Source organism: Hyperolius riggenbachi, chromosome 3 (genome assembly GCF_040937935.1).
Source record: "Hyperolius riggenbachi isolate aHypRig1 chromosome 3, aHypRig1.pri, whole genome shotgun sequence".
NCBI classification, from domain to species: Eukaryota; Metazoa; Chordata; class Amphibia; order Anura; family Hyperoliidae; genus Hyperolius; species Hyperolius riggenbachi.
This window is the reverse complement of record NC_090648.1, coordinates 154,651,537-154,723,625: the sequence shown is the minus strand read 5'-3', so window position 1 is coordinate 154,723,625 and position 72,089 is coordinate 154,651,537.

Sequence of the window (72,089 nt, the reverse complement as noted above, 5' to 3'; positions counted from 1 at the left end):
CCGCAGCCGATCGCGCGCGTGCACGCACACTCCCGGCCCGCGGTTCGCTAGCCAGGCAATCAGTGTATTGGGCTATGGTGCTCGATCACTGATTGCTCTCTCCCCGAGAAAAACCGTCAGCTTCGCACGAAAGCTGAGGTTTTTCTGTTCCTATTTCCACCGACGTCACTCTAAGGGTGGCCACTAATGATCCAATCTTTTTCATCCAATCTTACCATTTCTATGTAATATAAGGTAACTGCCTGAAGTATCCATTCAGTATATTCACTCAATTTACCCTTATACTACATAGATTTGGTAAGATTGGATGAAAAAGATTGGATCATTAGTGGCTACCATAAGCGTCCGTGTTATGCTTAGAGTGACGTCATTGTAAACAAACTCATGGCTGCCATCTTGTGGCCAAAAAGCTAACTGCATGAAAATACAAAAAAAAAATAAAAAATAGACCTATATGTACAAAAAAAAATTGATTTGCATCCCACCCTCCCAAAATACCCACATAAAATGTTTAATAATAATTAAAAAAAACATTACAGTTAAAAAAAAAATAAATAAAAAATATTTACCTAAGGGTCTAAACTTTTTAAATATCTATGTAAACATGAAATATTTCTATTTTTTTTTTAATTATAAGCTTGTAAATAGTAAAGGATGCAAAACGGAAAAAATGCACTTTTATTTCCAAGTAAAATATTGTCGCCATACATTGTGATAGGGACATAATTTAAACGGTGCAATAACCGGGAGAAATGGGCACATACAATACGTGAGTTTTAATTGTGGAGGCATGTATTATTTTAAAACTATAATGGCCGAAAACTGAGAAATAATGAATTGTTTCCGTTTTTCCTTATTCTTCCTGTTAAAATGCATATACAGTAAAGTGGCTCTTAGCAAAATGTACCCCCCAAAGAAAGCCTAATTGGTGGCAGAAAAAACGAGACATAGATCAGTTCATTGTGATAACTGATAAGTAGTGATAAAGTTATAGGCTAATGAATAGGAGGTGAACATAGCTCGGATGCATAAAGTGAAAATGACTGAAGGCTGAAGTGGTTAAGGGCCCATTTACACTTAATCCGTTGGTACGCGTTAGTGTGCATTAGTAGTACGCGTTTTTCCATAGCAGTGCATTGTGAAAAAGATTTTAGCTAAACATGTTAAGTGTGAACTGTTACATAGGAAAACATGGGCATTACTTTGAAAATCAGTGACAGAGCATTCAGGATTCCTAATGTGCAGTGGCATAACAATAGGGTAGGACCTGTGGGCTATAGGGGTCTCCACCTTTTCCTGGCATCCGTTCACTGCATGCTGATATCCTGAGGCTCCTGATGCATGTCATGTCATCAGGAGCCTCAGGGTGGCAGCGTAGATGGAGGAAGAGAGGACTAGTTGCAGCTAGTTGCAGTGTGGACTAGGTAAATATAAATATATAATAGCACTCCCTGCATATGGGAAAGGTGGGGGTGGTGGGGGGTGGGAGGCAAGGCAACAATATTTTTCCTGGGAGGCCCAGACCACTGATGTCACACCCCTATGTGTATATTCACTCTGCAGCTTCTGGGTGATTAGGGATGTAAACACAACAATAGGGATGATGATGATACTTTATAAAGCAAAGTCCCTAGTATCCGGCACTGGCAGGAATCGCCTGATGCCGGATACACGTGCTTTATTTTTGCTTGAGCATCGGAAGTCTCAACTAACCAGCATGCCTAAGAGGATAACACATGTGTTTCAGTGTTGGGCTTTACAGAGCTAGTTCAGTTTTGAGGAGGGAGCCAGATAACCTACAAGAATGATTTTATGCCTCGCTTTCATGTGACCACAACTAATATAACCATGTATGGCAGTAATAACGTGTACCTGGAGGTACAGACTAACCAGCAAGCTCATGGTGAACCAGAACTCATTGGAGTGTGTGAGGGGCTTCAAAGGTCCTAAAAGCCCTCTAACTAAAATACTAAGGATAACAAAAGTTTGCTTTCTTAAAACTCTGGAGGAAGTTCTGGAGGTGTGTTTAGCTTCTAAACAATGGTTAATTTGCATATATTCAGCAGTGATGCACTGGGAGACATCTCAAGCTCACTCCAACCTGAATTATCGCAAATTCTTTCTGTTTTAAGAAAGCAAACTTTTGTTATCCAACGTCTACCTGCATGTGTAGTATCAGTACCTCATTTACATTGCAGCTCTCCTCACTGCTCTGTACTTCGACACTGGAGATAATTATACAGAGCAGTATCACTGACACCAAGCTTTGTCATGTCATTGTAATACAAATCATGACAATCTTGACACTAACAGACTTTAAGGTAATATGTTATTTCTTGTCTAATTAATAAAACGTGACATGTCCAAGTGCTTTTTGGGGGGCCAAATTTCCCTCACACCGTCACAAAATACATCAAGATTGGACATGGATATAATAGATGTTCCTAACAGTATGGGATAGATGATAAATGAGGCATCACAGGAAGAGATCTACAATAATGTTGAAGGACACACTTAAGTCCGAAAGTCAAAGTCCATTAAAATAACTTAATTCCATTAGCAATTTTCTTTTCTTTTCGGAGAAGGCGAGTGTATAATGGGGTATCCTTCAATGCCACTCCAGGAGATCAGAAATTCCCTTCCAGCAGATTCTCTGGAGTCTCTATTAACGGTCTGGACAGTTACTAGATAAAGTTAAAGACTCTGCGGTGATCTCCACACTAATTGGACTGTAATGTATAGCCTCGGTCAAGCAAATCTCTCCCAGCACTCCTCTCCATTGAATGCAATCAAGCCTTTTATTGAAGATACATAGGCTGCTCAGACCCAGGAGTAACCTTAAAACGCCTTGGCCTTTTGGAAGAAAACATAATTAATTTTGATACTGAAGGGCAATTAGGAACAGTGTTAAAATAAAAGCCTTTGTAAGAGAGAATGTCAAAGATGTAAGGGGACCTTCTAACTCGGGCTCTGTACTCAGTGTAATGACAGCAGCCAGACAGAGGTAAACACGCACTCTGAGCCCTACATCACACATCTGATCAGACAGCATTGAACTGATAGGTTTTTATTATTATTTTAAGAGTGAAAAAAATATTGAAGCCTAAGGGTTGCAGATTTATAAAAATAATAAAATAAAATGTAGAATATCAAATCCTGATTGTAACGTCCAGCTCCAGGAAGACAGATAATGTACTCCTATTACCCCCACCAACAGGGCAGGGTTAATCTAGGGAAAAAAAGGTTGCCTAGGAAGCTGTGTGGGAGGCTTGTACAGTGGCTTGTATAGTGGCTGATGTACTGGTTATGATTATGGGCTCTGCCTCTGATACAGCAGACAAGGGTTAACATTTCAGCTCTTCCTCTTCAGTAAGCTATCACCTATTCAGTAAGGAGACCTTGGGCAAGACTGTACTGAACAGCAAGTAGAAAATGTAATGTAAAAAAAAATAGATGTAAGCTTTAAAGAGAACCCGAGGTGTGTTTAAAGAATGTTATCTGCATACAGAGGCTGGATCTGCCTATACAGCCCAGCCTCTGTTGCTATCCCAAACCCCACTAAGGTCCCCCTGCACTCTGCAATCCCTCATAAATCACAGCCATGCTGTGAGGCTCTGTTTACATCTGTAGTGTCAGTCTCAGCTGCTCCCCCGCCTCCTGCATAGCTCCGGTCCCTGCCCCCGTCCCTTCCCTCCAATCAGCAGGGAGGGAAGGGATGCAGGCGGGGACTGGAGTTCTGCAGGAGGCGGGGAGAGCAGCAGACTGACACTTTAGAGATAAACACAGCTAGCTCTGACAAGCTGTTTGTCAGCAGCGTGGCTGTGATTTATGAGGGATTGCAGAGTGCAGGGGGACCTTAGGGGGGTTTGGGATAGCAACAGAGGCTGGGCTGTATAGGCAGATCCAGCCTCTGTATGCAGATAATATTCTTCAAACCCACCTCGGGTTCTCTTTAACAATGGTAGAGAAAGAACCATCGAAAGTTGATAAGGCAGACAGACATTACCTAACCAGACATCACTGAGTGAGGAAGAGCAATCTCGCCATGGTGCGCACTGCGCAGTAGTCCACCACGGCCGCCACAACACAGACAGTTGTTTGCGGTGCATTACACAGGGAGTTTGGTGTGTTAGTGTGAAGTAGTACACTAATTACACTCCCTGATTGATGTATACACATGCAAGATGTTTGAAAGCACTTTAGGCCTGCAATTTAGCATTCAATGTGATTTCTGCCCTTAAAACGCTGCTTTGCGTCAAAACCAGATTTTTCCCCGGGACTTTTGGCATGTATCCCACTCCGCCACCTGGGGGTCCAGGTGTTAGACCCCTTGAAACATGTTTTCCATCACTTTTCTGGCCAGCATAAGTGTTTCTAGTTTTCTAAGTTCGCCTCCCCATTGAAGTCTTTTGTGGTTCGCGAACTTTTCCGTGAACCGAACCTTCCGCGGAAGTTCGCGAACGGGGTTCGCGAACCGAAAATCGGAGGTTTGGCCCATCTCTATTCACTAATCCCTAATCTAACCTATACTGTAGCTAGCTAAGGCTAATAGCTGGCCAGCAGGCAGCAGCTGGCCTGGTCTGTGCACAGTGCACACACAGACACATAGCAGCTGCAGAAGCCCTGCAGCACACACTCTGACTGTCACACAATGAAATCAAGCTAATTAACAATACAAAAATAGTGTAGTGATAGTGAAGGGGTTAATCACTGAACAGCTTTAGTTTTATCACTGTGTACAGCACTTGCTAGGCCAGCAGCACTAGAGCATGTCTCTCAGTGAGCATTCACAAGCAAGGACGAGATTTCTCATCATGGCAGCCCTCCTTATTATAAAGGGGGGGCTGGCCAGGGTTCCTTTCTGTGATTGGGTGCCAGGGCTTAGACTGGGAGCCCTCTGATTGGCACAATGAGGTCAGGTGGGGCTGGCCAGGGTTCCCCTCTGTGATTGGTTGCTAGGGCTTTTGGTGGGAGCCCTCTGATTGGCTCAATGGCGTCCTGGACATCATCTACTTAGTTACAGTATCTCAATAGTCGGATTTCTGCGGATATCCGCCACCAGCACCAGTGTCCAGCACCTCTTCACAGGTGCACCAGTGTCCAGCACCTCTTCACAGGTGCACCAGTCCCTCTCTTCCATGCCCAGTACCTCTTCACATGTGCACCAGTGTCCAGCACCTCTTCACATGTGCACCAGTGTCCAGCACCTCTTCACAGATTCACCAGTCCCTTTATTCCATGCCCAGAACCTCTTCACATGTGCCCCAGTGTCCAGCACCTCTTCACAGGTGCACCAGTCCCTCTCTTCCATGCCCAGCACCTCTTCACATGTGCACCAGTGTCCAGCACCTCTTCACATGTGCACCAGTTTCCAGCACCTCTTCATAGATTCACCAGTCCCTTTATTCCATGCCCAGAAGCTCTTCACATGTGCCCCAGTGTCCAGCACCTCTTCACAGGTGCACCAGTGTCCAGCGCCTCTTCACATGTGCACCAGTGTCCAGCACCTCTACCAGTGTCCAGCATCTCTTCACAGGTGCACCAGTCCCTCTCTTCCATGTCCAGCACCTCTCCACATGTGCACCAGTTTTCAGCGCCTCATCACATGTTCACCAGTGTCCCAAGCATCTCTTCACCGGTACACCAGTCACTCTCTTCCATGCCTAGCACCTCTCCAAATGTGCACCAGTGTCCAGCACTTCTCCACATGTGCACCAGTATCTGGCACTTCTTCACAGGTGCACCAGTCCCTCTCTTTCATGTTCAGCACCTCTCCACATGTGAACTAGTCCCTCTCTGCCATGCTCAGAACCTCTCCACGTGTACAACATTCACTCTCATCTGTGTCCAGCACCACTCCACATGTGCAACAGTGTCCAGCACCTCTCCACACATGCACCAGCTCCCCCCTCTTCCATGCCAAGAACCCCTTCACATGTGCACCGGTCCATCTTATCTATATCCAGCACCTCTACACATGTCCACCAGTGTCCAGCATCTCTCCATATGTGAACCAGTGTCCAGCACCTCTTCACAGGTACACAAGTACCTCTCTTCGGTGTCCAGCATCCAGCAGTTCACCTCTCGACATGTGCACCAGTCTCTCTCATCTATGTTCAGCACCTCTACACATGTCCACCAGAGTCCATCACCTCTCAACATGTGCATCAGCCCCCTTCTTCAATGTCCAGCACCTCTCCACATGTGAACTAGTGTCCACCATCTCTTCACATGTGCACCAGTCCCTCGCTCCCATGTCTAGCACCTCTTCACATATGCACCAGTCCCTCGCTCCCATGTCTAGCACCTCTTCACATGTGCACCAGTCCCTTGCTCCTATGTCTAGCACCTCTTCACATGTGCACCAGTCCCTCGCTCCCATGTCTAGTACCTCTTCACATATGCACCAGTCCCTCGCTCCCATGTCTAGCACCTCTTCACATGTGCACCAGTCCCTCGCTCCCATGTCTAGCACCTCTTCACATTTGCACCAGTCTCTCGCTCCCATGTATCAGCCCCCCTCTTCTATTTCCAGCACCTCTCCACATGTGCATCAGTTGCTCTCTTCCATGTCCATCACTTCTCAACTTCTGCACCAGTCACCCTTTTCTACATCCACCACCACTCCTGGGGCCTGATTCACAAAGCGGTGCAAAGTGTTTGCACACCTGTGAAAAGCCCTTTATCACGCCTAAACTTAGTTTAGGCGTGATCTGAAGGTATTCACGCGAACTCCCGTGCACAAAGTTTTGCGCGCGCAGCACACCGCGCTACGCGTGCAGCGCACCGTGCTTTGCGTGATGCGCCCATTAAACCCTATGGGACTTTGCACGCGCGCGTGCACGTTTGCGCGCGCAAAACTTTGCGTGCGGGAGCTTCACGCGAATTATAGCACAAAGCGGTGATAACTTCGCTAGTGCAAAGGTTATCACGCCTAAAGTCTTTTAGGTGTGATAACTGAGTTATCACCGCTTTGTGAATCAGGCCCCAGATGTGCACCAGCCCTCTCTTTTACTCTTTTATGTCCAGCAGCACTACACATATGCACCAGTCCGTTTCTTCAATGTCTAGGACCTCTCCACATGTGCACCATTCCCCCTCTTCTATGTCCAGACCTGCTCTCCACATGTACACCCGTCACCCTCTTTCATGTCCAGCACCTCTCCACACGTGCACCAGTGTCCTGCACCTCTCCACATAGTCAACAGTCCTTTTTCCATGTCCAGCACCTCTCTACATGTGCACCAGTGCCCAGCACCTCTCCAAATGTGCACCAGCCCCTCTCTCTTAAATGTATACTACTTTGCCACATGTGAACCAGTCCCTCTCTTCAATGTATAGTACTTTGCCACATGTGAACCAGTCCCTCTCTTTCATGTATAGCACCTCTCTCCACATGTGCACCAGTCCCTCTCTTCCATGTATAGCTCCTCTCCACATGTGCACCAGTCCTTCTCTTCCCTATATAGAACCTCTGCACATGTGCACCAGTCCTTCTCTTCCATATATAGAACCTCTCTCCACATGTGCACCAGTCCCTCTCTTCCATGTATAGCTCCTCTCCACATGTGCACCAGTCCTTCTCTTCCATATATAGAACCTCTGCACATGCACACAAGTCCCTCTCCTCCATGCCCCACTACCTTTTTTCACATGTGCACCATTGTCAAGAACCACTCCACGTGTGTATCATCCTTCACTGTACTAAAAGCAAGACAGTTGCCCTCATTTATCAGTTTGGTGGACGTCTCCTTGAAAATTCCTAATAATTTTCACTGAACTCAGCTATCATCATTTTACTTTGGGGTCATATCCTTAATACACAATATGTTGCAGCAGAACAGGAGTAGCTGGATAGGTAAAGTATACTAAATGGGTGCTTATTGGGGATCATTTTAATAGTGATACTTCCACTCGGAGCGCTCACCCCACAGAGGAACAATAAGTGGGGAGAGTGTGTTCAATGTGCAAAGTACTTTAAAAATAAATCTAGTAGCACTAAATAAAAAAGTTAAAATGTATTGTAAAAACAAACAAAAGCAAAACAGACCTGGTGGCTGATAAACAGTAAAAAAGCAGATATATGAATTTTACCTGAATTAGAGCTTTAAAAATAATTCTGTCATCATCCACTCTAACCTGAAAGTCGTCAAGTAATTCTCTGAACATTGTAATACACTTTTGTGGTGGACTTTGTACTTCAAGTAAACCACAAGTTAGATGAGACCAGTTGCCTGGCTCTCCTGCTCATCTTTCTGGCATCAGTAGTGTCTGCATCATACACCTAAACAAACGTGGCTAATCTACCCAGACTTCAGTCAGAAACACCTGATCTGCATGCTTGTTCAGGGTCTATGACTAAAAGCATTATAGTCAGAGGATTAGCAGGATAGCCATGCAATCTGCATGGTTTAAAATGAAATAAATATGTCAGGCTCCACATTCCTCTCACTTCAAGAGGGCTTTCTGTATTTTGTTTTTACATAGAGCATTTACACAGTAACAGAGCAGACCAGGCAATACATTATGCATAAGCTATGCCAGATCCCATTCACCTATATTCATTCCTGTTCCAAGCAAAAAAAAAGTTGTCCGGTTTATACAGGGTTAAGCGTTGCACTTCATAACACTTTCCCGATTTAGCTGTCATTATTCACAACTTCTCTCATCATGTATAAAGCCCATATTTCCCTTTAAACTGTTACCGCTGGCAATAAAAGGAGAGATATTTTAATAAAAACATAATGTGCCAATCACAGCAGCACATTTTATAAGTGTCTGGGGAATGCAGAAATGATTGTTATCTCTATAATAGGCCAAGACGAGGAACACAGAGCTCTGGGACGCTGAAATTTCCCACCCACCCCGGTGGAATCCTCCCTCGCTACTCTTCCAACATGCATTATTTCAACATAATTTATACACTTAACCTTTTGATTTAGAGACTGTGCTTGGGAGCCACAGGGCCATAGCTGCACATTAATGCATTCAACCTCTGGACAGAATGATTTAACTTCCATGGCATTGTGAGTGGCCTTTCATCAGCTAAGGTGTGTCCAGTTACTGCCCCTGATAGCTTCACATTGTTTCCGCTGATAATACATAAAATAAACATCGCTGTCTGCCCATTGTTATGCAGGCTACTTTGTCAGCTGTTATGAAAAGTGATTTCCGACACAGCAAGAAAAATGGTGCTGCTTTTCCTTGTGTTGTGAATGGTGCGCTGCGAGCTCTTGACAATTCTCTAGACTCCCTCCTGGCATCGGTGACCTTTGAAATGCAATCACTACTTGTGTGCATGTGCAGTTCCTCTTCCTGTGTCCACAGTGACAGGAAGTAGGTTGTGACCTTTAGCAGATAATCTGACACACGCGCGCTCAAGCGGAAGGCACGGCATTATATGAAACACAAAACTTGGAACTTTCGAGTTTAAGGTAAATCCAGGAAATAGAGAGGCTTCCTTGCAGGAAGGGGCCCATTTACAAATAATCTCAGAGGATGCTTCGTGGCATCAGGCCAAACACTAACCCCAGGGTTATCTTCCATGGAAGTCTGGCTCAGAGACCTTCAACTTGTGCTGAAGGATTGTGTGATCTGGAGACACTTATTGAAGCCAGAGGCTCTGTGATCAAGTGATGCTTTTTGTGATAATTTGTGCAGCGGGCCAAAAAATCTCTCTCTGTCCTCACAGATAAAATTTAAGAGACAAGGTTAACGCTCTAAATATCTTCCTTGTAATGTATGGCACTTATTGTAATATTAATAAAAGCAATGTCACAGCCTCAGTATTCAAAATGAAAAAAATAAAAAATAAATCCAATATCAAAAGTTTATAGAAAAAGGGGAAATGTCCTTACCCAGGCACCCCCCTTCCCTCCACACACACAGAATTGGGGGATTAATAAAGAGTATATAGAATTGAACCGCTCACATCTAGGATATAATGTATGGATGTTATAAATGTGCAGAGTCAAAAATATAAATGTGATTTTTGAGCTGAGCAGTGCAGTGACTACACTACTGTGGTTCTGTTAACTGAGGTAGATTTGCAGTGATGATGAGCAGCCTCAAGAGGCTTTCAGATCTGTTTAAGAGTAAAAATACAGCAATACACAGTATAATAATTGTAGTATTGATTGGAGGCTTTTTGCAATTTAGCATATTTAGAAATACATGTACTGCTGTTTTACTTTTTTTCTAACCTTCTGCCGCCCGCGTCACGCCAATGGGAGTGGCGGCAGCCCCAGGACCACCTAACACTGATTGGCGTAAAGTCCTGGGGCTGTAATTTGCATGAGATCGCGCGCACGCTGCGCGCGCATCTCATGCTCGGAAAGTGGAGCTCCGCCCCGCCTTCAGTCTCCGAGCGGCTATTGCCGCTCGGGAGACTGTTAGACAGCGTGATTGCCGTCTATTTACTAGGTGCAGCGCTGCGATGACATGGGGGACAAGAGATCGATCGGCTCTCATAGGCAGAAGCCTATGACAGCCGATCGCCATAAATGGCTGGCTGTGGGGAGGGAGGGAGGGAGGGAAGAAATTTAAAGTAACAGGGTTTTTTTCAAAAAACAAACAAACAATATTATTTATTTAAAAAAAAATAAACATGGGGGGAGCGATCAGACCCCACCAACAGAGAGCTCTGTTGGTGGGGAGAAAAGGGGGGGGGGGGGAATCACTTGTGTGCTAAGTTGTGCGGCCCTGCAGCTTGGCCTTAAAGCTGCAGTGGCCAATTTTGCTAAAAATGGCCTGGTCACTAGGGGGGTTTAGCTCTGCAGTCCTCAAGTGGTTAAATATCCTTCCCATAAGAGAGGTTCATAATGCATAGCTCCCAACTGTCCCTCTTTTGGAGGGACAGTCCCTCTTTGGGAGCCATGTCCCTTTGTCCCTCTTTCCTCCTCATTTTTCCCTCTTTCAGGACTTTGTCCCTCTTTCTGTGTAAATATATATATTTCTCTACAAAAAAATGTGTTTGATTGATTCTACACTTTATTCCCATCCTTTAAATTGATATATTACTAATTTTAAAGTGTTAATATGAAGGAAAATGAACCAGGATAGAAAGGACCAGTGTGGTTTGAATTATAAAACAACAAATATTTTTCTTATGAAATATTTATGGTATGCTCGACTAGGGGGTGTGGCAGGGCGGGATTAGGGATGTGGCAGGGGCATGGCTTAAGTGACCCTCTTTCCCATGTCAAAAAGTTGGGAGGTATGAAATGGTGTGTGCCATTGGGGGTGTGAGGGCTGGGCCAGCACTATTACTTACCCGGGGCGCTATGCTGCTCTTCTGCCCCCGCCTCGTACGACATGTGCTATCTTCTTCCCTACTTACCATGCAAACAGCTAAATAAGAAGTATTATGTATGTAATGTATTCCAAAACAACAGCATTTGAAAATCTTAATTAATAATTAGGCAGCTTGTCTCTAAAGTTACAGTTACACATGCATATTCCCCAAAAAATATAATAAAACAAGCCAGTCCTCCTTAAAAACAAAATAGGACACCATGTCATCGTACTACTTAGATAAAGTGAAACTGAATAAGCTGATGAGACAAACAATTGTACCTATCCTCCTACTCCTAAAAAGTAATGTTAGAATCCTGCTGTTTTATGTTATGTTTACAAACTTCAAAAGTTTGCTCAAAAACCGTAACCCTAGCTAACTTGCAGTCATCCCCTCCCCTCTACTCCCCATTTTGGGTAATCCTTCCTTCTTCCCAGGATTGTCTAAAGCTTTCATGTCCAGATGGTTCAACTATGGATACTTTAACTTAGGTAACTGGATAGACTTTGCCACAAGAAAAATTATCTATAGGTCCGTACTGGAAGAAAAAATTCCTTTCACTTCCCAGATCCTTATGGATTACAATCAAATCACACATTTTCTACACCATTACACGCTCCAAGCTTCAACACTTTCCTCCTCTACCTCCTTTGAGCATCTATCACAAAAGTCATCAGAAGGGCCTTATTTCCCAAATTGATGTCCTCCTCCAAAGTAAATCTGGGGTACTCATACCCTCTCACTCATACATGGAGAAGTGGGAATTGGCTCTTTGTACAGCCATTAACACGGATGATTGGACAGACATTTGGGAAAATGCCAGGCCTACCTCAATGTGTACTCAAATTAAGGAAAATAGTTATAAAATTTTGTTCCGCTGGTCTAACTTCAGAAGTTCTAGCCAAAATTTACCCTGGGGCTTCTGACAATTGCTGGAGGGGTTGCGGTCACAAGGGTACCCTAGAACATATCCTCTGGTACTGCCCTCTGATCTTACCTCTATGGAAGGAAGTCCCGAATCTGATTTTGCAAGTCACAGGTGTCTCAGCTCCTCTGTATCCACTTACTTAAGTATACTATGCGTCTGATCTCTCACATTCTGACTGCCACCAGGCTTTCAATAACATCTGCATGGAAAATGATCACCCCGCCTACTATCCCTGACATTAAAATTAAAATAAGCTGGGCCAAATCTATGGAGCAGTTAACGGCTTCCTTCAGGGATACAGAAGTTAATTTCACAAGATATGGGATCCATGGACACAATTTTTCTCAGATCATATGCCTCCCTGACTCCGATGTCTTACATTTACAACTCTATTTTTCGATTTAGTGTCTAGAGGTGCTTCCAAAGGTGTTTGGACTTCCTAATTCCTTAAAGATATACCCAGCCTTTTATCTCTTAAGAGCTTAGAACCCTTTTCATCCCCATTTCCTACTGACCACTGATAGATTGTGCAAACTATCTGAACACTGTGACTCACCATCCTTCTTCTTCCCCAAGACCCTTGTTCTCTTTCTTCTTATTTCCTTTCTTTGGCTGTACAAGCTTCCCTACCGTGTTTCTATATCACCCCATACAATTTAACCTGATACCTCTTGGCTTAGTTCATACTGACTTCAAAAGACTATTCACCCTAGTTCCACAGAAAGCATGCAGGCCCTCCACAGAGGAACTTTTGCTGTGGCCAGCCTGGTCCACCGGCTGCCGGGCCCTGCTCCAACAACCTAGTGCTGCCACCTTCCATCTGGTCTCCAAGGGGTCTGCCAGGCTTAAATAATCCAGCAATTAGCAGGGGCCCACCGAACTGGCACCTACTGGCACTTTACCACACAGTGCATGAGCAGCAGCTGCAGATCCGTCACAGCCTGCCATGTGAGACATTTAAATGGACTAGGTTGCAAGGCAATCTTAGGGGGTCTTACCTTCCACTGCTTTCTTTCTCACTGTCTCCTATCGCTCCTTCTTTTTTCTTTTCTCCTTCTCTTTTACCACCTGCATTTTCCAAGACGTGCGGTGGGGTGTCTGTTATTGCTGCAGAGCAGTTGAGCGCCCCACAGAGTGTAGCAGGCAGCTCCGCTCGACATAGCACTCAGACGGACCTATCTAGCTTAGGTTTTGTGTAATGTGCAGGGGAGGACTGGCCAGGGGGGAAGGGGGGAGATTTCCCCCCAGGCTGCCTCTCATTTAATGATTTAGGGCTGGTGCATGGCCTGTTGCATTCAGGTTATTGTATAAGGCAATATGAACCACTAGGTTGGCTGAGGGAAGTAAAAGCCCAATTAGCAATTAGAGGGCGGGAAAGTAAATATACACAGCATGATGCAGAGCAGAGGCTTGCCTGGAGGGTCTGTGGGAAAAAACTGTCTGCTCTCTTACCATCATAGCTCCCAACTTTCCCTCTTATGAAGGGACAGTCCCTATTTGTATATACAGTAAGTGTGTGTGGGGGGACCATTTGGGATGAGGCTGCCATGAACATGGGCCTCTAGTTTGTTTTCCCCCCGGGCCAAAAGGTCCCAGTCCTCTCCTGGTAATGTGCAACATATAAATCTTGTAATATGATGACTGCTTGTTTGTATGTCTATGATTATGCTCTTACGGTACCATCACCGGCCCTGTATGTGCCAAAAATAATGGAGCGCTGGACCAAGAGGAGTAGGAGAGAAACAGGAAAGCTCTATAGGACCCAGACCCTTTCATCTTCATAGGTAGGTGTCAGATTTTTTTTTAATCACTTCAGGTTTGCTTTAATGACATAGAGTGTCTGTATCACAGAGAGCCAAAGTGTATGAACCACTAAACCTTTTTATCTATATTCTGCTCTCAGAAGCCATTCTCCGCCAGAAAAGTGTTTATGGCTGTAATTCCTTATAAGTGAAGATCACAGTATAGTGATATAGTCAGATTGGGTCCCGACTGGAGCAAAACTGTTGCTTGCATGTCTGTATGTTAAAGTGAACCTGAGGTGAAAATACACTGATGAGATAAACAATTATATTTATCCTCCTACTTCTAAAAAATACTTTTTTAAGTATCTCAAGGTTTTCTTTTATATTCAAACATTTACAAAGTAGGTTGAATGTTTTACTGTCTCTAATCAGTGGCAGCCTATTAAAGAGACTCTGAAGCAGGACCGGATTTACATCATGGGAGCCTATAGGCACGGATGTCCTGGCACCTTCGACTTTGCCCTCCATAAACCTACAAACACCCGCCGAACTGCCCTGCAAGTGTGCTGGCCGGCCCAGCTGTCACTTCTCCCTTACTTCTCTTGCCTGTCACAGGTAGCTACAGATGTCCCTTCGTATTAGGTAGCCATAAGTACCCTCAATATTAAGTAGTTAGAGGTGCCCCCAAGTATTAGGTAGCTAGAGGTGCACCTGACTGAAGGGAAATCTGGTCAGTGGAATGCAGAGACCCGGGTGAGTAACATCTAATTTACACTTTGCTCGGGACTCTACATAGAGAAGGAGAGAGGCATTGGGGTGGGGAGTGAACCACCTTTTCACCATCAGGCGCCTGTAGGCACGTGTCTACAGTGCCTTATGGTAAATCTGGCCCTGCTCTGAAGCGAGTCTAAATTTACTTTTTTAACAGGCAGTCATGTAAGTCAGTATAATCCCTGCTAAAACGCCACTATCCCGCGGCCGCTATCCCCAACCCCCTCCCCCCCCCCCCCGTCCTGCAAAATCCATGACTTTCTTGGTCGTGGATTTTGCTGCTCATGGAGGCAGAGCTATGAGCTGCAGCTCTGCCTCCACGCACGTCAATCGCCGCACCGATCTCCACCTCTCCCCCGCCCCTCTCTGTGAAGGCAGATTGAGTGGGGTGGGGAGAGGCGGCGTTCAGCGCGGATTGACGCGCTGAGAGGCAGAGCTACAGGGCTTAGGTCTGCCTCTTCAGGAAGTGCTCCCCTGAGCTTACAGAGGGGATATGGGGGTAAAGACCCCTCGTTTTGCCGCGGGATAGCGGCGTTTTAGCAGGGATTATACTGATTTACATGACTGCCTGTTAAAAAAGTAAATTTAGACTCGCTTCAGAGTCTCTTTAAATGTCCCAGAGTTAGAAAAAGATCAATAGTCTATGTATTTAATCTCTCCCTGTCCTCAGAAGTTGCTGCCAGGAAAACGTTTATGGCTGTAATTTGCATATCAGTGATGTTTACTATATTCCCGACAAGGTACCAACAAGACTGAAGCTGTCACTTCCATGAGTAAAAATTAACTCTTTCTGGCAAAATAAAACAAGCTAAACGGCCTGGTTATTAATATGTTTTGTACTGTACATACATGTTTATCTCATCAAGTCTCATATCGCCTCGGGTACACTTTAACTCTTTCAATCAGGAAAATAAGAAAAGGAAAAGCATAGTTAGTATTAAGATGTATGTCCACAAATACCATAAACAGACAGTAATTTCATCCAATCACAAATTAATGATCACCAAAAAATGTAATTAAGCGAGCATATCCTCCCAATAATATAAATAGACAGATATGTCCCCCCAATAACATAAAGAGGCAGGCATATCCCCCAAACAACATAAATAGGCAGACATGTCAGCAAAATAACAAAAGTAAGCAGTCCTATTCCCCCAAATAAAACAATTAGGTTCAGATGTACAGATCGAGACAGAGCTAAGAACTAAAAAAAAGTGACTGTCCTAAAAATGTTTTGCAGCATTTCTGCTGTATATAATGAATGCCGTACATGCATAGCATAGTACAGTTCTCATTTAAACATCATATCTAGTAATAAAGGTAGGAATAAGAAATAAACGAGTGAAAAAGTCAATGCATCCCTCTAAAGGCCAGTATCTTAGCTGTCGTTCGTAGACCTACCTATCCAGTGTCTAAACTGCTAACTAACTACATATATCTAAATACATAGAGGAAGTACAGAAACTGCAAATTGTGCAGAAAAAGTGCTGAATACAAAAAACCCAACAGACTCCACTCTTAAATCAGGGCTTCATCAGAGACACATAGGAATATGTAATACACACATATTGCACACATAAAATATTGCACATTTAAATGGCTGCACATAAAATGATCATTTATGTATTTAGATATATGCAGTCAGCTGCCAGTTTAGACACTAGATAGATAGGTCTATGAACGACAGCTGTGATACTGGCCTTTAGAGGGATGCCTCTTCTTTGTCACTTGTTTATTTCTGTTTCTAACCTTTACTACTAGATGTCAAGTATTATGTTGTGCATCCATTCATTATATACAATAGGAAGTCCACAAAGCACTTCTAACATAGTTTAAGCCCTATACAGTCACTACTACCCAGATCTACACTGCTGTGTGCAAGATTGCTCTTTATCTGTGTGCTCATATGATTAAGGTTGTAGTGCATTTCATTAAATGTTAAAGGACCACTGTCATGAAAATCTTAAAATGTAAAATATATGTAAACATATACAGATAAGAAGTACATTTCTCCCAGAGTAAAATGAGCCATACATTACTTTTCTCCAATGTTGCTGTCACTTACACTTACTTACTGACAGAACTGACATGTTCTGGATTAGCCCATCTCTTCATGGGGGATTCTCAGGGATTTCTTTATTTTTAAAGAGAACCTGTACTGAGTAAAAATACTTAAAATAAACACATGAGGTAACTTCAAATGAACATTACATAGGTACCTTGCCATCAGTTCCTCTCAGAAGCTCACCATTTTTTTCTGACAATAATCCCTTCCAGTTCTGACAATATTTTGTCAGATCTGAAGTATATCAGTTGCTGTTAGTAAAATATCAGTTGCTGTCAGTTATAGCTGAGAGGAAAACGGATGTACCAGGTAATGTCCATGTTTCCCTATGGCTCAAGTGGGCGATGTTACAGTTTAACTGTGTGCTGACCAGAAAGCTGTTATGGGTAATGGCTATTTTCAAAATGGAGGACGGAAAATTCCCTTGATCATAGTAAACAAATAGGACGCGGGACAGGAGAAAGACACCGAGGAGTAGACTACACGGAAGGTAAGTATGACTTGTGGGTGCTTATTTTGACTTTTATTTTCAGTACAGGTTTTCTTTAAGCACTTAGCGAATGGCAGTTGCTCTGTACAACTGCCAAAAAAAGTGTACGGTGAGCAGGCAGCCTGGCCAGCATCTTTGTATTAATCTTTTTCAAGGAGTGTCTTTATAAAGATTAAAGGCCATGCTGAGAATCCCCTATGGAGAGATGGAATCGCCCAAAATCTGTAGGTTACAGCAGATTTCTACTACTTACTGTAAATTACAGTAACATAGGAGAGAAGTAATTTATGGCTTATTTTACTCTGGAAGAAACTTACTTCTTATTTGTATGTGTTTACATATATTTTAAATTTTAAGATTTTTGCAGCAGTGGTCCTTTAAGGTTTTCTTTTATTTTAACTAAGGATTTTGACTATATCAGACTACATGAGTAATCTTGTTTAAATAGTTTATATTTGTGACCAAGTAAACCAAAAATGTTTTACTTTTGGCAAATGTGTGTACTTTTGTTAGTGTTGTGTCCGCAACTGGCTGCCATGCCATCACTTTAGCTGTGAGTGACTGTCAGTCCCCTATTACACTAGCGCATTTTCATTGCGTAGCATTACTCATTTTTAATGCAGGGTAACGCTAATGCAATGAAAGTCTATGGGACCTTTCATACCTGATGTGGTGCGATGCGCCGGAAATATCGCGTCTGATGCAAGGGCATCAGCGCATTATGGATCAACATCTGCAGTGACATTTGTTGACTGGAAGTCTTGAAGGTCAAATGATGCTGCAGATATTTCAAACTGTTTCGTATTCATGTTGTGGCGCGCATGTGCGAAACAAATTTGTTCAATACACTTGCTTGCAATGCGTATTTCCGCCACAGGAAGTAAGCGCTAGAGAGCCTCACTTACGCTTTGACTTGTTGCCAAGGATCACATGAAGGCTTTTACAGCAGGTATCTACAAAACTTGTTTGTTTGTTGTTGCAACCTTTTTATCGTCACTCAACCTTGAGACATACGCTTGTCTTTCCAATATCTAAGAAATCCTGACTTGATCTGTCCCTATGCTCCAGTTTGCCACACATTCTCGTCTTCCATTCCTTCAAATGACCACTTTCTTTTCAAAAATGTGGTTGTGATCTTTTATAATCTGGGATTTTGACCCATACTCACATAGGTAGCCAGTGACCTTTCCAGGGCCAAGTCAAAATGCTGATTTTCTCTTCTCCTTCTGGAATCATTCCCCTGCACTTTATTATTTATTGTATTTATAAAGCGCCAAAATATTACGCAGCGCTGGACATTCATTTAGGTTACAGACAATATTTAGGGGTGACATACAGCAATACGACAATACAGGAATACAAGAAAGACCAGTTAATGCAGCACAGTATGAGTACCAGGTAATGCTTAGTCAGTCACTGGAGGGGAGCATGGAGATTAGGCAAGTTAGGTTCACTCAGATGCATAGCATGGGTGCACAGTAATAGAGGTGCATGATCAGGTAGGACACAAAAGGAGGAGGACCCTGCCCAAAGGCTTACAATCTAGAGGGTGAGGGAGAGTGTCACTGTCAGACTCACCGTCAGGGTCCTTCTCGGAGCTCTCGGGGTCGTCCTCTAGCGCGCACGCGCGGGGGCTCTCTGGTCCTTGTAGTCCCTCTGCCTGCACGGCGTTTGGCGCTGCGCGCAGTGCGCATGCGCACAGGCGCCTGCGCGCGCACCGCCATGTGCACGCGCGCGCGTGCGCAGACAGGGACGCGCGCTCTGCGCATGCGCAGAGCGCTAATTTCGGCGCCAATTCAACAGTATAAAAGCAGCACTGCCCCTGACTGCAGTGCTGCTCGTTCTGATCAGTTGGCTAACCTGTTGGTGAACCGTTGTTCCAGTTTCTGCTGATATCCTGATCTGATCTCCTGTTGTGACCCCGGCTTGTGACCCCGACTACTCCTGATCTCCGCCTGCCCTGATCCTTGGCTTGTCTTCTGGATTACCGTTGTCTGCCGCCTGCCCTGACCCCTGGCTTGTGACCCCGACTACTCTTGATCTCCGCCTGCCCCGACCCCTTGGCTTGTGACCCCGGATTGTGCTGATCTCTGTGTGCCTGGATTTCCGGATCTCATCGGACCACTTCTGCTCCACTATTTGTGTCTCTGTTCTCCCAACCACTTGCTGAGACGATCCCAGTAGTGACCTGGTAGGGCACTAGGCAGCGAAGTTCCACATTCCCCTCCTGGGAGTGTGGTCCTGCATCCCCCTCAAGGGGGTGTGGGTGAAGACCCGTGGTCACCTAGACTCCACTACTGGGTAAAGTCTCTTCCATCGGTGGGAAGGTCAACAGGGACTGAAGAGAACTCTGACCTGTCTTTAACAGTAACGAGCAGCCATAATGGAGTCTAGTGGAGTTCGTACCCCGGTGGAGATCCTGTACGACCTAGTTACCCAGCTTCGAGTTTCCATGGACGAAGTACAGAAGGGATATCAAGAGATCCGCGACCAGCTGCGTGCCCCTGCTCCAGTCTTGGTTGCCCCTGCAGTCCCTGCTCAAGTAGTCGTTCCCCCGGCTCATAACGAACCTGTTCCGGGCCTAGGAGAAGGAGCCGCAGCATTGCTTCCAGAGCCCAAGCTACCCTTACCGGAACGATTTTCAGGAGACCGTTCCAAATTCAGATGGTTCCAGAGTGCTTGCCGGCTTCACTTTTCGCTTCTGCCTCGCACTTTTGCAAACGAGGAGGTCAAGGTGGGAGCAGTCATCTCCCTCCTGCAAGGAGAACCCCAGGCATGGGCCCTTCGCCTGGTGGAACAGCGGCACCCGGCTCTACTGACCCTTGACGCCTTCTTTGAGACCATGTCTGAGGTCTTTGATGACCATGGAAGAGCGGCGTCAGCTGAAAACGCGCTCCAAGCCCTGCGACAAGGAAGGAGACCGGTCGAGGACTACGTCTTGGACTTCCGTCGGTGGGAGGCAGATGTCGACTGGAACGACTCCGCTTTGAGCTTCCAGTTTCGCCAGGGTCTCTCAGAAGCCCTTAAAGATGAACTGGCCAGAGTTGGGGTACCAGACACTTTAAAGGAGCTTATTCGTCTCTCTATCCAGATAGACAGGAGACTGAGGGAGAGACGAGCCGAACGCTCTGGTTCAGTCAGACCGGCCTGGAACATACCTACCCCCAAGGCTTTACCTGCTCCTATTCCCCCCGTTCCCGTGACTTCGGATGAACCGGAACCCATGCAGATCGGCCTTGCCCGACCAGCGATCTCACAAGAGGAGAGGCAACGTCGGAGATCATCCAACTTGTGCATGTATTGTGGGGCTTCCGGACACTTCCGCAGCAACTGCCCAGTCAGACCATCTGGTGAGCCTGAATTTGTGGTATGTGCTAGTGGTTTTCCTGTTCCTCCACTGGCCTCCTCTCATGTCCCGCTTACTCTCTCATTGCAGGGCCCACACGGAGAGATCGCAACTATTGAGGCCATAGTAGATTCCGGAGCCTGCTCTTGTTTCCTGGATGTTCAACTGGCACAGCAACTATTCCTTCCTGTCCGCCGCAAGAGTCAACCTTTATCCATCCAGTTGGCAGATGGATCTGCCATTTGCTCCGGTCCTATTCTCTCCGAGACACTACCACTCCTTGTTTCCATCCAGGGAGAACATCAAGAATACTTGAGTTTCGACCTTCTGCCTTCTCCCCTGTTTCCGGTCATCCTGGGGATGCCCTGGCTAAGGACTCACAACCCTAGTATTAACTGGGTTTCTCGGGAGGTCTCCTTCAGTTCTAACTACTGTCTTCGTTCATGTTTTCCCCGAGCTGGGTCCTTGTTCTGTATGGACTCACCCAAGAAGGACATTATCCCAAAGGTCTATCATGACTTCCTAGATGTCTTCGACAAATCCAAAGCGGATGTTCTTCCACCACACCGCCCATATGACTGCCCAATTGACCTCCAGCCAGGGGCTCCTATCCCTTTCGGCAGAACCTATCCACTCTCAGAACCCGAAACCCAGATCCTCAAGGAGTACATAGAGGAGAATATCAAAAAGGGGTTCATCCGACCTTCTACATCCCCCGCCGGGGCCGGGATTTTCTTTGTGGAAAAGAAGGATGGCTCCCTTCGTCCGTGCATCGATTATCGGGATCTGAATAAGATAACCATTAAGAACCGATACCCTCTACCGTTGATGCCTGACTTGTTTCAACGACTCGGATCAGCTTGCATCTTCTCCAAGCTTGACTTAAGGGGGGCCTACAACTTGATCAGGATCCGCAAGGGAGATGAGTGGAAGACGGCTTTCCGTTCTCGCTTTGGACATTACGAATATCTTGTGATGCCGTTTGGCTTGTGTAATGCTCCAGCCACTTTTCAACATTTCGTCAATGATATCTTCAGAGATTATATTGATAACTTCATGGTGGTCTATCTAGACGACATCCTCATCTTCTCACCTTCTCAGGAGATTCACTACAGCCATGTAAAACGGGTCTTGGCCCGTCTCCGAACCCATGGACTTTACGCTAAGCCCGAGAAATGTGAGTTTCACAAGACTAACATCCAGTTTCTGGGCCTAAAGATTTCTCCGGGAGGAGTGGAGATGGATCCCCAGAAAGTCTCGGCGATCCTGGACTGGCCGGTACCTACTGATAGGAAGGCCATACAGCGTTTTATTGGATTCGCCAACTTCTACAGACGGTTCATCAAGAACTTCTCACGGATTGTCACACCCATTACTCAACTGACCAGTACCCGTCAGTCTTTCCGCTGGACTCCAGAAGCCCAATCAGCTTTTGAAAAACTGAAGTCGTGCTTCACCTCAGCACCCATCCTTAAACACCCTGATCCGGCCAAAGCATTCGTCCTGGAGGTAGACGCCTCCGAAGTCGCTATTGGAGCAATCCTCTCCCAACGCTTTGGTCCTAAGGCGGTCCTCCATCCCGTGGCCTTCTTCTCCCGGAAGTTGAACCCTTCAGAGAGGAATTACGATGTGGCGGATCGGGAACTCTTGGCCATTAAGGCCGCCCTGGAGGAGTGGCGATACCTTCTAGAAGGCGCTGAACATCCCATACTGGTACTTACAGACCATAAGAACCTGGAGTACCTCAGGACGGCGAAGAGGCTCCGACCGCGTCAGGCTAGGTGGTCACTCTTCTTCTCCCGGTTTACTTTCCACGTGACCTATCGTCCAGGATCCAAAAATATTAAGCAAGACGCCTTGTCCCGCATGTACCAGTCCGAATCAGGTTCTGAGTCAGTACCCGAGAACATCTTGTCTCCCCAGCATTTCCTGCTCATGCATTCCAACCTGATGGATTCGATCAGACAAGCATCTGTGGGTCTGAGCACTCCCCCGGATTTACCATTTAAAGAAGGACTCTACCTGTTCCAAGGGAAGATCTTCGTACCCTCCGAGACCCGCTTGCCAGTCCTGCAAGCCTGTCACGATAATCAACTGGCTGGCCACTTTGGGGTTCATAAGACGCAAGACCTTGTACAGAGGAGCTTCTGGTGGCCCGAACTGTTTAAGGACTGCAAGTCATACGTGGCCTCTTGTGAGGTCTGTGCCCATTCTAAGACCACCCGGGGCCGACCATGGGGTCTTCTAAAACCTCTTCCAGTACCAACTCAACCTTGGAAAGCCATTGCAATGGATTTTGTGGTGGATCTGCCACCTTCAGAGGGGTATACCACTATACTGGTCATCATCGACCGTTTCTCCAAAATGGCTCACTTCCTGCCTTTTAAACACGTTCCATCAGCTGCAGAGACAGCCCAAGTTTTCGTGAGAGAGATTGTCAGACTCCACGGGCTACCTGAAGACATCGTATCTGACCGGGGCACCCAGTTTACTTCCAAATTCTGGCAGGAACTCTGCAGGGGTCTGGGAATTAAAGTCTCCCTCTCTTCAGGTTACCATCCACAGTCCAATGGACAAACTGAAAGGACAAATCAAACCTTGGAGCAGTACATAAGGTGTTTCACTTCAGCCTCTCAGGACGACTGGTACCCACTGTTGGCCACGGCAGAATTTGCATACAATAACTCCACTCATACCTCTACTCAGCAGTCACCGTTTTTTATCAATTACGGTTATCATCCTTCATTCCTACCTGATGTAAACTTTACCTCTGTCTGTCCCGGAGCCCAAGAAAGGATTTCTGCCATTCATGACAACATTAACATTGTCCATAGTGCTTTAAAACAGGCCCAGGAGAAGGGAAAAAGATTTGCTGACCGTCGACGGAAGGAGAGTCCAGTCTTTGTCCCTGGAGACCTGGTCTGGCTATCCACCGCAAACCTTAAGTTGCGTTGTGCATCCAAAAAGCTGGCGCCCAGGTACATTGGACCTTTCCCAGTATCCAAACAGATTAATCCAGTAGCATTCAGACTTACCTTGCCTTCTTCACTGCGGGTGCATCCCGTGTTCCATGTCTCCAGTTTGAAGAGGGTAATCCCGAACAGCTTCCCAGGCCGTTCCTCGGATCCACCACAACCAGTTGTTATTGATGGTATGGAAGAGTTTGAGGTGGAGAAGATACTGGACAGCAGGAGGATTAGACAGTCGCTTCAGTACCTCATCAAATGGAAGGGATTCGGCCTGGAGGAGAACTCATGGGAACCTGCTCGGAATGTACACGCTCCTAGCTTGGTCAAACAGTTCCACAAAAGATTCCCGGACAAACCTGGCCCTAGGGGCACCCGGAGGTTGCCCCTGGGAGGGGGGCAATGTCAGACTCACCGTCAGGGTCCTTCTCGGAGCTCTCGGGGTCGTCCTCTAGCGCGCACGCGCGGGGGCTCTCTGGTCCTTGTAGTCCCTCTGCCTGCACGGCGTTTGGCGCTGCGCGCAGTGCGCATGCGCGCGCACCGCCATGTGCACGCGCGCGCGTGCGCAGACAGGGACGCGCGCTCTGCGCATGCGCAGAGCGCTAATTTCGGCGCCAATTCAACAGTATAAAAGCAGCACTGCCCCTGACTGCAGTGCTGCTCGTTCTGATCAGTTGGCTAACCTGTTGGTGAACCGTTGTTCCAGTTTCTGCTGATATCCTGATCTGATCTCCTGTTGTGACCCCGGCTTGTGACCCCGACTACTCCTGATCTCCGCCTGCCCTGATCCTTGGCTTGTCTTCTGGATTACCGTTGTCTGCCGCCTGCCCTGACCCCTGGCTTGTGACCCCGACTACTCTTGATCTCCGCCTGCCCCGACCCCTTGGCTTGTGACCCCGGATTGTGCTGATCTCTGTGTGCCTGGATTTCCGGATCTCATCGGACCACTTCTGCTCCACTATTTGTGTCTCTGTTCTCCCAACCACTTGCTGAGACGATCCCAGTAGTGACCTGGTAGGGCACTAGGCAGCGAAGTTCCACATTCCCCTCCTGGGAGTGTGGTCCTGCATCCCCCTCAAGGGGGTGTGGGTGAAGACCCGTGGTCACCTAGACTCCACTACTGGGTAAAGTCTCTTCCATCGGTGGGAAGGTCAACAGGGACTGAAGAGAACTCTGACCTGTCTTTAACAGTCACTGCACTCCTTCTTTGGTGCTGTCTGTCAGTCTTCCCAGCATGGATGGCTGACAGATACCTGAAATTTTACCTGTCAAAACTACTCATCTTTCATGAGCCACCTTTAGCTTAGCTACAGTACTATGCTGCACAGCATTACTAAATTGGCATGGCTTGCGCTTTGCCTCTATGCCCTGCATTTTAATGTGTTGTATTGTCCAGTACTGTCTTCACATGCGGTAAATCAATGTTGATGTTTGTTTTTTTGCTACATATTAAACTTTAATTGGCTAATATAATTATAAGCTGTGAACCTATTATTTTACTGTTTTTCATATTGAAAGCAGACTTACCTGGAGGCTGACCTATGCCGCCCTCTGAGAACCGTATATGGTCAGGCTCCAGCCTAAATAACTGCTACAGGGCCTTAGATTTTATGTACATGAGTCTCTGATACAATACTGCAGATTGCAGGTCCGCAGCTTCTCATTGCCCACAGCTTGATACCATCTTGTGTAACCCTTTGCCATCTATAGTAACTGATTGGGTACAGTCCACATCATAGAGAAGCAGGTCCGCATACGTATTGGTACGCCACCAGTAAGTTGGGCACAGGGCAAGCCAAATGATGGCTCACCCTGCTGCTGGTCAATTTCCCAGTGGGAATTAATTTGGGGTCCAGTGATTGCTGCAACCCTGAATTCCTCGCTATAGTGTTAGTGCTAAAGAGGTGCCTAGCTTCAGCACTGAGTGCCAAGCACCAAAATCACCTGCTTAAGCGGGTCCTACTACAACCACATCTCCCTAAAACCTAACAGCTTATGGATAGATTGCCAGTCACTAAAGAGGTATAGTTATGTTGAGGAATGGATCACAGTGAGACCCTACACATGTGCCATGGACAATGCGACTGTCGTTCCCATCTAACTTATAGGAGCAGAGTTCTGATTCCCAAGGTGCTGAAGTAAGCAGGCATCAGGTAGCTGGTAGTAATAGGCTTGAGATCCGTGATCTTCTACACAGGGATCTCAAACTCCAGTCCTCAAGGGCCGAGGTCCTCACACATTTTTGGCACAGCTTAAATTAATTGATCGGAATTAGGAATCAATTAGAACACATTTCTGCATTTCTCATCCCATCCCAAACACTAGTATGGCTATAGTCCTTGAGAACCGAAGTTTTCACTAAAGAGATATGGTTATCTTGAGGATCACAGTGAGATCCTCCACATGTGCCATGGACAATATGACTGTAGTTTCTATGGGGGCAGAGTTTTGATGGTGCTGAAGTAAGCAGGCATCAGGTAGCTACTAGTAAGGGGCTTGAGACCCATGATCTTCTATAGCAGGAATATTAATCTCCAGTCCTCAATGGCCGAGGTCCTCACACATCTTTGGCACAGCTTAAATTAATTAGGAATTTAAGCAGAACATATTTTTGCATTTCTCATCCCAAACACTGGCATGGCCATAGTCCTTGAGAACTGAAGTTTGACACCTGTGTTCTACAGAAAGCTCTTGCAGTACCTAAACTTCAAAAAGTGCAGATTTTTGAAACTTCAACTTCGTTTTAAGTACATATTTTAAATGCAACTACTAATTCTGTAAATGCATTATAAAGTAATGAACTAGAGGTTTCATGCAATGCAAAAGTTCCTGGGTTCTTGTAAAGTATGGGAATAATATCAGCTTGGATAGAATCCTTCTTTACCCACAGCCACCGCCGCATAATATGTAAAATATATAAAAATGATCTATGCCCCATATAAAAAGACACTTGTTATTTGTTTTAACCTTTACAAATAGCATCCTGATGTTTATTGACCTGGCACAAGAAAGGGGAGATGAAAGGGAGAGTTTAAAGTGTCTATTCAAGATGATTTCAGAAATACATTTTTAAGGTTAAAAAGTCCAGATGGTAATTCAACTGCATCCTTGCTATAAACACAGGATGATTTATGGGGAACACTAATAGTATCTGAGCATAGATCGAGCCAGCTTTGCTTCCTCTCATCTGTAGCTTTAAATTCATCAGAATTCTCTGCACTCCCACCATCAATCCTTCACTACAAAGAGATGCTTCTGGCTGGAATTTGGGAGTTCTTCTAAAACCATGCAATTGATAAATGCTAACAACTTTAATCCACACAAATGACTGTCCAGCACTTCTTTATTTATAACGCAGAGCCGGATGTGCTTATTTAAAAGATTGTCAAAGATAACCCCCCTGACAAAGTCATGCTTCCAAAGGGAAACCTTTACACTCGTGTTTTTCTTTAATTCCCGGAGTCCTCAGAGAATTAAACTGAATCAGTTTTCACTTTTTCTGACACTGAGATTATGAGCTTCTTGGCTTTGTGAGAAAAATTCATTAGAAATGGATGTCCCGTGGGTAAAATAGAGCTTGAAATAACATATTTATCACTTCAACGCCAGTAGATCCAGACATAAGCAGTGGTCCAGGCACACTGGTGTGGAAAGATTAAGAGTGATTCTAGAGGGTGGAATTTGAAAAGTGATGTAGTTCCATGTAAATGACTGACTAATCCAAAAAAATAGCAGCTACTTTTGATGTTTCTCAATAATGTATTGCAGTCATCTGTTAGTTCACTAACAGGTCACAGAGGTTTATTAGGACTAATTTCCTTTTTGTGGCATTGTTGCATTGCTGTTGAACTAGACCTTAGGTATCAGTGTTAATCCACTGATATCTTCTTCCTTTCCGCCCCACACATGACCTCTACTACCACCAACCTTGTCTTACCCTAACTTAACCCTTGCCTATAACTACTTCTAAGCTGCTCAACCGCTCCAAACCTTCAAACACAATCGAGCTCAACAATCCCGACCTTAACCTCACCCCTTACCTTCACCTCTACGCTGTCAAATGCCTTACCTTAACCTAATCCTTAATGTTTACCTACCATAATTGTTTTTTAACTAATCTTTTATTCAAAGCCCTAAAAGAAAAAAGTTTGTCAGTACAAATATTTCAGTCATATTTTACAAACATTATGGCATTATCCCTTCCAACAGTCCCACAAGTGCAAAAGAAAATGAGGCAGAAAAAACATAACTATAAACTAAGCCAGATAGGAGCAATCTAGATATCTCAAAAAATAAAAGGTTCATTAAAATTACATTCAAACAGTCAAACTCTAGGTTGTTACAAACATATACCAACTTCCCAACCACTACATGACGCTATTGTACTGAAAGTTATATCATTTACCCCGGACACTGATATAGCACTTATCAATAAAAGAGGAAAGAATTCTCAGACACCTCAAATCACATTCTAACACTCCATATAATGGTGATACTTATATTTATCAAGGAAGTCTACCGACAGGGCCCAAGTTAGGGGGTATTTTCCATAGTATTTGCCTTCAAGTGAATAAGCTCCTCCACTTCAGCAATCCCCTAAATTCTCTCAATCCACATTTGAATGGAGGGCAGGTCTTGGGATTTCCATTTTATTGCAATACATGCCTTGGCACTTGGCAGAATTCAGAAGAAAACAAGTGAGGGATGTTTTATACCTCCTTTTGCGGGAGAGTGGATGAAGATGAAGCAAGAAGGCCTCTGGAGTTCATGAGATCTCATATTCTGCAATACGCTTTATAAGGGTCTGCACCGTTTTCCAAATAGGAACTATTCTGGAGCAGTGCCACCAAATGTGGATAGTTTACCTAATTCTTGGATGATAAATAATTTCTTCAGTCATACCTAAACCATTACCATCGACCAACAAATTGACCAACAGGAAAGTCCACCAGGCAGAAAAGGGTAAGGTTAATTTTGAGATAGGGTGTGTAGCAAATTTGTGATAATAGAGATTTGTCTTCTGTCTGTTTTGTTATTTGTAATGCTGGGAATACACCATTACTTTTTTGGGGGGCAGATAGATGGCTCGATAGATCATTTCCAACAAGTCCGATCTGATTTCGATCGTTTTTCTGATACATTTTCTCATAGAAATGAATGGAAATCGATCAGAAAACCGATCGGAAAACCGATCGGAAAGTCAATCTGCCCAAAAAAAAAATAAAAGAAAACTAATGGTGTATTCCCAGAATAACCTGCAGGTTTTGTAAATCTTACTTTAAATCTCTGATTAATGTGCAATTATGTCACAGAAGTCTTTCCCCTGCACTTATTCTCATTGTGTGTGAAGATGGCTGTGTGTGAACTGTGAAGATGGCTGCACCCCTGAAATGTTTGCTCTTCTTCCTACTGTCATTTTTACAGTGATTTTTGCAAAGGAAATAAAAAATGTGACTAGCTGTTATTGGCAAACTGCACTCCCCACACATGAAGCTCTGGGCTGTAGTCTTTATCTGTCTCTCTCAAGAGCTGGACTAGTATATTTAAAGATCAGTGCCCATTAGTTATGACATTAATATCGCAGGATTAATGATGGTGAGAGTTGGCCAAGTGAGCAGCTTTGTGAAAGAGGAATGAGTGGGCACAATTTACATATCAGGCTCAAGTCTCACTCCAATCACATATAAAAAGTCAATTTCATATAGAACCCAGACGTGGAACAATTGCAAGACAGCAACAGGCGGAGGTTTTCATTGTCTTTGTTCACTCCACGTTTGACCACAGGTATACTTACAGGTAAGTGGCTATTTCAGGGTCCTGGATTCAGGATAACCATGTAAACATTCAGATACATCTAGAAATTCCCTTGTCATGTATTTACTTTAAAGGAAACCAGAGCTGTTCTAAACAAAACGTTTTATACATACCTGGGGCTTCCTCCAGCCCCATACCCACGGATCGCTCCCACACCGCCGTCCTCGGCCTTCTCGCATCTCTGATACCGGGTCCCCGCACTTCCGTCAGTCGGGCTAGTCTATGCAGGAAAAGTGCACCGTCTATGTATCTCTCCAACGGCTGCTGGAGAGATACGCAAACAGCGCACTTCTCTTATGTCAGACTGGCTCTGACTGACGGAAGTGCGGGGACCCGGTATCGGAGCTGCGTGAAGGCTAAGGTTGACGGCGTGGGAGCGATCCGTGGGTATGGGGCTGGAGGAAGCCCCAAGCATGTATAAAACATTTTGTTTAGAACAACTCTGGTACACTTCAAGACATTAGATAGTGATCGGAACTGAGGTTATATTAGCAAATAGCGATGTTATCACCACCCTCCGCCCATGCACCTGTGGTCAACTCAAGTTTCATGTACCATGGCTGTATCCTAAGGAACTGATGCACAAGCTATAATGGATTCATCATGAATAAGTCAGTGCACTCACTCTTCCTTGTTTTCACTTGAGGTTATGTCTACAGAGACAAGAAAGTGACATTTTTGCCTACAGTAATCTGTTGGTGGTGCCTAGACAATGGAAAATGCAAAGAGTGTAGAAAGAATATCCAAAAGGGATTGGGTAAAGTCATCTTTTGCTTATGACTCACTTTATTTTTCCTTTTTGGGACAGCGCTAATAAGCTGATTTTCTTGGAGCAAAGATAAGCATATATTTACACAAATGAAAGAGCTAAAAACATTAAAATGTAAAACTAACATAAAAGTGCTTAACCACTTTCCCCACTGCTACAGTATATCTACGTCAGCTGTGGCACCCTCCAAGCCACAGCCACGTAGATATACTGACCTTCTTGCAGCCCTGCTGTGCACGGTCGGGTGCGCTGCAGAGCGCACCCTCCGGCACTGTCAGCTGCATTACTAATTGGTGGAAGGGAACATGTTCCCTTTTGGCCAATTAGTATACCCTCCTCCCATGAATGATCGCTGCAGTAGTGAACTGCAGCGATCCTTCATTTGTCCCTCTCGGCGCAGAAATAGTTAATAAAATGCACAAGCAAGCAGCCACACTCACCTACCTCGGTCCTGCGACGAGCCTGAAGCCTGATCCTCCGATCACCGCTCTGAAGTCAGCCGCATATTGCCGGAAACCCGGGTCCCGGCTTGATGACGTCATCAAGCCGGGACCCGGGTTACCGGCAATATGCGGCTGGCTGCAGAGCGGTGATCGGAGGATCAGGCTTCAGGATCGTCGCAAGACCGAGGTAGGTGAGTGTGGCTGCTTGCTTGTGCATTTTTATTAACTATTTCTGCACGGAGGGGGCTGCCTGGGGGGGGGGGGGAGGGGGGATCTGGCTATGGATTCTTGGGGGGAGGGGGGGAAATGCAATGGGGGGTATAAAAAGTTACTGGGGGACATATTATTAACAAAGGGGAGGGGGGTTACAAATTTTGCACATCTGGGCACCTGGGGGGGCCCATAATGTAATACTGGGGGCACATTTGGCTATAATGGGGGGCAGCACTAATCCTGGGGGTACATCTGGCTATAATGGGGTAATCCTGATCCCGGGGAAACATCTGGCTATAAAGAGGGGCACTATTCCTGGGGGTGCATCTGTCAATCTATTCTAGGGGTGGCAAACACAGGGGACTCATCTGGCTATGCTGGGGGGGGCTGATATTAGGGACACATCTGGCTGTATGGGGGGGGGGGTTGATACTGGGGACACTTCTGGATATCTATACTGGGGCGACTTTAACTGGTGGCACCGTTTTTATGTCAATCGCAATTTTTATTTTTAAACAGAAATTGATCAAAATTGAGAAATAATGAATTTTTTTATTTTTCCCCCCTTTTTCCCATTAAAATGCATAGAGGGGAACATTTTATTTGGGACCAAATACCCCCCAATGAAAGCTTAGTTTGTCTTGAAAAAAACGATATATAGATCATTTAAGTGGCACGAGTACAGGTGAAGTTATTGGTGATTAAACAGGGACACCGCTAAAGCGTAAGAACTGCTCTGGTCAATAAGGGGAAAACAAGGTCTGGATGCGAAGTGGTTAAACTAGGGTATGATTACTTCATGTTGCGTGTAACTGTTTAGGGAATAGTTTTCTTTTTCAGCTTGCCTCGTGTATGTTTTAATTTCAAAATCTTGTTAAAATTGTCTAAAATATGGAACTGTGGACTAAGGTCCATTCCTCTTGTACTAATAATAGACATAATTACAGAGACGTAAAAAGTTTTAGTATGACAATGATATTATAAATGTGAAAATTCATCACTGCACACTGGCGGATATCCAAAACTCAGCAAAAGATTGATGTCTGTGGTTGAACTTTTGGGAAAACTGTCCATAGAGATGTATTTCCAGTGATAAACAAGGGAACAGATGCCAGATTCATTGGATACATTATTATGTTATTTGGATGAAACGGTGGTGTTCTTGATAAAAAAAAAAAAAACATAATTGACTTGGTTTACTAAGGTTATCCAAGGCTGGAAAACAATGAAGAACGCATGGAATGCAGCAGACCTGGCCTGGATTTATTAAAAATGATCTGCTGTTAGTTTTGGAACTTTAAACAGCTTTCATGCCTAGACTGTGTGTGTCTGAAGGCCACAAGGTGGCACTGTGCATTTTGTTGATGAACATATTCAGTGTTATGGTCCGTTGTGTTATTCCACTCTGTGGTGGTTATAGTTTCTTCTTTCACAATGTCATTTGCTTGCTGAGTCTCTTTGTAATCCCAGTGGTTTAAAGAAAAGCCTTTCTTATAAGAATCCTGAGCTACAGGTTATGGACCCAGGCACAATCCACCTCAGCACCTAAGCCGACAAATGGAAATTTTCAAAAGTACTGTGATCTGCAGAATACAAGTAAGAAATGCTGCTTTGTACAGTCAAGGAAGTGGATTATAGATATGGCTAATGGTTCAAATTGAACTAGTCATTTGTGTAGCTTACAGTGAAGCTGCTTTCTTGTTGAAAAATCTGGCATGCTGGGTCTTTATGCGACGGTGGGGGACTACACACACACACACTAGATCAGTCTTTCTTAAACTTTTTACCCTAGAAGAACCCTTCAAATAATTGTTGGACTTCAGGGAACCCCTGTGTTAGTGTATGGGACTGGGAAAATTATTAACTGTAACAGCCTCTTTATTTAGCCCCCATTCCATGTTCCTTCTCCACAGTGCTTCCTATTATAGTAACCTGTAGTTTTTTTTATTAATATTGTTTCCCCAATATTAGCATGCCCTTAGAATATGGCTCTTTATTAAACTGCCTCACTGTCATACTGTCTTTATAACTGCAGTCCTTATTGTACTGATCCCCAATTTAGCCCTTCTTTTTATAGAGGAACTAAGGAGGTACTTTTTTCACCCAAACTTCTGAGGCCAGTCTCACCAGAGAGAGAATATCATGAAACCCCTGCAATGTCCTCAAGGAACCTTGGATATCCAGAGAACCCTAGTTGAGAAACCCTGCATTAAATGAGCAGCATGGTGGCACAGGGGATAGCACGTGGCCTTGAAGCACTTGGTCCGTGGTTTGAATCCCAGCCAGGGCACTATCTGTTTAGAGTTTGTATGTTCTCCCTGTGTCTGCGCGGGTTTTCTCCCACATCCCAAAAACATACAGATAAGTTAATTGTCCCCAATAAATTGGCCCTAGACTTGATAGAAACATAAATATCATAGAGCTTAGATTGTGAGCCCCTACGTGAAAGATGTTGGGGCAATATAAATAATACCGTAGATGCTAGACGAAGACAGTCACTTTGACTAAGCTCCATCTAGCATGTATTCCACAATTACTTTGTTTTTGGACAATACTTATATTTACAGCAGATGAGAGGGAGAATACGATCATGGTTTATGCCACACCACACTATACAAATCTTTTTTTGGCTTCCTTCTGTATAAAAGTTGTGCTTTCAGGGTCAGAGCCAGTAGAGGCTTGAAGAAGATATTATATCATTTCAAAAGTATACTCTTTTGCGAAAGCCAATAAATAGTATCATTCGTATTCTCAACTTTCTGCCAGAACATCTTTATAAAGAAGACGGTTACTATAGCAACTTTTTCAACAGTTACAGTTGTAGAAGTGATTAAAAAGTTAATTTGGAACATGTTAAATGAATGAACTCAGTCTGTGATTTTGATGTACAACGATCAACACAATGAAAGAAAAAAAAAACAGTAATTTTTTAATTAATAAGAAACTCAGGGGAAACATTACACAGACTTGAGGCAGGTGGAAAAAAAGGAATAATGATTGCTATTATATCTATCCGTCAATTATTTTTGTGTTATGAAAGGCATCCTCTCAATATGAATTTATATAGGACATTATTGCACTAATCCCGTCTCCCAACAAGAGATGGTGAGCACTGCGGCAAAACTGCCTCGAGAAATAAAGGCAAGAGATTGACCAGCAGAATTCTTTGTGCGAGAAGAGCATCGAACGTCGGAGATTATGATGTCATCATTGTATAGAGAAGGGAGGAAGATAGTGGCGGCTAGACAGGCTTGATTTGATGAATCTGTTTGGAGAATACAGGATCTAATGCACAGCTTTGTCAGTGGCTAACAAAAGACGTTATTACATCCCTTTCAGTCACTTCATTCATGCTATGCAAATCAAGGGACATTTCTGCAGATCTGCAGTTGTATTTGTCATGTTAACTTAGTTACAGCGCTGAACCGCATTTGACTGTAACTCTTTGACTTGAATTCCTACAGACACATTTAGATATGGAATAAACAGGGAAAATATTATTCTAGTATTAAACCAGAAATGTTTTCATCTTTCTCCATGAAAGTCAGTAAAGAGGAGGATTTAAAAGAGCAGGGGAGAATGAATTAATGTCCCGTGTAAAGATCTGATTTACTGTGAAGGCTTCCACTTATGATTTCATAGCTCCAGAAACATATTTTGTCAAAGTAACAAAAGTTGCTTTACATTGGTGAGATATTTAAAGCACCCTCAAAACAAAGATAAACTAGATAATGAATTGTATGTGAAGCACAGCTAAGAAATAGCACGTTAGTAGCAAAGAAAAGAGTCTCATATTGTTTTTCAGTACAGGAAGAGTTAGGAAACATCAGTTGTTATCTATGCAAAAGAGCTTATCTTAGCTCTTCAACCCAACTTGGGTTAAAGACAGTCCTGTTTTCTAAAGCACTTATCTCAACCTGTTTCTCACTGTTTCTTGTTTGTTTAAGGTTTTACTGCAGGAAAGATCAAAGGGTCATTAGCTCTGCTCTGTTTTATAGTTTAAATACACAGTGTGGTTTTAAAACAACAAATATGACAAAATGATTATTAAAAAAATCTATATAACTGAAAATAAAAATATGAGACTCTTTTCTTTGCTACTAATGCTCTATTAATTACCCGTACTACACATACAATTCATTATATCATAAGTCTTTTTTCGCTTCAGTGTCACTTTAATAAATAACTTCAAGTAGTTGTTGACTAGTCACTAGAACCGCAGATAATTTACACCGATCAGCACAGATCATAAGGTTAATGGTGAACATGAAAGTGAAAATACATTTCTGAGATAATTAATTATATGTGTAGTATAAATGATAAACAGAACATTAGTAACATGGAAACGAGTCTCATGTTTTTATTTTCAGTTTAATGGCTTAATTTTTAAGATTGTATCAGACTGTCACAGTTGCTGTTTAGAATCCACACTCTGCCTTGTTAAGCTGAAATAGAAATAGAAGCAATGACCCTTTGAACCTTCTTGTAGTAAAAACCTCATTAGAAGCCTTCTCACTAGAGTTGGGCCGAACCTCCGATTTTAGGTTCGCGAACCTGGTTCGCGAACTTCCGCGGAAGGTTCGGTTCGCGTTAAAGTTCGCGAACCGCAATAGACTTCAATGGGGATGCGAACTTTGAAAAAAAAAAATAATTATGCTGGCCACAAAAGTGATGGAAAAGATGTTTCAAGGGGTCTAACACCTGGAGGGGGGCATGGCGGAGTGGGATACATGCCAAAAGTCCCCGGGAAAAATCTGGATTTGACGCAAAGCAGCGTTTTAAGGGCAGAAATCACATTGAATGCTAAATGACAGGCCTAAAGTGCTTTCAAACATCTTGCATGTGTATACATCAATCAGGTAGTGTAATTAAGGTACTGCTTCACACTGACACACCAAACTCACCGTGTAACGCAGCGCAAACAGCTGTTTGTGTAGTGACGGCCGTGCTGGACTGGTGCGCACCATGGCGAGAGTGCAGGTTTTGGTGGCTTTACAGCCCATATGGTCGCCTGGCTGATGTAGCTGAATGACAGAACAGTGACTGTCCAGCTGATCAAATTTGGTCTGACCACAATGAGGCAACGACCTTATTATCGTGGGTGTGCCCCCCGAGACACTCATCTAGGCGCCGGTCATTGCTTCATTGTGATACGCAAGCCCCTTCACCACGGCAAGGTAATGATCACGAAGGGGAATGGGCGCATGTACATGCCTTTTCTTTTGTTGTTGCAGCTGCCCGCAGTGCAGCCAGAAAAATTAGGCAGTCATGTACACGCACCAGAAAAATTATTACAGCGGCCGCTGCTAGCAGCGGCCTAAAAAATTCAGCAATCCGCCTGGAGTCCCGGACCCTGTTGGTGGTGGCGGAGAAGGTAGTCAAGCGGCCTGCAGGCAGACATGCTGTGTGGAGGGACTGGGAGCGACTTAGTCTTCTTGGGGCAGGCCAGGCAGCCAGTCACACGGCGTGCAGGCAGAGATGCTGTGTGTGCGGGGACTGACTTAGTCTTGGGGCGGGCAGCAGCCCTCCGGGATCCATGCCTCATTCATTTTGATAAAGGTGAGGTACTTAACACTTTTGTGACTTAGGTGACTTCTCTTCTCTGTGACAATGCCTCCAGCTGCGCTGAAGGTCCTTTCTGACAGGACGCTTGCGGCAGGGCAGGAGAGAAGTTGGATGGCAAATTGGGACAGCTCTGGCCACAGGTCAAGCCTGCGCACCCAGTAGTTCAAGGGTTCCTCATCGCTGTTCACAGCAGTGTCTACATCCACACTTAAGGCCAGGTAGTCGGCTACCTGCCGTTCCAGGCGTTGGTGGAGGGTGGATCCGGAAGGGCTACGGCGAGGCGTTGGACTAAAGAACGTCCGCATGTCCGACATCACCATGAGATCGCTGGAGCGTCCTGTCTTTGACTGCGTGGACACGGGAGGAGGATTAGTGGCAGTGGTACCTTGCTGGCGTTGTGCCGTCACATCACCCTTAAAGGCATTGTAAAGCATAGTTGACAGCTGGTTCTGCATGTGCTGCATCCTTTCCACCTTCCGGTGAGTTGGTAACAGGTCCGCCACTTTGTGCCTGTACCGAGGGTCTAGTAGTGTGGCCACCCAGTACAGCTCATTCCCCTTGAGGTTTTTTATACGGGGGTCCCTCAACAGGCAGGACAGCATAAAAGACGACATCTGCACAAAGTCGGATCCAGTACCCTCCATCTCCTCTTGCTCTTCCTCAGTGACGTCAGGTAAGTCAACCTCCTCCCCCCAACCGCGAACAATACCACGGGAAGGTTGAGCAGCACAAGCCCCTTGCGATGCCTGCTGAGGTTGTTCTCCTGCCGCTGTCTCCTCCTCCTCCTCCTCCTCCCCCAAAGAAACACCTTGCTCATCATCCTCTGAGTCTGACTCGTCTTCTGCACACGACTTCTCTTCTTCCTCCTCCTCCCCCCTCTGTGCTGCCGCAGGTGTTGAGGAAACAGCTGGGTCTGATGAAAATTGGTCCCATGCCTGTTCCTGCCGTAACGGTTCCTGGTCACGCTCATTCACAGCTTCATCCGCCACTCTACGCACAGCACGCTCCAAGAAGTACGCGTAGGGAATTAAGTCGCTGATGGTGCCCTCACTGCGGCTCACCAGGTTGGTCACCTCCTCAAACGGCCGCATGAGCCTGCATGCATTTTCCATCAGTGTCCAGTTGTCGGGCCAGAACATCCCCATCTTCCCAGACTGTTTCATTCTACTGTAGTTGTAGAGGTAGTGGGTCACGGCTTTCTTCTGTTCTAGCAGGCGGGAGAACATGAGCAGGGTCGAGTTCCAGCGAGTCGGGCTATTGCAAATGAGGCGTCTCACCGGCATGTTGTTTTTGCGCTGAATTTCCGCAAAGCGTGCCATGGCTGTGTAAGACCGCCTCAAATGCCCACAGAACTTCCTGGCCTGCTTCAGGACATTCGCTAAGCCAGGGTACTTTGCCACAAATCTTTGAACCACTAGATTCATGACATGTGCCATGCAGGGTATGTGTGTCAGCTTCCCCATATGCAAAGCGGCAAGCAGATTGCTGCCGTTGTCGCACACCACGTTGCCTATCTCCAGGTGGTGCGGGGTCAGCCACTCATCCACCTGTTTCTTAAGAGCAGCCAGGAGAGCTGCTCCAGTGTGACTCTCCGCTTTGAGACAAGACATGTCTAAGATGGCGTGACAGCGTCGTACCTGGCATGCAGCATAGGCCCTGCGGAGCTGGGGCTGTGTAGCTGGAGAGGAGAACTGCCACTCAGCCAAGGAGGAGGAGGACAGCGAAGAGCATGTAGCAGGAGGAGAGGAGGTGGCAGGAGGCCTGCCTGCAAGCCGTGGAGGTGTCACAATTTGGTCCGCTGCGCCCTGCTTGCCATCGTTCACCACCAGGTTCACCCAATGGGCTGTGTAGGTAATGTAGCGGCCCTGCCCGTGCTTGGCAGACCAGGCATCCGTGGTCAGGTGTACCCTTGACCCAACGCTCTTCTCAAGAGATGACACCACTTGCCTCTCAACTTCACGGTGCAGTTGGGGTATGGCCTTTCTCGAAAAATAAGTGCGGCCTGGCATCTTCCACTGCGGTGTTCCGATGGCCACAAATTTACGGAAGGCCTCAGAGTCCACCAGCCGGTATGGTAACAGCTGCCGAGCTAACAGTTCCGCCACGCCAGCTGTCAGACGCCGGGCAAGGGGGTGACTGGCCGAAATTGGCTTCTTCCGCTCAAACATTTCCTTCACGGACACCTGACTGCTGCTGTGGGCAGAGGAGCAGGAACCGCTCAAGGGCAGAGGCGGAGTGGAGGAGGGTGCCTGTGAAGGTGGAAGGGAGAAAGCGGCAGAAGCAGATAATGCACCTGATGGAGGAGGAAGAGGAGAAGGAGGGTGGCTTTGCTTTTGTGTGCTGCTGCTGCTTTTGCTCAGGTGGCCATCCCATTGCTGTTTGTGCCTTTTCTCCAGGTGCCTTCGTAAGGCACTTGTCCCTACGTGAGTGTTGGCCTTTCCACAGCTCAATTTTTGTTGGCAGAGCGAACAGATGGCTTTGGTCCGATCTGAGGCACACACATTAAAAAATTTCCACACCGCTGAGCCACCCTGGGATGTGGGCACTATGGGGACCTCAGCAGCTGATGCTGAAGGGCAAGTTGGCTGGCTGTACATAGGTGGCGATACATGGTGCCGGACTCTGCCACCAGCTGTTTCTGACGAAGAGCTGCCCCAGCTTCTTTCAGCAACTTCTCTCCTCCTACTACTCTCTGACTCCCCCTCTGAACTGTCCCCCTCTTCATCTCCTCTATTGGGAACATACAGAGGATCCCTATTACCGTCATCATCGTAGTCATCCTGCCCAGCTTCGCTTGCCTCAGACAAATCCAAACTTGCACCATCAGTAGGTCCTTCATCCTCCTGACACGTTACATCCATAGTGTTGCCGCGTAACTCAGACATATTAGCTGGTGAAAATTCATCTGGCTGTAACAACAATGGTTGTGCATCAGTGATTTCAACACTAAATAATTCTTGCGAAGTGTCAAATGCAGCGGAAGTGGTGCTAGTAGTAGCGCTGGTGGCTGAGCAAGATGAGGTGTTCTGTGTCGCTAAATACTCAACCACGTCCTGACAATCTTGGGAGGTGATGGGACGTGCCTTCTTCCGAGCACTGTACTGTGGGCCAGGTCCACACGAAATTACATTTACACGACCTCGCGCAGACCTGCCGGGTGGCCTTCCTCTGGCTCTGGCACTACCTCTTCCTCTACCTGTTTTGTCCATATCGGGTATGCACGGAGTGGTATATCACACTGCGTGCACTCACGTAGGTAGGTGGGTTCACTTAACTGCACAGGTATGCGCACTGATGCGGTGGGTTCACTAAACAGAACAGGTATACAGTGGCGGGTTCACAGAACAGGTATGCAGTGGCAGGTTCACTGAACACAACAGGTATGCAGTGGCGGGTTCACTGAACAGGTATACAGTGGCGGGTCCACTGAACAGAACAGGTATGCAGTGGCGGGTTCACTAAACAGAACGGGTATACAGTGGCGGGTTCACTAAACAGAACAGGTATACAGTGGCGGGTTCACAGAACAGGTATGCAGTGGCAGGTTCCCTGAACACAACAGGTATGCAGTGGCGGGTTCACTGAACAGGTATACAGTGGCGGGTCCACTGAACAGAACAGGTATGCAGTGGCGGGTTCACTAAACAGAACAGGTATACAGTGGCGGGTTCACTAAACAGAACAGGTGTACAGTGGCGGGTTCACTAAACAGAACAGGTATACAGTGGCGGGTTCACAGAACAGGTATGCAGTGGCAGGTTCACTGAACACAACAGGTATGCAGTGGCGGGTTCACTGAACAGGTATACAGTGGCGGGTCCACTGAACAGAACAGGTATGCAGTGGCGGGTTCACTAAACAGAACAGGTATACAGTGGCGGGTCCACTGAACAGAACAGGTATGCAGTGGCGGGTTCACTAAACAGAACAGGTATACAGTGGCGGGTCCACTGAACAGAACAGGTATGCAGTGGCGGGTTCACTAAACAGAACAGGTATACAGTGGCGGGTTCACTGAACAGGTATACAGTGGCGGGTCCACTGAACAGAACAGGTATGCAGTGGCGGATTCACTAAACAGAACAGGTATACAGTGGCGGGTTCACTAAACAGAACAGGTATGCAGTGGCGGGTTCACTGAACAGGTATACAGTGGCGGGTCCACTGAACAGAACAGGTATGCAGTGGCGGGTTCACTAAACAGAACAGGTATACAGTGGCGGGTTCACTAAACAGAACAGGTATACAGTGGCGGGTTCACAGAACAGGTATGCAGTGGCAGGTTCACTGAACACAACAGGTATGCAGTGGCGGGTTCACTGAACAGGTATACAGTGGCGGGTCCACTGAACAGAACAGGTATGCAGTGGCGGGTTCACTAAACAGAACAGGTATACAGTGGCGGGTCCACTGAACAGAACAGGTATGCAGTGGCGGGTTCACTAAACAGAACAGGTATACAGTGGCGGGTCCACTGAACAGAACAGGTATGCAGTGGCGGGTTCACTAAACAGAACAGGTATACAGTGGCGGGTTCACTGAACAGGTATACAGTGGCGGGTCCACTGAACAGAACAGGTATGCAGTGGCGGGTTCACTAAACAGAACAGGTATACAGTGGCGGGTTCACTAAACAGAACAGGTATGCAGTGGCGGGTTCACTGAACAGGTATACAGTGGCGGGTCCACTGAACAGAACAGGTATGCAGTGGCGGGTTCACTAAACAGAACAGGTATACAGTGGCGGGTTCACTAAACAGAACAGGTATACAGTGGCGGGTTCACAGAACAGGTATGCAGTGGCAGGTTCACTGAACACAACAGGTATGCAGTGGCGGGTTCACTGAACAGGTATACAGTGGCGGGTCCACTGAACAGAACAGGTATGCAGTGGCGGGTTCACTAAACAGAACAGGTATACAGTGGCGGGTTCACTAAACAGAACAGGTATACAGTGGCGGGTTCACTAAACAGAACAGGTATACAGTGGCGGGTTCACAGAACAGGTATGCAGTGGCAGGTTCACTGAACACAACAGGTATGCAGTGGCGGGTTCACTGAACAGGTATACAGTGGCGAGTCCACTGAACAGAACAGGTATGCAGTGGCGGGTTCACTAAACAGAACAGGTATACAGTGGCGGGTTCACTAAACAGAACAGGTATACAGTGGCGGGTTCACAGAACAGGTATGCAGTGGCAGGTTCACTGAACACAACAGGTATGCAGTGGCGGGTTCACTGAACAGGTATACAGTGGCGGGTCCACTGAACAGAACAAGTATGCAGTGGCGGGTTCACTGAACAGGTATACAGTGGCGGGTCCACTGAACAGAACAGGTATGCAGTGGCAGGTTCACAGAACAGGTATGCAGTGGTGGGTTCACTGAACAGGTATGCAGTGGTGGGTTCACAGCACAGGTATGCAGTGGTGGGTTCACAGCACAGGTATGCAGTGGTGGGTTCACAGCACAGGTATGCAGTGGTGGGTTCACAGCACAGGTATGCAGTGGTGGGTTCACAGAACAGGTATGCAGCCAGACAGGAACAAGTTAAGCCTAACTAATCTTTCCCTGAGAGACAGTCTGCAGCAGCTCGCCCTACTCTCACTAACGCAGGCAGCACACGAGTGACCGTAATGGCCGCCGCTGCCTGCCTTATGTAAGGGGGGGTAGGGCTCCAGGGGCTAGTGTAGCCTAATTGGCTACACTGGGGCTGCTGACTGTGATGTAGAGGGTCAAAGTTGACCCTCCATGTGCATTATGGGGCGAACCGAACTTCCGCAAAGGTTCGCCTGCGGGACGCGAACGCGAACCACTGAAGTTCGCATGGAACCGTTCGCAGGCGAACCGTTCGGCCCAACTCTACTTCTCACTTTTTCTCAGCTGCAGGAGGTTAAAGAGAACCTGAGGTGGGTTCTAAGAATCCTATTAACACACAGAGGTTGGGTCTGCATATAATGCCCAGCCTCTGTTGCTATACTGTCTCCCCCCAGCCCCCCCCCCCCCCCCCCCGCTCTGCTGGCTCCTATAAATCAAACCGGTGTGCTAGCGACACGCAGCGTGTCTATAGCACGCTGTTTACATCCACACTGTCACTCTCCACCGCTCCTCCGCCTTCTCTATATCACCGCTCCCCGCCTGCGACCTTTCCCTCCAATCAGTGGGGAGGGAAGGGACGCAGGCAGGGAGCAGCGATATAGAGGAAGCTAGGGAGCGGTGGAGAGTGACAATGTGGATGTAAACAGCCTGCTATCGACACGCTGCGTTTGATTTATGAGAGCCAGCAGAGCGCAGGGGGGCTGGGGGAGACAGTATAGCAACAGAGGCTGGGCATTATATGCAGACCCAGCCTCTGTGTGCTAATAGGATTCTTAGAACCCACCTCAGGTTCTCTTTAAACATTTCTGTGCTCTCAGCAAACCATGAAGTAACTAGAGATGGGAAGTCCGGATCTTTTCAATGATTCAGATAAGTCGAATCGGATCATTGAAAAGATCCGGATCTTTGATCCGAATCTCAAATCATTTTATTAGGGAAGCATTCGAGGGTGAAATGACTAGCAGGACAGGACTTTCCCTGCAGTGGACAGAGAAGAGGAGGGGGTGGACAGACAGAGAAGGGGAGAAGATAGACAGAGAAGGGCAGGGAGTGGACAGAAAAGAGAGGAGGTGGACGAAGAGGGGTGAGCAGAGAGCAGAAATGTTTTTTTGCACACAATACCCACATGTTGCACTCATATGCTTTACATATATTTTACCTATATGTTCATCTGTATACTTTGAATGCAAACGTCTCACAGTGAAAGAGTGCAGGAGGATCATATTGCACTGCAATCACAGTGCCTGCCCTGTCATTCTAGCCCAGCACGCTGTCTGCAAAGTTACTGAGCCGTGCTTCTGAGCCAAAAGTTTCCCATTTGTTCACTATGCACAACCATGGAACAGCCTAAAATGAGCAGCACATTCCAGCCAGTACGTGTGCTCTACACATATCTGGCAGTGGCACCCATGTCCCCTCTCCCATCTACCTGTCCCTGGCTGCAAGGCTGGCTCCCCTCCAACTGAGCAATCCATCTCTGCTCTGCTTCCAGGACCCCCCTGCCCGCTGAGAGGGGGGGGGGGGGGCGTGCCGCTCCCGGCTCCACCCCCTTTGTGAACCGAATCATTCATTTTGATGTTTCAGATGATTCGACTCACAAAATAGATTCGGATCAAAGATCCGAATCGTTCATGATCCGGACAACACTAGAAATAACTACACTGCAGAATCTCTGTAGGAGCTCTATAAGTTGTAACAAGGAAATGTTTTTTATTTATTATGCTGTTGCTTTTCTTTTAGAGCAGAGAAGTTCTGAGTTCAGGTCTGCTTTAATATCCACTGACATCTGATGTGAATAACATTGATGATGTCATTATGATGGGATGTGAGGGGTGAGATGCATTAGGCAGAAAGTGAATAGTCAGTTCTTAAAGGTGGTGTGTTGGACACCGGCAAAATACTCAAATGATCCAAATTAATCAGAGCACAAAAGGGACCTCTACAGAATTAGGCAGGTGGTTTTAATGTTTTGGCTGAAGTTTTTGTTGATTCACCTAATTCATTATCATTATGTATTTGCATACTGCTAACATCTTTTACAGAGTATACCTGCCGAGAAGCTCAGATTTTAACCCCTACTATAGTCATAGTTTAACTCCCCTACATAGCCGAAGGCTGCATTTCCACCATGGGGGCCGTGTCCATTTCCAAATTTATATCACTAAAACTGTATCATGCTCAGCTATGGGGATTCAAATGCATGTTGTGGAAATCTGCAACATACATAATTATTTTCCCTGCATGTGATTCAGGTGCAGCATATTGATTTCAGTAGGCCACGATTCCACATCCAAAATCGCATGCAAATAACTACCGTGATTTGCACCTAGTGTAAATAGGCCCTTAAAGAGGAACTCCAGCCTAAACAAACGTACTGTCATTAAGTTACATTAGTTATGTTGATTAAATAGATAGGTAATATAATCTCTTACCCACACTGTTTTAAAAGAACAGACAAATGTTTGATTTCATGGGGGCTGCCATCTTTTTGGTTGAAAGGAGGTGACAGGGAGTATGAGACACAGTTCCAACTGTCCTGTGTGCGGATCACCCCTCCCAGTTGCTAGGCAACGTGAATAACAACATAAGAAATCGCATCATGTTTTGCACAGCATCAGGGAAAAAAAGCCCAGGCTTTTTTTCTTTGATGGGTGGAGCTTAGGTAAAAATGCAGCTAAAAATGATGCTTTTGTAAGAAAAACAAAGTTCTGATGCTGTGAAACTGTTAAAGAAACACCAAGCCTTTTCAGTTCTGCTGAGTAGATTTTTAGTCCGGAGGTTCACTTTAAGGTGGAGAACCTGAAGCTGAGGAACACTGGAAATCATAAAGTGCCCAGAAAGCTGGGCCATGTTTATTGATAACTCCTTGCTAATAAGTGGCAAAAGTGTGCCATCTTCTCCTGGAAGCAGGAGATTTGGGCGCCCTGTAGGTGCCCATTTATTAACCACTTCCCGACCGCTGTATAGACAAATGGCGGCCGGGAAGTGCACCCCGCAAGGACCGCCGTATAGACAAATGGCGGCGGTCCTTGTAGGGGCATGGGCGGAGCAATCGCGTCATCCGTGACGCGATCCTCCGCCGGGAGTCAGAAGCCCGGCATTTTGCCTCTGCTCGCCGGCCACTTAGCAGATCTGGCGAGCGGAGGAATCCATATTTCCAGCCAATCAGGATGTATAAGGCACTTTGTTAGGTAAACAAAGTGCCTTATACGTGCTTCCTCCTCGCCTCGTGGTCTCATTGTTGCAGAGACCACCAGCGAGGAGGAACCACATTGTAAGTTTCATTGATCACTGCTTTATTTTGCCCACAGCCTCCCTGATCACCCACCCCAGGCCTCATACCCCCCCCCCTGATCACCCCAGCAGACCCCTGCCTAGCACCCTTGCACCCCTGCAAAACCCCCACCTCCCCCACCTGCCACTAACTAGCGACGCTGCCCCTTAGTTTAGGTCCCTAACTGCCTCCTAGTCACGCCTGATCCCCCCCCACCTACCTTTAGATCACCCCCAGACCCTATCCCAGACTACCCCCCTGTATACTGTATACATCTGTATACAGCTACCTTACCCCCGATCCCCCTCTGATCACCTGTCTATCACCTGTCCATCACCCCTCAGCATCCCCACCCATCAGAGCAGACCCTAACTGCCCCGCGGGGGTAACCGATCACCTGCCCAGGCCCTCGATTGCCCTCATACCCCCCTCCTGATTACATCCCCTGCTCTTTGTTTACATCTGTCCTCCCCAGCGATCACTAACTGATCTGCGATCAGTAACCCCCTGTGTCTGCCTCTCATCAGATCAGGACTCAGTCTGCCCCGTGCGGGCTCCTGATCAACCCCCCATCCCCTCAAATCGCCCTCAGACCCCCCCCCCCCTAATCACCGTCCAAGTGCATTGTACTTGACTGTGCTGTGATTGTATCGATTGTGCTGTGCTTGTATTCGATTGTGCTGCGATTGTATTTGATTGTCCCGTGATCTGATTCGATTGTCCCGTGATTGTTTGATTGCCTCTGAGACCCCACTTCCCACCAACCCCCACCCCACCCCCCATCACCTTCCGAGTGCATCAGATTTGATTGTGCTGCGCTTGTGTTCGATTGTGCTGCAATTGTATTTGATTGTCCCATGATCGGCTTTGATTGTCCCATGATTGTTTGATTGCCTCTGAGACCCCACTTCCCACCAACCCCCACCCCACCCCCCATCACCTTCCGAGTGCATCAGATTTGATTGTGCTGCGCTTGTATTCGATTGTGCTGCGATTGTATTTGATTGACCCGTGATCGGCTTCGATTGTCCCGTGATTGTTTGATTGCCTCTGAGACCCCACTTCCCGCCACACCCAACCCCACCCTCCCCCCCAACCACACCCAATCCTACCCCCCCCCCCACCACCACACCCAACCCTAGACCACCTGTCCTCAACATTTGCAGATGCTTATATCCCTGAACAGAACATCTGCGTAGACGAGTCCCTCTTACGCTTTACCGGGCGCCTTGGCATCAAACAGTACATCCCAAGCAAGCGCGCCCGGTATGGGGTGAAACTGTATAAGCTCTGTGAAAGGGCCACAGGCTATACATGTCGTTTTAGGGTCTATGAGGGAAAAGACTCAAAATTGGAGCCGGTCGGATGCCCTGACTACCTGGGGAGCAGTGGAAAGGTTGTGTGGGACTTGGTGTCACCCTTGTTCCAGAAGGGGTACCATCTTTTTGTGGACAATTATTACACAAGTGTGGCCCTCTTTCAGCACTTAAAGTTAGAAGGGATCCGATGCTGTGGCACTGCGTGGCCTAGTCGCCAGGGCTTCCCCCAACGGCTCGTTACCACCAGACTTGAACGGGGGCAGAGGGCTGCCTTGCGTACTGAAGACCTGCTCGCGGTGAAATGGAGGGACAAGAGGGACGTTTACTTTCTGTCCACCATTCACACAGACACGACAGTCCAAATTCAACGGACAACTAAGGTCATTGAAAAGCCCCTTGTCGTCCACGAATATAATGTCAACATGGGAGGGGTGGACTTCAATGACCAGAGGTTAGCGCCCTATTTAATTACCCGGAAAACAAGACGCTGGTATAAGAAAGTGTCTTTTTATCTGATTCAATTGGCAGTTTACAACAGCTTTGTTCTCTACAGTAAGGCTGGGAGAACTGGATCTTTCCTCCAATTTCAGGAACAGATCATTCTGGACATCCTGTATCCAGGAGGTGCCAGCCCCCCCCCCCCCCCCCCAGATGCAACTAGCCGACTGCATGGTAGGCATTACGCCTATCAGATTCCGTGTGCCCCAGGTCAACGCATCCGAAGAAAACGTTGTCGTGTCTGCAGCAGGACTGGAAGAGGGAATGACACCAGTTTTTATTGTCCCCGCTGTCCTGACCAGCCTGGCCTATGCATAGGGGAGTGCTTTGAGAGGTACCACAAGCAGGTACACTATTAGAACCTAGGGAACTCCAGACATAGGAGTAGGCACACACTCAGTGGTCTTTCGCACATTGTCCCAGGTGGAGGAGAACTGAGCTTAAAAACCAAAAAAAAGGGTAAGCATAAAAGTCGGAAGAAGGATCCAGTTTCCATGCTTGATATTGCTGATCTGTCCTGGGTTGGCGATATAAGACGGCATGTTTGAATTTCCCTTGAGTGTGGACACCCCCGGTTTATATGTGATTTGGGCCTATGATGATGCTTTAATGCCACACAGAGTCATCTCTATTGGCAGGCATATTGCTGTATCCTACAGGCATAATGCTGTATACTAAAGTTCTGAGGCCCAGTCACATAAGTTGGTGGCTCACCCTGAGTGCAGGGTGGCACGGGGTGTCTCTCTCCTGAGGTTATCACTGCCATTGATGTGGAGGAAGATCTGCCATTGATGTGGAGCAAGGTATGTTTGCCGTTCATTTTTCCTTTCAGTCCAGAGTGCATTACTTGTATACCCAATATAAGGAGTATAGCAGAAACACATAATACTGGCCATACATGTAATGATTGCAGAGACCCTAAAATGCCAGGACAGACTCCACAAATGACCCCATTTTGGAAAGAGGACACCCTAAAGTATTATGTGAGGTGCACGGTGAGTTCATAAAAGATTTTAGTTTTTGTCACAAGTTAGCAGATTTTTTTTTTTTTTTTTTTTTTAACAAAGTGTCATTTTCCGTTAACTTGTGACAAAAAATAAAATTTTCAATGACCTCACCATTCCCCTCATGGAATACATTGTTGTGTATTCTTTCCAAAATGAGGTCGTTTGTGGGGTTTGTTAACTGTCCTGGCAAGTGGGCGGGGTGCTAAATTTTGAGCACCCCTGTAAAGCCTAAAGGTACTCATTGGACTCTGGGCCCCTTAGCGCGGTTAGGGTGCAAAAAAGTGCCACACATGTGGTATCTCCGTACTCGGGAGAAGTAGTACAATGTGTTTTGGGGTGTATTTTTACACATACCCATGCTAGGTGGGAGAAATACCTCTGTAAATGACAATCTTTTGATTTTTTTACACACAATTGTCCATTTACAGAGGTATTTCTCCCACCCAGCATGGGTATGTGTAAAAATACACCCCAAAACACATTATACTACTTCTCCTGAGTACGGCGATACCACATGTGTGGCACTTTTTTGCACCCTAACTGCGCAAAAGGGCCCAAAGTCCAATGAGTACCTTTAGGATTTCACAGGTCATTTTGAGAAATTTAGTTTCAGGACTACTCCTCACGGTTTAGGGCCCCTAAAATGCCACCTTTAGGCTTTACAGGGGTGCTTACAATTTAGCACCCCCCAAAATGTCAGGACAGTAAACACACCCCACAAATGACCCCATTTTGGAAAGTAGACCCTTCAAGGTATTCAGAGAGGGGCATGGTGAGTCCGTGGCAGATTTCATTTTTTTTTGTCGCAAGTTAGAAGAAATGGAAACTTTTTTTGTTTTTTTCTCACAAAGTGTCATTCTCCGCTTACTTGTGACAAAAAATAATATCTTCTATGAACTCACTATGCCTCTCAGTGAATACTTTGGGATGTCTTCTTTCCAAAATGGGGTCATTTGGGGGGTATTTATACTATCCTGGAATTCTAGCCCCTCATGAAACATGACAGGGGGTCAGAAAAGTCATAGATGCTTGAAAATGGGAAAATTCACTTTTTGCACCATAGTTTGTAAATGCTATAGCTTTTACCCAAACCAATAAATATACACTGAATGGGGTTTTTTTTATCCAAAACATGTTTGTGCACATTTTTCGCACTGCATGTATACAGAAATTTTACTTTATTTGAAAAATGTCAGCGCAGAAAGTTAAAAAAATATTTTTTTTGCCAAAATTCATGTCTTTTTTGATGAATATAATAAAAAGTAAAAATCGCAGGAGCAATCAAATAGCACCAAAAGAAAGCTTTATTAGTGACAAGAAAAGGAGCCAAAATTCATTTAGGTGGTAGGTTGTATGAGCGAGCAATAAACCGTGAAAGCTGCAGTGGTCTGAATGGAAAAAAAGTGGCCGGTCCTTAAGGGGTAGAAAGCCCAAGGTCCTCAAGTGGTTAAAATGCACCCCATCCGATAGCGATTAGAAATGGATTGAACAGTTCGCTGGCGGAAAGTATTCTGCACACATTGGCCTGTTCGCAGTTCACCTTGAACGCAAATGTTTTTGAAAAAAAATTGAGTTCACATTTTCCCCATAGACTTTACTGGTAGGCGAACGGACGCCAACTGTAACGGTTAATAGCAAAGCCCCCTTATATTATTATTATTATTATTATTGATTTATAAAGCGCCAACATATTCCGTGGCGCTGTACAAAGTAAGAAACAAACATGGGGTACACAATACAGACAATTGTGTACACTAATTTACAAGATACATAATTAGTGTCAAAATACAAAGAATGATACAGCATACAGAATACAAAATACATAATTGGTAATGACAGTGATAAAAGTAACATGATGAATATAATGTATAATGATTTCCAAGACACAAAAGGGGGAGAGAGCCCTGCCCTTGCGAGCTTACAATCTAAAAGGGAATGGGGGGGGGGGGGGGGGAAACAAGAGGAGGGGTAGTATACGACGATAAAATATATAAAGGCAGTGTGTTTTAGGATACCTAGTAGGAGTGCAATTTGGTCTTAGGACAAAGGGAAGTGGCCTAAGGTAGCGCATATGCTTGTCGGAACAAATTCGTTTTTAGAGAGCGTTTAAAGGTAACAAAGGTTGGCGAGTGATGGATGTGTTGTGGGAGGGCATTCCAGAGAAGGGATGAAGCACATGCAAAATCTTGTAAGCGTGAATGTGAGGAGGTGATTCTAGAGGAGGACAACAGAAGATCGTGTGCAGATCTGAGATTGCGATTGGGTTTGTATCTGGAAATTAGTGAGGATATGTACCGGGGAGAGAGATTGTGGAGAGCTTTGTAGGTTAGGGTTAGGAGTTTGAACTGGATCCTCTGGTTAATTGGCAGCCAGTGAAGAGATTGACAGAGAGGGTGAGCAGAGGAAGATCGAGAAGAAAGATGAATGAGACGAGCAGCTGAGTTCAGTACCGACTGGAGCGGGCCAGTCTGTTAGAAGGTAGTCCACAAAGTAGTATGTTGCAGTAGTCCAGACGAGAAATGATAAGAGCATGTATTAACATTTTGGTTGGGTCTTGAGTGAGACACATGCTATAAACACCAAATTTGCAGGGTATGTGGATAGGGACAGTGGTTTCAAAAGGAAAAAAAAAATATAGTTTTTGAGAAAATCAATTTTTTTTTCACAATAAATTTTTTTGAATTTAAAGCAATAACAGTAACAAACATGCAGATATAAATTGCATCATGGTTCAATGTACATGACACGTATAAACAGAATGTAAAGGTATTTGAGAACACATAAATCAAGGATATAGGTCACAAGATCATAATCTACTGTTTTCTACTTCTATGAACCTATGCCATACTCTTATCTTCGTGGGTGTACATATAACAAAGATTCTGATCAATATAGATGTGAGACATCAATCTATCATTTAGAAAAGTGGCATCATCTTGTTACCACCACACGGTATATAATGTATAAGGTAACATATTTAAGAAACCAATAAACCAAAAACCAATATAGGGTCTAACAATGCAGAGGTGTGAAAGTAACAGCAGCTCTTTACCTTACTTGCTATTTTCTTGTGGTAAGGGGAGCTGTTGTGGACAGTTTGTCTCATCAGAGGGATAGGGGAAGGGAAGGAGAGTGTGGGGGAGGAGCACCAGGGGGAAGGTATTATATCCATTAAGTAGAATAGGGAGGTACCACTAACAATCTGTGTTGGTAGGGTATACTTCATATCACATTATACTAAGGAAGAACTAGTATTAGAGGCAGGGACGGGTCTAGACCAAGTTGCGCCTGGGGCAAGGTCAGGTTTTGGCACCTAAAGGTCAGGTTTTGGCACCTAAACTGCCATTCCCCATCCAGTTTTGGCACCTAAAGGTCAGGTTTTGGCGCCTAAAGATCAGGTTTTGGCGCCTAAACTGCCATTCCCCATCCAAATGATGCCGCCTTTTTAAGAAATCAACAAACTGCGCCTTGGGCAAGATACCCGCCTGCCTTCCCCCCCCCCCCCCCCTAGATTCGTCCCTGATTAGAGGTGGAGACTTCAACAAGAGAATTTACTATTTCTTTCCAAATTAGATTGGACAGGAGGATTAAGTAGGGGGTTGGGATTTAATCTGAGACTGTGTTCCATAGTTAGGTTACATTGTGTGGTCTGAATTATGGAAGGCAAGAAAGGGATATGTTCAGATGCCCATTCTCCTAAAATAGCTTGTCTTGTGGAGCATAACAAGTGCGCCACTGGCATTTGGAAATTAATTGGAAATGTTTTAAGGCCTATAAGAAACAGGGCTGGTTCTGGATTTCCTGTTATTGTCGTAATTATTTGGAAAATAGCTTGCCATAAGAGCTTGATCTTTGGGAAGTCCCATAATAGGTGAAAAGCTGTACCTATCATATCACACCCTTTTCAGCAATAGGGGGAATGATCAGTAGAAAAGTTGGCTAACAAGCGTGGAGAGGTATAGAATTTATAGAAGATCTTCCTTGAGGTCTCAGGGTGAGTGGCACATTTAGGTACCTTTCTAAGGTCGTTATGGGCCCTGATAAAAATATTAGTTTTTATAGGGGTCTGCATTTCCGAGGACCAGTAAATAGCATATTTATCCAATAAACCTACTCATTTATGCTTCATAGTTTGGTACCAGGCAGAGATGCCTCCTCTAAGCTGAATTTGGCTGTCCAACATTGCATGTAGTTGTTGAGGTATAAGGATTTCTGTTAGAGGGTACGATTTAAACCAGTGTGCTACTTGTTGTTGGTATTGGAGGAAGGTGGATTCAAACCTGGAAATATCTGGGATAGAGTCAGAAAAGGAAGAAGTTTATTATGTGAAGTAATTTGCGATAGTGTCTGTATACCCAGAGAGTTTCATCCCTGAAATCTAAAGTCTCCAATAACTGCTGAGAGTGCAGAAATCTTGATGGGAACTGATTTATACTCAGTGTTGGGTAATAAGTTAGCGAGCATGTCAGCCCAGGATTGTAAAGTGACTTGCATAATTGGGGAGGTTGAGAAGTGCAGATCTCATTTGCAGCTACTTAATAGAAGCAGATCTCGGAGAGGGATGTTGTGATTTAGTTTGTTTTCCCATAAGGCCCATTTTTCGGAAATATTAGGGTTCCACCAAAATTTTGCCATGTTGAGGACACATGCGTGATGATATATTTGGAGGACTGGGAGACCAAATCCTCCTAGATTTGATGGGACAGTAGGAGTACTATAAGCAATGTGGTGTCTTTTCCTACCCCATAAGACGGAGATCAGGATTTTTTAGGTTCCTTAAAGCTAATGGGAACCGGGTTTTAAAAAAAAGTCAGATACTCACCTAAGGAGAGGGAGGCTCTGGGTCCCATAGAGCACTCCCTCTCCTCTCCCGGTGCCCGCTGCTGTCCTGGCTCCCCCGTAGCGGTATTCAACCGTTTTGGTCAAATACCGCTGTCTCCCGGCCAAAGGGAGGCTTCAGAAATGCTTCGGGAGCCTGAGTGCTCCCGAAGACGGGCCGCCCTACACTGTGCATGCGCAAGCGCTCTCTATGACAAGTTCACATGTGCGCCGCCTGTCTTCGGGAGGACTAGGCTCCCGAAGACTTCCGAAGTCCCCTCGGCATGGGACAAGAATGGAGGAGCAAGCGCAGCGCCGGGGCCACCAGGAGGGGAGAGGGATGGCTCATTAGGACCGAGCCTTCCCTCTCCTTAGGTGAGTATCTGACTTTTTTTTTTAACAAACCCGGTTCCCATTAGCATTAAAAAACCCTAGAGGAAGTGGGATGGGTATTGTGCGAAAAAGGTACAATACTTTAGGTAAAAGTTTGCATTTTGTAGGCCGCATTTTCCCTGAGGGAGAAAGTTCTAGTTTGGAGATTCTGTCCAGCTCTATGCGCAACACGTTCAGTAAAGGTGAAAAATTATATGAATACAGATCTTTAAATCTTCTAGGGATCTTTATGAGAAAATCGGTTTTAAAGTTTAAAAGGAAAAAAAAAGTATACATTTAAATGCGGTAACTGACAGGTAATTTAGCAAACCTAACGTTAATGTAAATTTACATATATCAAAAGAAAGAAACCCCTCCAGAGCCACAACGATTTGGCCAGGTATCGTTACACATCCGTAATATGCCTGTATAAAGATCCCTGGCAACTTTCCCTATATATATATTTTTTTTATGTTCATAGTGTGGGAAATTAAAAAAAAAATGACGTGGGGTCCCCCCACCCAAGCATCTTTAACTCTTTCTCCCCCATGGAGGCTGAGATAGCCAGAATGTGGAGCCCCAGACGAGTGGGGCTTCACACCCTGAGCTATACCAGCCCGCATGGTCCATGGTATGGGGGGGGCTCCGGGCAAAGGGGCGGCCAAGCCTTCCCCTTCCCCCTTAGAGCCCTTGTCCAATCCATGGACAAGGGGCTCTTCTCCACCTGTGGTGCCTCAGGAGGAGATGGGAGGAGCCCCAGATGTCCTCCCCCCTCCAAGGAGAAATGAGTATAGGGGTACGAAGTACCCCTTACCTATCTCCACAAAGGGAATAAAAACACAACAACATAAAAAGTCCTTTATTAATCTTCATTAACCATAAATACTTACCTGTGCCTTTAAAAAATTTTCCCATGCCAATATCCTTGGAAATGTTTCTATGCCAATATACTCTAATCTTGTGATCTTCCGAGCCCCACTCGGCAGGGACTCCGCATTCTGGCTATCCCAGCCTGCATGGGAGACTAGGGGTTAAAGATGCTCGGAAGGGGGACCCCATGTCATTTTTTTCAATATATTTTTCACACTCTGAAAATAAAAAAAAAGTTTAAAAAATAGGAATAGTTTCCAGGGATCTTTATACAGCCATATTGCGGTTGTATAGCGATCCCTGGCCAAAGCGTTGTGGCTCTGGAGGGATTTCCAGGTCCCCCTGGAAACCCCATCAAGAAATTCATTGCTCTTTCATTTGATATTTGTAAATTTACCCTCAGGCCTGGATTTACCTCACAGGAGCCTATAGGCACATACAGTGGCTTGCAAAGTATTGGGCCCCCTTGAAGTTTTCCACATTTTGTCATATTACTGCCACAAACATGAATCAATTTTATTGGAATTCCACATGAAAGACCAACACAAAGCGGTGTACACATGAGAAGTGGAACGAAAATCATACATGATTCCAAACATTTTTTTCCAAATAAATAACTGCAAAGTGGTGTGTGCATAATTATTTGGCCCCCTTTGATATGAGTGCAGTCAGTTGCCTATAGACATTGCCTGATGAGTGCTAATGACTAAATAGAGTGCACCTGTGTGTAATCTAATGTCAGTACAAATACAGCTGCTCTGTGAGGGCCTCAGAGGTTGTCTAAGAGAATATTGGGAGCAACAACACCATGAAGTCCAAAGAACACACAAGACAGGTCAGGGATCAAGTTATTGAGAAATTTAAAGCAGGCTTAGGCTACAAAAAGATTTCCAAAGCCTTGAACATCCCACGGAGCACTGTTCAAGTGATCATTCAGAAATGGAAGGAGTATGGCACAACTGTAAGCCTACCAAGACAAGGCCATTCACCTAAACTCCCAGGCCGAACAAGGAGAGTGCTGATCAGAAATGCAGTCAAGAGGCCCATGGTGACTCTGGACGAGCTCCAGAGATCTACAGCTCAGGTGGGAGCCCTTAAAGTCTATGGAGCCCGCTGCGAACAGCCAGTTAGTGAAATTTTGAAGAAATTTGCATTTTGCCATGTAGCGAATGGAAAATTCTATGTTCCTTAAATCTCTATTAGGGATTTGTGGCGTAATTGCGGCTGGGTGTGTTAGAGGGTGTTAAGCTTAGAGTTGAGTTTTAAGGCTAGGCGTGCGGGGGTCAGTTAAGATTAGGCATCGGGGGGGGGGGGGGGGGAGGGTTAGGGCTAGGCATTGACCGGGGGAGTGGCTAAGGTTAGGCAAAGTAAGGGTTCAGTATGAGATTAGGGTTAGATTAAGCTGTAGTAAACTATCGGCATTATTTGCTGATATTTTACCATCATGATTGCCACTTTAACAATGTTAAATATCGGTAAACGTACTGATATTCTATGTGCTGAAATTGGGTGCCCACATTTCTTGGTGCCTCTTTTCATGCACCCCTTCTCCTGAGATGTTATAATTCCTAGTGAGGTTTGGTAAACGGAGAGTAAAATAACAGTTGTTAATTGAAGTCTTATACATGCACCTGCTATGAGAACTTTTAAAAGAATTTCAGGGCAGATTGGATTTATTCAAGAAATACATCACTATAGGTATTGCATGTGACATTAGATCTTTCAGGTACCTTATCTGCACTTCAAAGGGAGAATAAGCCTTTAAAGCAAAGATTCCTCTGCCATGATGGTGCCTTGAGCACCACAAGATAGAAAGGAATATCTATCTATAGCTAAGAAGTAAAATAATTAACTACTGCAGTCTCTACTATTTTGGCAAAAAGTATATTTCTGCATCCATTCCACAAGTAACACTTGACCACCTCTACTTGCTTTGATGGAGACAACTGATTTGAGCATAGTTGAACATTCTGAGCATACTTTTGAATTGGACTATGCCTATATCTTAAAGAGGAACTCCAGCCTAAACAAACATACTGTCATTAAGTTACATTAGTTATATTAAATAAAATAGATAGGTAATATAATCTCTTACCCACACTGTTTTAAAAGAACAGGCAAATGTTTGATTTCATGATGGCAGCCATATTTTTGTTTGAAAGGAGGTGACAGTGAGCATGAGACACAGTTCCAACTGTCCTGTGTGCTGAGCACCTCTCCCAGTTGCTAGGCAACGTGAATAACAACATAGGAAATCCCATCATGCTCCGCACAGCATCAGGGAAAAAAAAGTCCGGGCTTTTTTTTCTTTGATGGGTGGAGCTTAGCTAAAAATGCAGCTAAAAATGAGGCTTTGGTAAGAAAAACAAAGTTCTGATGCTGTGAAACTGTTGAAGAAACACCAAGCCTTTTCAGTTCTGCTGAGTAGTGTAAGGAAGCGCGGAAGCACAGCCGCTCGCTCTCAGAGCGGGGCGGCTGCTTCCGCATCCAGCATGGCGGTGCCGCATGGAGGAGCCTCCGCACGCCGCGTGAGCAGCGGTGAACGCGGAAAGGCCGCCGCATGCAGTGCGGCGGCTCCCGCGGCGGACGCCAGGGACAGTGCTGGTGTGGCTGGGATGCATAGTCCACCAGCGTTGGTAGTGATGCACGCGCGCGCACTGAGGCAGAAAATATGACGGCCAGAAGTGAGTCAGCTGACCAGGCTGGTCAGCTGACTCTGGCTCCACTCCTCATTGGTCCAGCACTTAGGGAGGTGCTGGAGAGATACCTGTGTATATATACTGCTGGCTGTTCAGTTGCTGGTTGTCTGGCGTTGCGATCACAAACGTGGGAGCACTCAGACCCTTAGTCAGATCCTTAAGTGTGCCGGGACCAGCTGGAGCTGTAATCCTACAGCTAGATTCTGTTGATAGCTTAAAGTACTAGTTTGATTGTGATTATCTGTTATGACCTTTTGCCTGCCTGACTATCCTCCTGAACTCTGATCTTGTGCCTTGCCATTCTGATACTCTGTTGCCGAACACCGGCGCGTCCTTAGACTCTGCTTCTGCCTCCTGATTTTGTACCTCGATATATCTGATACCCTGTTGCCGAACCCTGCCTGTACCTTGACTCCGCCTCCACCTTCTGAATCTGTACTTTATCTGTCCGTGTGTTTACAACCTGGCTTGTCCGACCTCGAGAACCGACCTTACTATTAGAGGCGGTTCCTTGTCTTGTCATTTTAAGTCCGGAGATTCACTTTAAGCCCCCCCCCCTGGTGCCTAACCATTAACTCCCACTCCCGCCTTTGCACCCAAGGCTACAGATTGAGGTGCCTGAGGCTACCTGCTATTTATAGCTACAATGTGCATATTAGATAGATAGATAGCCAAATGTCACTTTATTGTCACTACAGTGCCGCAGACCAAATTTCTTTTGATTGGTGCTATTCACACCGCTAATCGAGGCCTCAAGTGCCAACATTTCCCTGGACAGCCACTAATCATAGTTTTCATCATTATTTCCTATGGCCACATCCTTTTTTCCATTGTGTTGCTCTTGCCCAAATCCTCTGTTTCGGTTTTTGTTACCCTTTCCTGCTTATTAGTACACTACTCTATTTCTAACCAATGGTGGTTTGCTTTGACATAAGCAGTGCAGCTATGCTAATCACAAATCTTGTTTGACAAATCCGTGTTTCATTCATTATGTGATAGAAAGTGAAAGATGTTGTTTAACCTAGAAACTGTTTAGCACATCAATGTGTAAAAGGAAAAAAAGCTATCTGTAAACTGATATTATAAACATTTTTGCACTTTTCACATTAATTTTAAAATAGAAAGAAAGATGCGGATAATTGTATACTCTATACATTTATTTGTATGTCCTAGGTTGTCAACACATGACCCCTGTACTGCAGTGCGTAGAGACTTACTTATGTTATTATGTTAGGCTCAGTGGGTACTTGAACTGTTTGATTGTTAGTTTGCAGATTTTAAAAAAGATAAAATCATATGTAAACAAGCCTGAACAGGTACTTACATTATTTAAAAGCATAAAGAGTGTTTGAAAAGCATTTATACACAACTACAGAGTGTTCCTAAAAGAAATATATATTGATGTCAAGAGGTACTTGAGGGGATGTCATTCACATCAGGGGGGGGGGGGGGGGGCTTTATGAAAGTTGCTTTCAATAGAAGGTACATGATACAATAATACAAAACTATTTTAGTAAAGTTAAAGTAGTAAAGATATATATGTCTAAAATCTTGCTAAATTAGTAACATATAATTCTATATTGGGCTTGATTCACTAACCGGTGCTAAGCTGGTTAGTGAGCCCAAACAGATAGTGGGCGCAAACAACAGCGTTAGGTGGTTTACGCCCATAGGAGCCCACACAGTGTGCGCAGCCTAAGTTTAGTGCGCGATGCAACGATAACGTCGAATCTCCTACCCTTTAACTGGCGCACCGGTGCGACGAAAACGGCGCATTAGGTGGCACCGAAATGGCGGCCACCCGATGCGCTGCTTTCGGCACACCGGTTGCACCGGTTAAAGGGCAGCGGGTGCAACATTATCGTCGCATCGCACACTAAACATAGGCTGCGCGCACTGTGTGGGGTCCTGTGCGCGAAATTGCTTTGCAGGCTATTAGTGCCCGCAAAGCTACTTATGGGGCACAAAGTAGCTATTCACAGCGGCGCTAAGACTTAGCGCAGCTTTGTGAATCAAGCCCATTGTGTTTAATATAGTGTTTAATATAGCACAAATAATTAACATGTCTGGCATTTTCTCCTATTTAGCTAATGCCTTGTGATTTGACAAATAGGAATGAAACCATCAGTTTTTTTGTTTGTTTGTTTTTGTAAATGTAATGCAACCAGTGAAGTTTTTTTTTCAGTTTTTTTTTCCTCTGTTGTATTTGCTTAGTAAGTGTCTGTGCATTTTTATGGAGCCTTTATCAATTACATTTTTTAATGATTTGTTGATATGGGACACTGTGGCATGTTAATCAGTTCTTATAACATGCACCCCCTGGGTTCTTGTATTTAGGATTTATGCAGTATTCGCCCCCACCAACTATCTGTTAAGATCAAACCCACTTTTCACAGTGGTACATGTGAGTCAGGCCTTACATATGCCCCTTCTTTGCTGCTTAAAGCGGAATATAACCCTGCATTTCAACTTTGCTCTAAAACATTATTTACAGTATATTATATGCAACCAGCATTTTTTTTTTTACTAGACCAGCATTGGAAGGGTTACACAGGGCTTTAAAGTCCCTTGAGATTTCTGTAGACGCATCCGAACCTGCAATTAGATACATTTTGTTTACATACATGTATCTAATTCTTGAATGTGACTCATCTCTCACTGAAAAGGAGCTTGGAGGACTGCCAAAGAGTGTGTAACTGTTTATCAATAAATACATCTAACTAAATACAATGTAACAATCTGACTTCTGCAGTTCTCTCCACGGAACTTGAAACGTCTGTGTTTAACCCTTCCAATGCTGGTCTAGTAAAAAAAAAATGCTGGTTGCATATAATATGCTGTAAATAATGTTTTAGAGCAAAGTTGAAATGCAGGGTTATATTCCGCTTTAAAGCGGAATGAAACCCAGCATTTCTTTTTTGCTCTAATAGATTATTTACAGCATATTGTATACAACCAGCATTTTTTTATGCTAGAACTGCATTCAAAGGGTTACACACAGGACTTGAAAGTTCAGTGCACAGAAATCTGGACGCATCCGAAGTTGTAGATAATGTTATCTTGTGTTTAATTGTATCAAGTGAGGAAAGTAAATAAACACTTCTTCAACACTGCCGGTAGTGTTGGGCGAACACCTGGATGTTCGGGTTCGGGAAAGCTCGCCGAACATGGCCGCAATGTTCGGCATGTTCGGGCCGAACCCCGAACTCCCCGAACATCCCGCTTTTGGGGGCCCTATGGGGTCGCAGGCATAAGGGGGGAGCATGCCCCGATCGCGGGGGGGGGGTCGGAAATTCCCCCCACCCCCTCCGCTAGTGCTCCCCCCTCTGCCCGCTTCCCCATACAAAAGTTTCAGGAAGTACCGGTCCGGTGGTAGTGGGTGGCTGGCAGTGGGCGGCACTGTGAAGTGAGTGACTGAGGAGGAGGAGTCCGGAGAGTGACGCGTTGAGGGAGGCCGGGCAGCGGGCGGTTCAGCAGTAGTACGGTACTACTGCTGAACCGCCCGCTGCCCGGCCTCCCTCAACGCGTCACTCTCCGGACTCCTCCTCCTCAGTCACTCACTTCACAGTGCCGCCCACTGCCAGCCACCCACTACCACCGGACCGGTACTTCCTGAAACTTTTGTATGGGGAAGCAGGCAGAGGGGGGAGCGCTAGCGGAGGGGGTGGAGGGAATTTCCGACCCCCCCCCCCCCCCCCCGCGATCGGGGCATGCTCCCCCCTTATACCTGCGACCCCATAGGGGGGCAGTATTCGGCCTGTTCGGCCCTGTTCGGCGGCCAATTAGTAGTTCGGGGCGAACCCGAACTTAAAAGGCCGAACACCATCAGGTGTTCGGCCGAACTCGAACATCACCCGAACAGGGTGATGTTCTGCAGAACCTGAACAGTGGCAAACACTGTTCGCCCAACACTAACTGCCGGGTCCCCTGAACAAAGTCAGACAATTTAAAAAGCATTTCTGCTTGTTAGAACATGAATAAAGTAATTATAAATAAAATGCAAAAGTCAGCTTTCAGAGCAAAACGGAACGTATAATTTTTAAATGAATACTAATACTTTTGCACAAAAGCAAATATGATAACCGTATGGCATATAAAAAGTAGGAAAACATGTTTTTATTGAAAATTATGTCAGGGTTTTATACCGCTTTTAAAGGTATTCTAGATATTCTGGGGTCCTAGCATGCAGCTGGCTGTCTGACTTTCAGAGGGCAATGCTTTTCTTGTTGTACTATTATTTCATTTTAAAATGTAACTAGCAATTACCTTGTATTAGTAATCCAGCATGTGTGTAGTGGGCGGAGGGGGGTGATCACACATCTTTCCTTGTTTAGAACACCTAACCTGATAGGTTAAGATGACCTAATAGGTCATAAAATGACTGACACGAATCAAGATGTTTTACAGGCCTTGTTGAGTTGAAAAAAATAAAGTGAACATGGGCATCCTTTACCCATCAGCACTGTCACAGGTGCAGAGCTATAGTCATAGTCAAAGTGGGTGGCCTGGGTTGTCAATGGGAGTCCCAGGGACAGAAAGTGAAGGAAAATCTCTCGACTGAGCATAAAAACAACAGTTAGGCTGGTTTCACAGTGGGACGTTACAGGCGCATGTTAGAGCAGCCTGTAACGCAGCCCACCGCACAGTAATGAAAAATCAATGGGGCTGTTCACAGTGCCCACGTTGCGTTACATTGTAACGCTGCGTCACAAGACAACGTACTGCATGCAGTACTTTAGACGCGGCTGAGCCGCGTTAGACTACTTGCACATGCTCAGTAATCTTGTGGAGGAGCGGAGAGCGGCCAGGCACATGGCTAATTAATATGCACTGCACGTTGTGACGTGCAGTGTTTACTTCCTGGAGCGGCCGCTCTGTGCGGCGATTGGCCGGCGGGACCACGTGATGCCGCATGCGCACAAGAGTGCGCATCACGGCATCACTGACGCCAGAGTGAGCTGCACAACGCGGCTCACTCTGACGTCCAGATCCAGCACCACCAGGCGTTCCGATAGGGGGACGTTATGCGACCTTAACGCCCCCTCTAACACAACGTCCTGGTGTGAAATGAGCCTAAAACAAAAAAAAAAAAAAGAAGAACACACAAACAAACAAACAAAAAAACAAAACAAAATGAGATTCTGGGGACCATTTTTTTTTTACATAAAATCATGATCATAAGTGTTCTGTGATTCATTGCATTTTTTTCTAATTTAAACTATATTCAAATAAGTTTGTAAAAAATGACCATGCACACACAGCATACTGCAATTTAACCAGTATTTATGCCACTAATGCAGGGCACGTTTTAATGCATGCACCCACTGACTTTAACCAAAATGCAAATGTAATAAAAAAAAGTATGCACTATTTTTGAGTTTGGGGAAAAATCAAATCCTGTTAGTGAAAAAAAGCAACACAAGATATCTTATTCGTGTCCCGGTGATTGTCATTGGCAAATGAAAGGCTGTCCAAAAATTGGATCAAGTAGCATTCTGTAGAAAAGGGCCCCTCCCTTAGGCTCCTTTTACACTTAATCCACTGCATTTAGCATGCATTTGCGTTAGTACGCGTTGGTATGCGTTAGTGCGCGTTATTCCCACAAATTAGTACTGTACTCTTTTTTTGTGGATTCCAGCATGTGGAAATTGTAACAAATAGGTTTTCTATTACATTTGGGGGAAAAAAACGCTCACTAACGTGTACCAACGCGTACTAACACAAACGCATGCCAAACGCAGCGGATCAGGTGTAAAAGGAGCCTAAATCCTTTCTCTACTCCCCAAAACTTAGCTATTTAATTCCCAGAGATGGCCTTCAAAATCTAGTTAGACTAAAATGGGACATATATTGCATTTCCTCTGTGTGTTTATTATCTGTCTTTCTGTAGTTCAGCTTTATTAAGTAGGTATTGCAATGTGTATATATCACCCCGGGGTGCTGTGCATTGGTATACTGCTCTAATGTAAATGTTTTCCCATGCATTTATCTCATGCTCACTCCTTGCGCACTTTCTTCTAAATCTTTTTGCTTTTTCCATTGCTTTTCAGTGAACTGCAGAACCCTTTCACCCTTCCACATCAAATTCCCTGTCTTTACATTAAAATGTAAGACATTTAAACAGGGCAATGCCCTCCACTCACACAAATCACAAGATAGCATAATTCACTTGGCTGTGTGTTTAATGCCAGCAAAATATTGTAAAATAAGCATATTACTAAGCAGTTTGAAGTGGCAATCAAAAGTGGATTATGATATGCTGCACAAGCATCAGCAAAAGCACAAATGATGAAATGCAACACGTTTTAACGTTTAAACTGAGGTCGTGGTCTTTTTTCTTTTCCTAAAAAAATTACTTAAAGTGAACATGTCACAACATCAAAAATATTAGGCAAATACAAATTCCAGAGAACAGGCAAAAACAAAGCGCCTGTGTGTATCTTCAATTCTCAACTGAGTTTCTACTGTGACTCCCCAATCCTGGCATGCAGACCTGGACTGCTACAACCCTGCATCCCACAATGCCATGGGGCAACTCTGTTTGCTGAGATCACTTAATTGCATTATGTTATGCCAGGAAACATCAGTCGCATACACAGTGTATCCAGGATGGAAGTGCCTGGAACACAGAAAAAGCTTTGCTAATGCTGAGAAGTGTGGACACGTCAGAAACTCTGTGGTGTCTCTTTTTACAGACATGTATTAGCACTCTGGTGTCTTCAGTCTTCACACACCCCAGAAACATGCAGATAAGTCCACTGTTTCTCATCCCCCCCCCCCCCCAATTAAAATGGCCTTAGTCTACAATAGTTAGTCGCACATGTCTATGATTATGGTAGGGATTAGAGCTCCTCTGAGTGAAAAATATTGATGGGACTATAGATGTGGGATAAGCAAGCACGTTTTGTAAGTTCGATCTCATGGCAAATTGGGCCTTTCGCCCTTATTAAACTTTTCTGTGAGAAAGACCCACTCACTTTGTTTTGGGGTCAGTTGCTCGCTGTACAAGCACAGGCAAAACCGTGGAGAATGGGGAGATCCGGCGTCAACATTTTGGTGGGAAGCGTGAAATGGCCATTTGCTGATCAAATCACTTGTTCCCAGGATGCACAGCAAGGCCCAGCAGCCAATGAGAATAAATACCACCGCAGACCATTAATTAGGGGGCAGAGAGAGGGGTTAGTCACCACTGGAATGGAATGATGTGTCAGCTTGTTCATTTCAGGGACATAAAAGGATGATTTGCATATTCAGCAGTGATGCACTGAGAGACACTGCAGAAGCACACTCCAACCTAAATAATTGCAAATACCTTCTGTTTTGCATAGTGCTTCTAGCAAAGACTGTCAAATAGTGATATCAAAGTCTCTTACTAATTGCTGAATTGGTGCAGGTGTTAAAAAGGATTAACAAGTACTTCTGTTCTGTGAAGCTAATTACACATAGAACAAGCTGGAAAGTCCAAGGCTGTACTCCAGAGAGTGTACAGATGTCATGCTTAAAAAGAAGTTCAATCTGAGCTTATATTAAGTTCTAGAAATATACAGCTTGCCTAAAATTGGTATGGAAGGATAATGTTAATAACTAAAATCATAAGCTGTGAAGTGTTAGAATTTAAAGGGAACCTGAACTGAGTAAAATTATTTAAAATAAACGCATGATGTAGCTGCAAATGAATATTACATACTTACCTCAGAAGCTCACCATTTTCTTCTTACAGTGATCCAGTTGTGACAATATTTTGTCAGAACTGAAATATACCAGTTGCTGTCAGTTATATATCAGCAGATGTCTGTTACAACTGAATGTGCAAGGTAATGTCCATGTTTCCCAATGGCTCAAGTGGGCGATATTACAGTTTAACAGTGTGCTGACCAGAAAGCTATTAGGTGGTAATGGCCATTTTCAAAATGGAGGACGGAGAATTCCATTGGTCACAGCGTACAAACAGGACGCAGGAGAGGAGAAAGAGATTGATGAGTAGACTGCGCGGGAGGTAAGTAAGACATGTTTATGTTTATTTTGACTTTTAATTTTCAGTTCAGGTTCTCTTTAAATATTATATGCTTGAATTCATAGGCCTCAGTTACTTTAACTGAGTTTAGTTAAAAGACTTGATTTGCAGAGTCTCCCTTTAAGGCGGATTTCCAGAATCACTGCAGAACAGTGTGTTAATGCTACACAAGGCCAGAGGGTTTATCTGTCAAACGAAGTGCCGAACGAAGGTGTAGTGTTGTTGCCAATAGCAACCAACGTATAGGTTCTTACATGAAGCACTTATGTATGTTGAGTTATTCTGTAGCAAGAGTACGATTTCACTTTCACATTCACTCCCAAAAGTGACCAATATGACAATGCAGAAGTCCTTCCACAGAAGACAGCAGTGGTGTAGCAATAGGGGTTGCAGAGGTCTCAACCACACCGGGGCCCTTGGGCCAGAGGGGCCCTGTAGGGCCCTCCCTCAACTACAGTATCAGCTCTTTTTTGGTCCTGTGCTGGTAATGATTACTTCTATAGATGCTTTGATAGATAATAATCATTAACCTCCTTGCCGGTTTTCCCGACCTGAGCTCGGGGTAAATAAAAGAAGCTGTTAGCGGTGACCCCAAGCTCAGGTCGGGGTAGGCATTGCAGAGCTTTACCTGTCAGTTGTGGAGTCCCGCGCGCGATCGCGCTGTGCAGCGGTACTCCAGACTCTCTTCCCGGCAATGTGGGGTCTTTCCCTGGCCGCTGGGATCTCCATGTCCCCGCTATTCTTCCGGGGACCCGGCGGCCAATCGGAGCAGCGGAGCGGCGGTGTTGGCGTGACGTCATTGGGGGTGGGGCTAATATTTAAAACGAACTTCTCTATATTAGAGAAATATAGAGAAGTTCGTTTATATGTATATTAGCGCCATCTTGTGGTCAAAATGATAACTGCAGCGCTGGAGCCCAGGAAGGTAATTTTTTTATTCTGCTGCACATCTCCCTGCCAGAATGATTTTTTTCAGGTTTTAGGGTCTGAATGAGTGGAAAAAAAATTGCACCTCTTTTAGACCCTAAAATCTGGAAAGAATTAGACCGGCAAGGAGGTTAACAAACTGTTCCCCATCCCCTTCTTGCACCTCTGACACTGGTTGTTCTTGGCAGGTTTTGGTGCACCATATCAATTGTTATTTATAGAGTGCTTGGGTGGCCCCATTTAAAACCTGCACCAGGGCTCGTAGCTCCTTAGCTAAGGCACTGGAAGAAGGGCAGAAGTTTTGGGAGAAGGGCAGGGTTTCCATCACAGTGTTAAAGGACCGTTATCACGAAAAACGTAGGCAGTTAAAATCTGACAGAACCGACAGGTTTTGGGCCAGTCCATCTCTTTATGGGGGATTCTCAGGGTTTTCTTTGTTTTCAACAGCATTTCCTGAACAGCAGTTTACCTGCCAAAATAGTAAGATACCAGTCAGCCTCCCTACTCACTTGCACACTATTTTGTCAGTTAAACTTTGCAACTGCTGTTCAGGAAATGCTGTTAAAAACAAAGAAAACTCTGACAATCCCCATGAGGAGATGGACTGGCCCAAAACCTGTTGGTATTGTAAGGTTTTAACTGCTTACTTTTTCCGCGATAGTGGTCCTTTAAGTGAGGGTGGCAGGAAGGAAGGAAGGAAAGGAAGAACAATTGTGTAGATGGTCTCAGGGCTAGCCTTAGGATGTTTTGGAGCATATTTCACTAAATTACGGTAGAATTTAAATTTTACCAGTATTTACGCTAGAGTAACGCAATTTAAAGAATAAGGTACACCCTGAAATAGATTGAGAATGACAAATATAATGATCCCATTGAGTCAGAAACAAGCAACACTTCTGCTCTCTCGCATAATGATGAGTAATTGTCAAGATCAGCCACTGCATAGCCAATATTTGCAATTGGTGCTATGGCACACTAGACTGTTTCAGATCCTTAATGGATCCTTCCTCAAGCACAAGGAGTGTTGATTTATAGGAACACCAGGATGGGACAGGCATAGTGACTATGCCTGTCCCATACTGACATTTCTGTTGATTAAGATATATTCATTGTTATGGGACTGGCAGAAGGATTGCCCGTTATTGACATAATTAGACCTGAAAATTATCAATTTTTTAAGTTTTATCCAGCGTGTACCTTATTAATTAAATTCAGCCATGACAGTCACATTTTAACCCTTTCTGATCATGTGTTGGACCATGTCTAACATTGGCGCTTTCCAGTATAGGCTTAATGTCGGGCATGGTTCCGGCACAGCTTTCAACCTATTTTTGATCAAATGTCAAACTGAATCCAACACTCGGATCACTGCCGGCCCCATCCTCCACCACTACGCCACTTAATATAATTATTATGTGGGTGCATTTGCGCTTCCTGCACCACTGCTGACTTTAGTCTGGTACTGTGCCAGGCTATGTGGATGTAATGCCTGGCAGATCTCCTGCTTTCTTTCAGCTGCTATGCCCCAATCTATCACCACCTTCTTCACTCTATGTGGAGCATCCCTGCTTGAATGGGAGTTGAGGAAATAACACCTGCCAGACTTCGGTTACACCCAGGCCTTGGAAATGCAAGGTATAGCAGCTGAGGCCTACAAAGCCAGAGTACCACCAGAACAAACAAGACTATGCAGCTGGGTGATATTAGATAGTGAAAGAAGTTACACAGATCACCCCAGGAGTTTTGGACAAGGGAGTAAGATTGCTCAGAGCAACCGCAGCTCTGAGCTTCCAATAACTGCCACAAATAAACAAGACACAATGGTTGCTCAGGGCGACTGCAGCCCTGAGCCTCTGATGCCAAGCACAATGAGTAACAAGACAGACAACAGACAGACAAACGGAATGCTTGCCAGAAAACAAGACACACTGGTTGCTCAGGGCGACCGCAGCCCTGAGCCTCTCACTGAGTAACAAGACAAACAACAAACAGACAGACTGAATTCTTGCCAATCTAATCGCTGCCCCAGAGATGGCAAGCATCCACATTGACTTGGACAAGACAAACAGGTAAGAGCGTAACTAATAGCAACCGCTGCTACAGTCACCTCCACAGGAACAGAGCAAGGAGGAATACTACCAGTCACCAACATGGTGAAGGCAGTGTCCCACTAGCAGGAAGATAAGACCTCACTGCGCCCCTGCGTGTGCAGTGAACGTCCAGGCAGGCAAGGCAAGATAATGCAATTCAATAATACAACTTTCACAGCATGGACCCAGCAACAACGCAAGCAAGCAAGCTATGTCGGGTGAGGTCTGGAATGAGAGGCAGGATTTTCTATGGACATCAGCCAATGGGAGCAGACATGCAAATTCACACACAGCTGAATGGTAATCATGCAATCCTGTGGTAAACTGATTGAAAGCTAAAATGGAAAAAATTCTCATTACAAATGCATGCCAGATTATGCAAACACATGCATGTAAGAAATCCACAGCTGTCTGGATGCAGTTCAACTGCAGCAAGCCATAGGCGGATTCATGACAACATCGTAGGCTACTCTGAACTGCAGAGTGATTATAAATAGCAATGACTCTCATTGCAAGTGCAAACAAAACCAAGCAACCAAATGCAGGTAGAGAAATCAAAACTGCTCGGTTGCAGCTCAGCTGCAACCGACAGGAGGGATCCTTACAGTGGATCAATGTGTCAGAGAATGTCTGTCACTTCGATCACCTGGCATGTGCAATTGAGGGGTTAGCTACAGCACGCAAGCTGGTGCAGGGCCCACACCCCTGCTGATGCTGTGTTGCCCAATCATCACCCTGCCACACAGCACTCCTGTGACCAGTCATGTTCTCTCCGAACTGGAAAAAAGTAAGTGCTGGGGGACGTGTGTGAAAAAATTATTGACAGGGAAAAGGGTTAAAGGTCTGTCCTTTATTCGCTTTAAGGTTGGTATTAAGGTTGGCGTCAATAAGCTGATATTGGTCCAATTCCACAAATGACCAATTACTACTCAACTAGTTGTCAACCCAAGAGTAGGGATTAGTGCATCAGTGGAAATCTTAGCAAATAGATTGGTTCAATTTCCTCCCTACTAAATTTGTACTGCTCAGTGCACTGTTGAAGCAGTTGTTGATATTGTGCCGCTGACTAGTGTTGGGCGAACAGTGTTCGCCACTGTTCGGGTTCTGCAGAACATCACCCTGTTCGGGTGATGTTCGAGTTCGGCCGAACACCTGATGGTGTTCGGCCAAACTGTTCGGCCATATGGCCGAACTAAGAGCGCATGGCCGACCGTTCCCCGAACGTTCGGCTAGCACTGTGATTGGCCGAACGGGTCACGTGATTCGGACCCGAACGCGCTCTCTGATTGGCCGAACGGGTCACGTGGTTTGGGTAAATAAATACCCGATCCACGTCATTTCTCCGCCATTTGTCTGTGGGTTTAGCTTTGGGTAGGCAGGCAGGGTAGTTCTCTCTCCAGCCAGGCTAGCCAGGGTCCCCCCAGTCATTGTGTCGCTGCTGGGAACAGTAGTACACCGCTCACCCACACTATATAGCATTGTGTTTACTGCCACTCTGTGTCTCTGCTGGGAACAGTAGTACACCGCTCACCCTGTTAAGCATTGTGCTCTGTGTCGCTGCTGGGAAGTGTAGTACACCGCTCACCCACCACTGTATAGCATTGTGTTTACTGCCACTCTGTGTCTCTGCTGGGAACAGTAGTACACCGCTCACCCACCACTGTATAGCATTGTGCTCTGTGTCGCTGCTGGGAACAGTAGTACACCGCTCACCCACCCACCACTGTATAGCATTGTGCTCTGTGTTGCTGCTGGGAATAGTAGTACACCGCTCACCCACCACCGTATAGCATTGTGCTCTGTGTCGCTGCTGGGAACAGTAGTACACCGCTCACCCACCACTGTATAGCATTGTGCTCTGTATCGCTGCTGGGAACAGTATTACACCGCTCACCCACCACTGTATAGCATTGTGCTCTGTGTCGCTGCTGGGAACAGTAGTACACCGCTCACCCACACTATATATCATTGTGTTTACTGCCACTCTATGTCTCTGCTGGGAACAGTAGTACACCGCTCACCCACCACTGTATAGCATTGTGCTCTGTGTCGCTGCTGGGAATAGTAGTACACCGCTCACCCACCACTGTATAGCATTGTGCTCTGTGTCGCTGCTGGGAACAGTAGTACACTGCTCCCCCACACTATATAGCATTGTGTTTACTGCCACTCTGTGTCTCTGCTGGGAACAGTAGTACACCGCTCACCCGCCACTGTATAGCATTGTGCTCTGTGTCGCTGCTGGGAATAGTAGTACACCGCTCACCCACCACTGTTTAGCATTGTGCTCTGTGTCGCTACTGGGAACAGTAGTACACCGCTCACCCACCACTGTATAGCATCGTGTTTACTGCCACTCTGTGTCTCTGCTGGGAACAGTAGTACACCGCTCACCCGCCACTGTATAGCATTTCTGTACTGCCACTGTACCACTGCCAGTCAGCGTGTACTTTAAGGATAAGTGAAATGAAGTAGAAATCCTGTGAAAGAGGGAGGGGCAAGGGAAGAGGTGTTTCCCCTGACGATTTACGTACAGGCCACAGTGGAGCACCGAAGAAAACCCACTCGTGGCCTTCTCCTCCTGCGCCGCCCTCCTCCTGTTCCATCACGTGTGCTGCTGCTGGGTTAGCGTTACCGGTCCCTTTTCCTGGAACCTTTCATCTGTATTACATTTATGACTGCATGCCGACAAAAAGCATGTTACCTGTGCAAAGAAAACAGACATTTCCCGCATTTAAAAGACAGTTTTCCGTTTGAAACTTTAAAATCGAGTTTCTCAAAAACTATAAGCTCTTTTTGCTAATTTTTTTTTTCCTCTTGTACCCACTCCCAAGGTGCACAAATTTGGGGTATGTAGCATGTAAGGAGGCTTTAAAAAACACGAAAATTCGGGTCCCCATTGACTTCCATTATGTTCGGAGTTCGGCTCGAACACCCGAACATCGCGGCCATGTTCGGCCTGTTCGGCCCGAACCCGAACATCTAGATGTTCGCCCAAGACTACCGCTGACTAGATAAACATTTACTGTCACTCCCAATTACACTTTTAACTGATAAACAGTTAAAATCAATCCGATGTTCATTAATTGGCAAGGTGTAAGGGGAACAAGCCTTTGTCAGATTTGACTAAAGTGATCAAATCCATTCCCCCAAAGATGATGTTTCATATGTCTACATTGTATGTCGCACTGCAGTAAAACATAGTCGCCCTCCTAGGGTAGCAGGAAATTTGGACACCTCCGGCTAATGGACAATTTAGGCGCCCCATAGACGCTAATGCAAATATCATTAATACGGCCCCAAAGCAGAAATGTGGGTGCCCGATAAATATCATTTTAAACATTAGAACATTAAAGTTTTTGAAATCTGTTGTTGTTTTGAAACTTGCAACGTTATAGTTTTTGTAATAGTTCATTCACATGTACAAATTTTACATTATCAAATATTTTATCGTTTGTATGTACAAATATTACGTTTGTAAGGGTGTTTGTGCAGGGGGAACAGTTAGGGTTAGGCGTCATGGAGGGTGATTGTGCAGGGGGGGGAGTGTTAGGGTTAGGCATCACCAGGTGGGGGGTATTGGGATTAGGTACCACCAGGAGGGTATTAGGGTTAGGCACCACCAGACAAGGTCTTATGGCTAGTACCACTGGGGGAGGGGGGTCTTAGGGTTAGGCACCTCCAGGGAGGGTTAGGGTTAGGCGTCTGCAGTGGAGGGTTTTTTGTAAGTGTAGGGTTAGGTTAAGCTGTAGTAAAAATTTTCATTCGCCAGTATTATTTATATTGGTACTTATTGTTTACATGTTTTTTGGTTTCACCCGCACCCAGTTCAAAATGGTCTTTATCCTCTATAAAGATTTCTGCTTCACCCTGCGCCCGTTTTTCCTTGCGCCTCTATATCATGCACGCCCTCCTAGGTGGTTTTGTAATAAACTAACAACTTACTAATCAACTAAGAAAATTATAAATAAAAAACAATGAAAATATCTGCGAGATCCAATAATTACTCTAATCTCTGCAGATAGCGTAATGACCTAATTTAAACTATGTAACATAATATAGCAAAGGGAGAAAAAACAAGTATTGTCACGCATGCTTTACAATTGTAATTGCTGACGTGCAAATTGCACTGTGCATTTTTCTTGCTTATGTACAGTGGAGCAGAACATTGAATCTGAATAAAATTACACCTCTT